Here is a 72,089-nt window from a genome sequence, read left to right as displayed (position 1 = left end):
AATTACCTCTATTGTGTTTTAATATATTAAAAATAATAATAATGTAAGGCATTCACATTTTTCATTGCATAATAGATAAAATTAGAAATGGCTGAAAAATCGACTCTCCCCGTCCCGACTAAGCCTAAAATAATATATATTTTTAAGTTTTTAGCTATTATTCATCCAGAGCAACTCTGATCAAGAATACACCAACTTTGTAAGTATTTTGTAGTATTCTTACGTTTATCTGGACATACATAAGACAACTGTATATAATAGATGTATATTTATATATCTTTAATATAAATCTAATTTTAAAACGTAATAGTTTTTTATGTAAATTACCTCCCTTGAAAATTCAAGCACATAATATTTTAAGTAAGATTTTGGTAAGTTATTTTTTTTGTTTAATCACTTCAGTGAATTACTGTTAACATGGACAAAAAGTATTGTGTGTGTGTATGTATGTATGTATATATATATATATATATATATATATATATATATATAGGAAAAAGAAAACAAAGCTGGACAGATTGAATAGACATTACCTTTGAAGTTGAAGATATTAACTGTGATGGACTGTATACAAATAATCCAGATTCAACCTCATCTTTACTATCACCTCCGTGGTCTCCGGTGTTTGACATACCATGATCACCAAATACAAATAATATGGTGTCCTCTTTTAATAATTTCATGACAGAGCTGGAAATAAATAAAAGTTTGTATGATTTTCACTTTTAAAACCTGACAAACTGACATAAAGCTACCAAATATCTACTTAAAGCACTTTGTGCACGTGTGTGTATGTGTGTTTTGTGTATGTGTTTGTCCCCTATGGACTCCGAAATGGTTGGGCCAATTTTTTTTTTTTTTTTTTAAATTTCACACAAATGTACTTTATGTGTCTGGGAATGTTTTAAATAGGTTTTGTATCAGATTGCCTCCGATACAAATCGAAAATTGATAATTGGAAAAAAATCCAATTAAAGAAGGAATAGTCTGATTTTGACCAAAGTTAACACCCATAGACAGCATAATAATGTCACAAGTGTATTTTAGAAGTTTTATTACCACACAAGCAGAAGGACTTGCCATATAAAATCAACAGTAGGTTTTTTGATAAGACAGAAGTGCATTTGAAATGTTTTTGTTTAGAGCACAATGTAAGCATGATACTTAACTTTTGCATTTTAAACTTTAATTCCTGTTATATATAAAAATAATTTCATAAAATCAACAGCAGGTTCTCTACAGTGCAATGTACATTATAATGTATTGTGGACTAAGTCACTGTGGGGAGGTATGTGGAGTTTTCCTTCGGTGCACTGCGGTAGTGCCTGACTAGAATAGGCAATCTATTGATTTGATTGGAAAACGGGCGATTTCATCAATTTAGATGACAATAAAAGTATTGGAAGTGTAGAACATTTGTTGATCTTCATTCAATCCTGGGCAACATCGGGTCTCCTTGCTAGTAATCTAGTATTTCGAGAGTAGAAAGTGAACGTTGGGTTTAAAAACGGTACAGTTGAATGTAGATTTTTTTTCTTTGAAGAACAGTATAATTATCTGATGTTTAATGTAAATTAATGAACGAAGAAAAGTATGATAACAAAATGCGTTAAATTTTATGGATTGGTGATTACATATTGCTAGTAAATATGTATGACTGGTTGTGTGTAGCTTCATTTTTTTTTTTTTTTTAACTAGCTGCATTTATTGGAAGTTGTCTGGAAGTCTTTTGCTTTCAATTATGTTTTCTTTTTTCAGAATTTAAAATTTAACAGTTGAAAAGACCAGACAAGTGCAAAAATTTATTTTAATAAATATATCTAGTTATTACAATTAAATTCAAATTTTTTTTTTCTTTTCAAATTTTCGAATAGTAAATTAAAAAAAAAAAAATTTGAATTTAATTTTAATAACTAGATATGTTTATTAAAATAAATTTTTGCAATTGCCTGGACTTTTCAACTGTTAAATTTTAAATTCTAAAATATCAAGCACTTCTTAGACAGTAGATTTCCTATTATTATTTGACCAAGTACAAATAGCTCTTCACACTGTTAGCATTCAGCCTTAATTTCCAACCTCTGAGAATGTGCTAGCTGTTAGCCCCTAACATGACATGAAAGAAGAAGAAAAAAAAAAACTGTCTATATTCCTGATGAAGAATATTTTATTATTCAAAAATTTGAAAAAGAAAATTTAAATTTGATTTTAATAAATAGATATTTTTATTAAAATAAATTTTTGCACTTGTCTGGTTTTTTCAATCGCTTAATTTTAAATTCTAAATATCAAGTGTTTCTTAGACAATGGATTTCCTATTATTATTTTTTTTGTTTTCTTTAACTATGCTGTATTTTTTTTTTTTTTTTTTTTACCAACTAATATATTGAAAATTGTGCTATAGTAGTCATATTAAACACAATATTACGAAAATAAACAAATATTTTGCTTGTTTGAAATTTATAATTTAAAAATATTTCAGAGTCAATCTTTATACTCAGTATTCATGTTTTGAAGAATACAATGTGAAAGTAGAACTTTTTGGAAAATTGTTGTTGTTATGTTATGGAAAAAATTAAGTTACAATTCAAGTGGGATTTTTTACAGTTTGTCTCAGCATGTTTTGGAAAATTGTTTATGCAATTCAACAGTCAAACTCTACAAAAGTTGTCATTGTGTTATGGAGAAGTTTATATAACTATTTGATAGTCAGACAGTTTAAAAATCGGAATCTGCATTTTATGAAAATAATTACGATTTGAGTTGGACAATTTTATATTTGAAAGTCAGCAAGAGTGTGAAGGGCTAGCTGTGTCTGGCCATGTAGTGTGAGCCAGTTGTGTCTAGTTGTGTATTGAGAGCTAGTTTAGTCTGGCCATGTAGTGAGCACTAGTTTCATTTTATTTAGAGTGTTTGTCAAGAAACACTAAAAAAATTCACAAGCAACACTGGGTAGGTACTTATCCAGTTTATGACTTAATCTCTGGCAATTTATGTTGGCATATTCCGTCAGGTTCCAATTTATGTTGGCATATTCCGTCAGGTTCCAATCGGTTTAAAAAATTATTCTTGATTTATTGAATTTCACACTTTCATTGAAACTTGTTGGCTTATGATAACTGATTGTATAATTGCTTCAGCATTCTTGCTGAAGCAATTATACAATCAGTTATCATAAGCCAACAAGTTTCAATGAAAGTGTGAAATTCAATAAATCAAGAATAATTTTTTAAACCGAAAATGATTTTGTCAACATGAAATCCCACACTTTCTCCATGTTACGAATGGCTTTCTATTCTAAATAGAAAATCATTCTTAACATGGAAAAGGAGAAATGTTGTGTTTTGTCGTGTCTTGCAGTCTTTGCTTCGGCATTTTCTGGCTCCTATGTAACCAGCTGGAAGATGTCAACATAAAATTGCCAGAGATTGGGCCGTAAACTGAATAAATACCAAAATTTAAATTAAAAAAAAAAAATAAAAAAATTTTTTTCTTACTCAATCATGTCGTTCATTTGTGTCAACTTTGCAGCCATAGCCGTGTGATTTGGTCCGAATCTGTGGCCACAGTGATCAACTCCGAGGAAATGAGCGATGAGGACGTCCCAGTCAGGTTTTAACAATTCTGAGCTCAAATGTTTTTGGATTCCATAGTCAACAGTATGCAAGTCTTTTACATTAAACGATGGAAAAGGGAACGATCTATGGAATTGTTTTGGAAAAAGGCTGGTCCATGTATCATCTCCTAGAAACGTGATCTTCTTATCCTGTCGGATCAGTTGATCTATGATATTGTCCTCTGTTATTTCGGGCGTTTTGAAATTTGAACCAGCTTCTATAAAAGTGGGTAGGCTACCTGTTGTTAAGCCTTTTAATCGTTGCATAGTAGTCGTTGGGGGGTCGGCTATGAATTTGTACAGCAAGGAATGTTTATCTTCTTTTAGTAATTTTTCGTGGACAATTTTAAGCTTGTTTCGGTACGGTAAAGGGTCGGGATTCGGTGAGGTTGAGTTAGGGGCCAGGAAATCGTAACGAAGCCCGTCAATTACGATGAGGACAGCCCGCTCGAACCGACTGTCCATCCAACAATCAGCTTCGTTGGTGCTACTCATGTCGGCAAAATTGACTTCACATTCGTTCTGCTGCAAGATAACAACCTTTTGAAGAAGGAAGCCGCGTGTAAATATAAACACAGCCACACCATAGAAGCCGGTTATAAACAGCAGTAGACAAAAAAGGCTGCACATGTGTGACAACATTTTTGAGCATTAAATTACAATTATTAACTAATAAACACAGGTATTTGTCTGTTGTCCTTATTTAATTGCCGCCTCATGAGTCATAAGGTCATTTTTTAAAATTTTCTTTGAATGTGGGGACTATCTAGTTCTATCTTGGGTGGATCAGAAATAAAAATTGCCCCAGTTGAAAACTGTTTCTTCTCCTTTGAGAACAGAATATATGCTACACTACAGTGCTACACTTTGATCATAGTTGTCCCTATTTACTAGTCTCCCCACGACGGCAGATTTTGAGGAAAGGTCCAACTCCCCGGTAAGGTCTCTCCGGACTGGGACAAAAATTGTCTCAGTAAAGAAGGATTTCTCGAGGGAGCTGCCACTTACACAACGTTTTCAAACTTCGTAATAATCAGGTTTGCACACGGATTTTCGTTAGAACGCTGCAGTCAAGTAACGTTGAACTTGGTCAGTACCAGATGGGTGACTATTTGAAAATGACAGGCGCTTTATGTGAGCCTACACCATCCAAAGACTAACGTCGTCAAACTCGGTTTATTGTCTATATGCTCAGTGTGAGAAATACGAGGTTAATGTGGTTCACAACGTACTTACACTAAAATAAGAAATAGCTTCATGATGGTTTAGAATCATATTGTAAAAATGAATGAGTGTATATAAAAATCAATGTTCTCTGATCATATAATACACGTAGATGTTAAAAGGAAAGGATGACATTTAAATTGCAAGGCACTTATTAAGTATAGTTTTCGATGGGACAAGTTAAAAGCTTTTTTTTGTTTTTTTAATCACTATAGCAGAGAAAACATTTAAAGTTTTTAAAGAAAGTTTTAGACTGTTTTATAATTAGTTATATTTTCTTAAATTAATAAAAAAAACAAAACAAAACGAAAAAACGTTGTTTTTTTTTTCTTGCTCACTAATATTGTAGTTTAAAATCAAAATTAATTTTAAGAGCTACACACGCGTGGTTTAAAAGGAATATTCAATTCAAACGATATAAAAGAAAACCTAGTTTTTATATCGCGGAGAACACAATCTTAACTGTAAAACTTTTTTTTTTTTTTTTTTTTTAAACAAGATGCTTTTTTGTCCTTCGGCGTCAACCAAAATCCGTTAAAAATACATGTCAACAAATGTTGCCGTAAACTTAAAATAGAAAAACGCCGCGTCAAATTTAAAACCGCATCAGACAAAGCAATGGAACATTGTATAAGTGTTGTTGTCGCTACAAATTTCAATGCATTATTTCTTAATTTTTGCCTTAACTTACATTTGTCACTCGACTTTTCGGGGCTACGTTGCCTAAAACAAAGGAGGGGGGGGGGCAAGACTTATACTGAAAGCAATTAACACATGGCAGTAGCTGACAGACAAAGAAAAATCGTGGGCTTCTTTGGCGCGATCTACAATGACACCGGTCAAGCAGTGTTGCCAAAAGACTTCAAACTAAATCTAAGGTAGATAACTCTATTGTCCTCATTTGGAAGTTTGAATAAGTCGCTTCTTTAAAATGACCTTTTTTAAGAGTATTTTTCTCTCTAGATGTTCAAAAAAATGTAGCTTAAGAGATCTCCTAAAAAACGCTGCTCAGTAATATTACCCCCCCCAAAAACTCTTATCTATCTATCTATCTATCTATCTATCTATCTATCTATCTACTAAAACTCTGTGGATCTTTCGGTAAATGTTAAAGATCGAGCAGCCGGAGCAAAATACGGAAAATTCATATAGGTATCAAAAATGGTTTTATATTGTAAAATATTATTAAATGTGGAATTATTTAATGCATCTAAAACCAAACTTCTATCTTTCCATCATCAATGCTTTGATTCCCATTTGGCATCAATTGAAATGAATGGCTCTTGTCTTGGAGTGCTTCATGTTTTGACAAGCTTCTATGTCTGACCTTTACTCCTGATCTGAGATGGAACATGTACATCAAATCCATTGGCAAGACTGCTGGCAAAATGCTGGGATCGTTCTATCACTCCAGTAGATATCTCACTGCCGATGCAATTCTCTACCTGTATAATAGTCAAGCATATTTAAGGATGGAGTACTGTTGCCACATCTGGGCAGGAGCTCCTAAAAGCAGCTTATCCTGCTGTAGCGTCTACCCGGGAATTTATTTTGGCAGGACATTGAACATTCACCGTTTCCGGAGAGCTCCAAGAAAAAGACAAAAAAAGTTGTGGCGCCAAATTCAAGGAGTCTCTCGCTCTCTTTTTGCTCGCGCACCCAAAAAGGTAAGACGCGTTACTGCCACGCTCTGTCGCTCGTGCGCGACACATCCTGTGCCGATCCCATTGGTGAAACAACACACAAAAAGAAAGAAAAACATTCTTATCTATTCCTTCCGCTCCTTACTCGACGAATTTTCTAAAAAAAAATTAATTCCCAACGTAACGTCAAAAACATTAGACCAGTCAAGAAGGATTTCTTTTCTTTATCTTCGGACTAAAAATAACACGAGTGAGATACACCAGGCAAATAAATTCACATCTGTTATAAAGAACTAAGTCTGATGATTTGTTTTTAATTGATTTTTCCAGATGTTTACTTTCGTATTAATGTTTTGAAAAATTAATCGTATGTGAGCTGTTCGTTGTTTTTGCCCAGCGAACACCTCGCTTCACCGCCTTGACAGAGTTCAAAATAAACTTCGCAACCTAGTAGAGGGATGCCCTTATTGAAATGGGGGATAAACGAAATGGAGTTTCATTCTATATTAATAAACAAACTTTATTTGTCATTTTCATTAGTAGCTTTGATAGATGAGAGAAACGTATTAGTAAGAGAGTTCATTGAAAGAGAGAGAAAAGTGTCCAATGTGTTTAAAGATAGAATTAATACATTGCCAGCTGGTTGAAGGAGACAATAGTTCAGTATTCGTATGTACACGTGTTTACAGCTAGTAGTCGCCGGAACAAAAGAGAAAGAAAGGGCAAAGTCTTCAGTGTGTTGATGTGGGTGAGTATGAGTTGTATTGATGTATTTTCTTTAGCGTGATTGACCTGAAAATAAAAGAACTCTTCTTTTTCTTCCCTACCCCGAATTACCTCCCCTGTTTCTCTCTCCTTCTGGGAGACAGTAGTAGCAGTGATCGGCCATCTTTCTTTCCCCTTGTTTTTTTTGCCGGCGCTCTTTTTAGCTGAATAAAGCTTTATACAAGCTATATAAATCTTCAGTCTCATTTCGTCATACATCTACACAACAGGGATAAAGAATTTCGTTTCAGGATACCGCACGTCGAAACAAATAGTAGTTAGAAGAGAGTCACAGCTAGCTCGTTGCACTCACATCCTGCCTGGGACAGCAGCCCCAGGCAAAGTCTGCTCCCAGGCATGGTTAGGATCAAAGAGGATTAAAAGTTTGTGATTTCGCCTTTTATATACTCTGTCACGTGATAGAGAGCTGGCTTGTGATTGGACAAGCTAAGAGGAAATGGATTTTGAATCTCGAAGTGTGAGAAGTCGTCTCTACCTGTTTGTAGCAGCTGCTACACTCTTTTCTCTTCCCTGCAACCTCTTTCCCACAGAAGACACGTTGCGAACCTGTCTCTGCTTTATTGTAATTTTTATGGTAAGTGCTTTTTTTTTTTTTTACACGGTGGTCACCACTTATCAAGGCCCGGAAGCCACTCAGGGATAAGGGTTATTGCAAGTACAGTACGTTAGTGTGGAGATTTGATGAAGTGTTTACTTAAGGGGGAGGTTCATTAGGAATTTATTAACGTTGGACTTGAAGACATCCAAGTTGTAGTCAGGTGGGAAGCAGGCAGACGGAACAGAGTTCCACAGGCGTGCAGTTCTAAGAAAGAAACTTTGTCCATGGAATCCACGTTTTGATTTAGGCACAGATAAAGAGTGGGGGAAATTTTGTCTGAGCTCCAATCTATGATCCCTCCAGGTCTGACTTTCAGGAAAAACACTTGTCTTCCTGAAACCACTATCAATAATTTCCCCCACTCTTTATATGTGCCTAAACCTAAATGTAGATTCCATGAACAAAGCTTCTTTCTTAAAACTGCATGCCTGTGAAACTCTGTTCCATTTTCCTGCTTTCCAACTGACTACAATATGGTTGTCTTCAAGTTCAACGTAAACAAATTCTTGTTGAACCATCCCCTTAAGCAATCCAATTTACCAAATTTCCACTATTAACATTTTCCCTGTGACTACTGTACATTCATTAAGCCTTATCCTCAAGTGGCCCCCAGGCCTTGATGCGGTGATTCTTTTGTAAAAAAATAAAAATATTTCAAATCAAAATCCATTTAACTTTATGCATCTAACTTGAGAAAAACACTCTTGAAATGTGTCAACATTGTGATGATTAAGTGAAATCACAAGCTGTCAGGTCAAATTTAGTTGACATGCCTATGCTTGAAAGACACGAGAATTAAACAGAACAGGCCATTTCTTATCACAAACCACAACCAAACTAAGGTTTGCAATTACATCTGCAAGCTAAATCACTGTTTTCTATCACAAACAAATTTTCTCCTGCAAATCAAATAATAAAAATTAAAAGTCATAACAAGAATTTTAACATAACCACAAACCAGTCAGCCAGCAGTTAGGGGCAATGTAGGGGATACAGAACTGATTTGTTTTAGTAAAGAGACGACCACATGTTACAGAAATGACTTGCATTAAATAGGAGTAGTGGTCAAATTTATGTTGCCATTTGGATGATTCAATCAAAAAAGAACCAAAAAGGAAGAAAAGAGGAAGTGGACTTCTGATCCATGATTTTTTTTTTTTTATATGGGTAACCACGTGGGTAATGGGTGACTGCTTATTGTCAAGTGTGCTGGGATTCAAATGCAAACATATTTTTCTGAGGAGAAGAGTACCCAAGAGGTGCAGATTACTGGCCACACATCTGCGTAGGGTGAAGATTATTTCAACCAAATTTTGTTACATCTTTGCTCAGAAATCTGAATAAACATGGGTAAGAGAGTCTACCAGTGAAAATGTGCCACCCAGCTCTATCCCATCAACAAAAAAATCTGGGGGGGGGGATCTCAATGTGATACTGTGCTGTGTATGGGCTAATGAGCCTTATATTCCCTGAGTAGTGATTGGAAGTGTTAGTGGCAGGTTAGTAGGAAGCATGCATATCAATGGCGGGAGCAAATGAAATGAGAACAGGAACCCAGAGTCTAAATTATATTTTATATGTGCTTTCTTTTATTTTTCCTTTGTTTTTCTTTTGTTTTTATAAAAGTCAACCAAGTAAAAAAGAAGAAGAAAGAAAAAAAGAAGGAAAGAGAGAAATGAATAATTAGAATTACGATAATGATAATCAGGAGAACTGAGAGTCACTCAAAGTTCTTGATTACAGGATACAATGTTGAGACGCAAGGTTCTCATGGCTGCAAAAAGAAATATGAGTCACTACGTGGGCTGATGCATGCCAATTTTAAAGTGATTCAAAGTTCAAATTATAATTTCAGAAGGAAAGAACAATCCATCAATGTCTTCAAACAACCGATCAAAATATTGCGATTAAACCAAGAAGAAAAACAATTTCTTCAGCAACCTTTTTCCTGATTGTATATCCAGATAGATAAAGTCCTCAGATGTTTGATTCTGAAATACATAACAACATAGTGACTTCCTTGAATATGTTGGATAGCCGATGCTAAAGTAATATGGCTTTAGGCCTTCCATAGATACATCAGATTCACGATGCTTGAATAATATGGCCCTCTGCCTTCCTTGGGTATTTTTTGGGCCTGTGGTGCAGTGGATAGAGGCAATGAGTCTCTATGGTTCCAGGTGAGCATTGTCTGAAGATAACGGTTGCAATCCTACCCAAAGCAGGCCAGAGGATTAGTTGGGCAAAATGTGATGAGACAGCAACAACTATGGAAGGCAGTAATTATTGAGAATACAGTTACGAGACTCAGCATTCCTATGCCCTCGTGGTTAACCACCTGAAGAAGGCCAGAGGATAAGTTGGCCGAAACATGGTGAAACAACAACTATGAAGATGAGGATAACAGTCCCCAAATAAATAAATACATATCAGTCTTACTTGAATAAAGGATGAAAACAAAGAACATGCAATAAAAATTCAATATAAAACTGTCTTCTATAAAATGTCTCTTTAAAGGTCTTTCTTTTCCATCTTTTTCCCCGATATTTACTTCTTTTAAATATAAGTCACTAATTTTCTTTCTTTAACCTTTAAGGTTAAACACTGTTTTTTCCTTCTCCTGCAAAGCTAATTTTTTTCTTTAAAATAGTTTTGTGTCTGACTTTCTCCTCTTGACAAAATGTCTTTTTTTTCTTGAAAAAAGTCTTCTCCTCTTCAGTAGGGAAGTTCCCTATTATTTGCTGGTCACTTCTAAAAGCTGCTGATTAAATCTTCTAGTTAACCCGATCAGGTTAACCCCAAATACATTAGGGTTTTCTCGCCCTAATCAGGCAAGAAGGGTTGACCCCCTTTCCACTATCCCTACACTGCTTAGTGAATGATTGGTTAAGAAATAAAATTTCCGAAATACTAAAGACTTCCTGTTTTGACTTTTGTGGTTTTGTACTGCTTTTAATTAATTTATTTGTTAAATTGTAAGGTGAAAATACAGAATATTATTTTTGTAATGGAAATTGCTCGAAACAAGGCGTGAAGCCATTTGATGTTAGAAGCTAACAAGAACAAAAGATAATTATTGCAAAAACAGATGATACGTATTGACTTTTGTGTTAAAAAGACCAAAATTATAGGTAGGAGGAAAACAGTCAGCTGGAAGAGAGTTCCACAAACTTGTAGCTTTTGGAAAGGTTATGCGTTCATATCACGTCAGCATCACCATTTGTTAGGAAGTTTTATGCATGAGTGCACAAGACCCCTCAAGAAAGATTAATAAACACAAAAGCACAGCATAATTAAACAACATCTCTTTTTATGACAAAATAACGAAAAGGTTTATTTTGAAATAAGGACTGTGTCTGAGATGAAAGAAAAGAAAAGGAACAGAAAGTTCTCAGGTGTTCTGCTGTCAGGAAGAAGAAACTTGAAGTGTCCCCAGGTTGTCCAATGGAGGTCTTCAGTGGAGTAGTCATAGCCTGGGGGGATTCAGTGGACAGAGAGTGAGAGAAGAGAGGACTCTGTTCTTTTGTGGTCTGAGCTCCTCTACTGGCTGCTGGATCATTCCTAATGAGGGTAAATAGTCCCTTAAGGGACATATAGGATTAATGCTCCCTGGTAGCTGTCTGGTCAGTGTGTGGCCGCACCAGTCAGCAAGGGGGCATTAATCCATGAAAAAATAGTCTGTTATGGTAACTGCTACAAGCAACTGGAATAGGAAACTGTGTTACAGTGAGATATCAAAACAGTTAATTGATGGAGACCACTAGACCAACAAGTCAAACGAGCTGGAACAAAGGAAGCAGTGAATAAAACGAACAATTCTGAAGAAGACATACCATAATAGTATTTATAAAATAGACTGAGACAAGCTTCATCACGTCTGTGAGAGAGAGAGGAAGAGGTTGCAGAGAAGAAGATAGAGTGGGGCCAAACAAATTACAGATACATTTCTGCACGTTATCAGGAACACTCAGATGGAACAGAGATTCATCAGCTCAAATATGACAACAGTACTCCATACATGGTCTGACAGTAGATTTGTAGAGATACAGAATAGCCTTAGGTATGAGAACGTGTTTAGAGCGATAGAGAATCAGTTTTACGAGAAGCAGAAAAAGCAATGGATCTGATATATGAACTCCAAGAAAAATTTGATAGAAAAGAAAGACCAAGGTGTTTCAAAGTCAATTTCTCATGGAGAGTACAGTCAACCACGAGAATCTCAGGAAAAAAAGGGCTAGACATGATTGAACAAAACAAAGTCTTAACAGGATTAAACAAAACAGGCCATTTCTTACCCTAATCCATAAACTGAACCCAGGGCAACTTCTAGACTAGCTTTTTTTTTTTTTTTTTACATGGGGGGTCACCACTTATCAAGGCCCGGAGGCCACTCAGCGATAAGGGTTATTGCATGTACAGTAATCAATGAGATAGTATTGTAGTAATCATTAGTATTGGAGATTTGATAGAGTGTCTTACTTAAGGGGGCGGTTTGTCAGGAATTTGTTTATGTTGGACTTGAAAACATCCAAGTTGTAGTCAGATGGGAAACAGGCAAACGGAAGAGAGTTCCACAGTCGTGCACTTCTGAGAAAGAAGCTCTGCTCATGGAATCTATGTTTGGATTTAGGAACAGATAAAAAGTGGGGAAAATTATTGACAGTAGTTTCAGCCAGACGGGTGTTTCTCGTGAAAGATTGGCGAGGGGGGACGAGAGATTGGAGCTGAGACGAGCACTTGCTATGGAAATAATAATAAAACAAAGACAGGCTCGCAACGTTTCTTCTGTGGGAGAGAGGCTGCAGGGAAGAGAAAAGGGCATCCCCTACTAAACCACAAAGTCTATTTTGTACTCTGTCAAGGCAGGATAGGCTGTTTTTAGCAGCTCCTGCCCAGATGTGGCAGCAGTACTTCATCCTTGGACGTACTTGGCTTTTATACAGATGTGGCAGCATTACTCCATCCTTTTATACAGATGTGGCAGCAGTACTCCATCCTTGGACGTACTTGGCTTTTATACAGATAGAGAATTGCATTAGTAGTGAGATATCTTCTGGAGCGGTAGAAGGATCCCACCATTTTCCCAGCATCCTTGGCAACAGACCTGATGTACTTGTTCCATTTCAGATCAGGAGTAAAGGTCAAACCCAGAAGCTTGTCAAAACATGGAGCCTCCCCAAGACGGGAGCCATCCATTTCAATTGATGCTAGATGGGGATCAGAGCGTATACTTCAAGTTAACCCCCTGTCACTCCTAATGTTAAAAATGGCTTTCTAAATAATCTTCTGCAGTCTACTGACAGTACTGAAATAATAATGCTATAATTCTTAACATGAAGAGGGAGGGCTTTGTTAACTATTTTGTACTTTCATCTAATAATTTAATTTGAGAAAAATTGGGGAAACTGAAACTCCGGCCTGAAGTTATGTTACAGATGATACCAGGGACTAAATGATTACACCAAGATCCCTTCCATCATCGGTTTTATTCAGAGTGCAGCAGCTACAGTCATTGTACCTTATGGTGTATAAATGTTTGTGATTATTAATACTTATATGCATTGTTGTACATTTCTCAGAATGGAACTGCATAAATATGATGTTCAATCAGAACTGGACGAATTAATCTTTTTTTTTTTTTTAGGAGAGAGTGTTTAATGTATTCACAATCAATTCTAGTTTTCAAACATCATTTTATGCAAAAAATTACATGAAATCATAAACTTGCTTCACATGAATTCACATTTATGAAGCCGAAAAGTGATATAACTCTGATCTCCATTTCAGGTTACTTTAACTTTTAGGTAGCAGCGCCAGTTCTAAAAGTGAACATTAAGTGAACTTTCAGACAGGATTCGACTTCAGTATAAATTAATGGTAAGAAGAAGCCATTACATCATTATAACACTGTGCGAGAATCACAGCATGTGTATTGTTTGTTAGTTAGTAAAACCTATATCAACAGTATACCAGTCTCTTCTCCCTTTCCAAATATCTTTTCACTTACTACAATTTTATTAACTAACAAAGAAAAAAAGAGAAAAAAGAAATGGAAAGATTGATGTTGAACCTACTGCTTCAAACTCAGAAAAACTACGTAAGTACTGGAAACTGACTTTCAGAAACTACTTAACTATTATCAACAACGGCAAAATTGAAAACAATCTCCAAAACTTCTTTGCCTTAATTAACACCATTTCAGCCGCAGTCTATGAGATAAGGAGTGATGCCAGAGACTACAATAGCGTGATAGAAGCCCTTGACACTGCTTATATTAAGCTGGTAAACTTTATGTACAATAGACACCAACTACTTACAAACAAAAACTAACTGGCACAAACTATTGATGTTTTCATGCAACAGTATTCGCAAAGACATGTAATTTTCAAGCTGTAACCACCAAAGAAAACAAAAAACAGTACATATGAGACGCTTTTATCAGTGGCATCTCCTCTTTCTCAATTCGACAACACTTGCTTGAGAATCCCTTCCTAACACTCCAAGAAGCCTATGCAATGGCTAGATTGCTGGAACAAACGGAAAACATTCAGAAAGCTATGATAACAACCATAACATAACTGCTGTTGTAATTCCTTTGGGAGACACCCACTTAGCCTCTATAAAGGAAAATGCCCAACCTAAAAGAGTTTTCTTCTGTGGGAACTCATGGCATCCACAACTGCTATGCGTGGCACAGAATGTCGAGTGTAGGAAATGTAAAAAAAATGGATATTGGGTTAAGGTATGTAAATCCTCCTCATCTTCTGCTGCTGCTGCTGCTGCATTATATGATCCTGACTCAAGCTCACCTACTCTAGCATGACTTGAAACAGAAGCAAAAAAATTACATTCATTAAATATAAAATAAATGGGCATGTTAGAAATGTGATGGTAGATTCTGGTATTGTGGGAATATTTGTCAGCAGAAAAAAAATCTAAAGCTCGTTACATAAAAAAAACTATAGCTCTGGCAGACCCTAAACAATACGCTAAAATTATTGACAAAACTATTGTAGATATTGTGCTAAAAATAATACCCATCCTGACATGAGAGTAGAAGTGATGAAGGATCTCTTTATCGCCATAATTATCAGGAAAGACACCCTAAAAAAGTACAAAAGAGTGACTCTGAAATTGGACGATCCTGGGGATGAACTTGTTATTGGAGCTATTAACAAGAATATTTCTTTTCCATCTATAAACATTTCTTCCTCTCCTCTCTTTTCTCACCTTTCCCCACATAAACTCCTATTGCCATCAAATCACACTATTGTTGACAACAAGTTCATAACAGGGGAAACTGCTAGGATGTTGAGAGAAAGCATAATAGAGCCCTCTTTGTCTCCTTGGCAAGCTCAAGTACTGGTGACCTCTAACAAAAACCACAAAAAAAGAATGGTCATTGACTACATTGATAATATAAACAGATTTATGGAACTGGATGTCTATCCTATGCCTAACACTAGTAAAATGATTGCCAACATAGCGCAGTCTTTACAACATTCGACCTGAAATCCATATATCACCAAATGCCAATAAGTCAGACTGATCAGAAATACACTGTCTTTGAAGTAAGTGGCAAATTTACTCGTCTCCCTTTTGGCGTTGCTAATGGAGTAAACGCATTCCAAAGATGTATCAATGACTTCATAGATAAGGAAAACTTAATGGATATTTTCATGTACGTAGACAACGTCACAATATGTAGGAAAAATCAAAAAGAGCATGACCCCAACCTTCAAAGATTCTATGATGTAACATCACACTGAATGAAAGCAAGAGCATCATTTCAGCTACCACTATCACTCTACTTAGATACACTATACAAAGCAACCAAATTATTTCTGACTACCAAAGTCTGAGACCACTTCTCAAAATGCCACCATCTCTAAATCTCGTGTCTCACAAATGAGTAGTTGGAAGGTTTTCATACTATAGTAAGTTTATTCAAAATTACTCTGACAAAATACTATTGCTCAACCACAACAAGAACTTTCTACTGCCCCAATCTGTTTTAAACTCTTTAGACATTGAAAAATGACTTAAAAAATATTACTCTAATAACGGTTGATCCTGATAAAGAATTTGGAGTAGAGACGGATGCAAGTAATTATTACATAGCTTCTACATTAAATCGACAAGGTTGACCCATTGCATTCTTTTCACGGACACTGAACCCAAACAGAATCAAACATCATACTGCCAAAAAGGTAGAGGCTGCGATTGTCAAAGCTCTTCAAAAATAGAACCACTTCCTACTTGGCAAAAATTTCAAAGTCATTACGGATCAAAAGGGCATATTTTATGTTCAACAACAGTACTAAATCTAAAATTAAAGACGACAAAACATGTTGTTGGTGTGTTGAACTGTCACAGTTCAAATTCAGTATTGTCTACTGTCAGGGAACAGAAAATGCAGCTGCTGACATATTCTCTTGCATTTCAGCTCTGACTCACACTTTGAAAGACCTTCGTGATTTGCATATTCGATTATGCCATCCTGGTGTTACACAGCTCTGCTACTTTATCAGAACAAGGAATCTCCCACTCTCTTTATACCAAATAAAAAGCATAACCAACTCCTGCTGCTTCTGTCAGTATCTAAAGCCCAGATTTGTCAGTAGTAAAAAGGGAACACTCATAAAAAGTATGAAGGCCTGCAAGCAACATTATCTTTAGATACATAAGTGATGTGCCCTCTATAGTATCAGACCTGACGGAATGGTTAATTGTAGGTATAGACCGTTTCATACCCTCGAAAAAGTTCCAGCAAAAACCTAACAGCCAGCCATGGTTTTCTCCAGAATGTGCTGCTTCTATTGCACACAGAAATCACTTTTTCCACTGCTTCCAACGTAATAGATGTATGGAAACTAAAGCCGCTTTCAGGACTGCCAGCAACCATTGTAAGAAAGTAATAAAGAACGCAAGAGAGTAATATGCTCAGTCCGTCAAGTCCAAAGTAGCTGAGCAGCAGCTTGGTTCCCACCAGTTTTGGCAAATAGCAAACAGAATCCTGAACAGAAGCGTGTGCTCTATCCCAACTATCATCAATGGACCCGAGTTAATCTCATCAGCATCAGACAAAGCCAAACTCTTTACCAACAACTTAGCAACTAATTCTACCCTTTGCGACCAAGGCCGCCAACCCCCAATATTTCCTCCTGTATCAGAAAACACACTATGTAATATACAAATATCTGCACGTGATGTTGCCAAGCTAATCAAAAACCTTGACTCCAGTAAAGCAACCGGTCCTGACGGTATTCCAATTATAGTACTCAAAAAACTTCAACCTGAACTAGCGCCCATACTTACAAAACTGTTTAAACGTTGTCTTAAGGAGAATTGCTTCCCATCACCCTGGAAAATCTCATCAGTATGCCCTGTATTTAAGAATTCAGGTGATCGCTCATCCCCCTCTCAAAACAGGTCAATAAGTCTCCTGTGCATCATGAGTAAGTTGCTGGAATCTGTGTTAAATACAGAAATAATCAACCATCTCAGCAAAAATAACCTTCTTAGTGACACACAATATAGTTTCCGTTCTGCTAGATTTACAGCAAATGTGCTTACAGTTATATCTCATAGGATTAGCGAATCTCTCGACAGAGGCAACCTTTCTAGGGCAATTGCTCTTGACATATCTAAGGCCTTTGGTAGGGTATGGCATGAAGATTTACTTCACAAGATGGTATAGCTGGAAATGTCTTCTCAATTATTAAATCATTTCTTTCTGACAGATTCATAAGAGTAGTAGTTGATGGACAAAAATCGGAAGCTCACAGTAGTAATGCTGGAGTTCCTCAGGGGTCTATCCTAGCCCCAATTTTTTCCTGATCTACATTAATGATCTTCCAAATCACATCCTTACATCATTTGTAGACATTTATGCTGATGACACTACCATCTATGGTAGCACATCTAAGTTTCTAAATGACTAAGTTCTCTCTGATTCTCTCTCCTCTGATCTTGAGCACGTGGTACAATGGGGAAAGGAGTGGTTGGCTACTTTTAATGCATCTAAAACCAAGCTTCTCTCTTTACATCATCAACGTTCTGATCCCCATCTGGCATCAGTTGAAATGAATGGCTCTCGTCTTCAGGAGGCCTCAAGTTTTGACAAGCTTCTGGGCTTGACCTTTACTCCTGATCTTAAATGGAACAGGTACATCAAATCTGTTGCCAAGGCCGCTGGAAAAATGGTGAGATCCTTCTATCGATCCAGTAGATATCTCACTGCTGATGCAATTCTCTATCTATATAAGAGCCAGGTACGTCCAAGGATGGAATACTGTTGCCACATCTGGGCAGGAGCTGCTAGAAAGGACTTGTCCTGCCTTGATAGGTTTCAAAATAGACTTTGTAGCCTTGTAGAAGGTATCCTTTTCTCTTCCCTGCAACCTCTTTCTCACAGAAGAGATGTTGCGAGTTTGTCTCTGCTGTATCGTTATTTTCATGGCAAGTGCTCGACTGAACTTCAATCTATGGTCCCCCCTCACCAAACTTTCACAAGAAACACTCGTCTAGCTGAAAACACTATCAATAATTCCCCCCACTCTTTATCTGTGCCTAAACCTAAACGTAGATTCCATGAAAAAAGCTTCTTTCTTAGAACTGCACACCTGTGCAATTGTCTTTTGTTTTCCTGCTTTCCGGCTGACTACAATATGGTTGTCTTCAAGTCTAACGTAAACAAGTTCTTGATGAGCCGTCCCACTTGTTAACAAATTTACCGAATTTCCATTACTAACGATTACTATATTGTCCAATTTCTACTGTATACTCTTTAACCCTTATCCTCGAGTGGCCTCTTGGCCTTGATAATGTGGTGATGTCTATGTAAAAAAAAAAAAGTGTTAATGGAAGACGTTTAAATAATTTTATATTATTATCTCTCGTCTGTGTAGTTCGTTAATAAAAATCTATTTGTTTTATAATGTAAATATGAAAACCCGATAGCAACAACAAAAAAAGTTACTTCCATTAACCATTATAGCGCCAATGCTTATCTATAGAAATTGACACAGAAAATAGTAAACACACGAAATGATGACGTTGCTGCTATTGTGCAAAACGCTGACGTTTACATAAAGCTGTGGAAGTTCCTACTGTACCACATTTAAATTTGGCACAGATTTCTGGATATTAAGACACTTTTTTCCAATATATTACTTAATAAATATCAGTGGCGCTGTGGCGCTCGCCATTCTTAACATGGGGGGGAGGAGAATGTTTTCTAACACGTATGCGCAGTAGTATTTTCAATGGGGGGGGGAATGGCCTCTGGTAAAAAAAAAAATAATGGATTATATTGGATAATAAGTCTTAATATCTGCCTCAAAGTTAGATGTGATTTTCATTTTCAGCATACTCGAAAACTTTACAGTCGTCAATTTAATGGCGGATGCTGAAAAGAAAGTAAAAAAAAAAAAAAAAGAAAAAGAAATACCAAATTAATATTTGCAATCAATTTAATTTTATTTTAACGAAAACATGATTTTTAAGCATGAATAATTATTTTAAGAAATAACTTTAATAATTATTTAATAAATAATACGAAAATGAAACTAAAAAGACTTGTATATAATGGTCTGGAGATATAGTTTGTTAGAATAAAATAAAATAATTTTAACATTTGTACTTTGACTTTCAAGATGGCGACTCAAACTAATAATTATTGCTCTCAACTTTTTTGTACTTCGTAAAAATGGTGGAGAAATATTTTTAAGAAACAATCATATATGTTCGTTGTTTTGGTTTAAAAATTTCGTTTACAGATAAAATTTGATTGCGAGATAACAAACAACAACATATGAACTTTGATAAAAAAAATTTTTTTTTTAAAATCCTCTCCTTTTTCTTCCGTATCATTTGACTCTTTTTTGGAGACCAGATTACATTTTACAAAGGTATTCTACATTTTTTAAATTATTTTATTTTTAATTTTCATACAATCATGTTACATGATGCTTTTTTGCAGGTCTGCTGGCTGGTGACGTGAGATATCGGCTTTACTTTCAGCAACTGAAAGTCAGCCACACAAAATGAAAACAAACTTGTCAAAAACAAAAAACAAAAAACACGTACACAGAAAAATATTTTTTTTTTTTTTGTCCCCACATTTTTTACAGCGGATTATTCAAATGGAGTTTAATTTAAGAATCAAGGTTTATTGTTTATTTCCGGTTATCCTGGGAGAAGATTTCGTTGTATGGAAGAACAAAGCGTACATAATTTACTATTATTATAAAGCATAATGGAAGAAGAACCGTCCCGGTGCGAGTTAAAACCGGTGTAAGGTAAAATTCTTACATAGGCCTAAAAATGTTTCGCCATTAGACAACGACGAGACCGGGTTGCATTGTTTTAGTTAAAATAAATAATAATATCACGGTAAATGTTATTTTGGGTTTGTATTACTGTACACATAGATTCGAAAAAGTTGTCAAAAAACAAATGCATAACAAATAAATATTATCAAAGGCAAGATAAGTTACTTTTCTACCAAACTGGATACATTTTTTTGTGTTTTTATTCAATGTAACATGTTCATTCAGCTCCAAAAAACATGCAGTGTTTACCGATGTATTCGAAAATTCAAAATGGCGCCCGACACTCTCCTTAACATGGTAAGTTTGGGAAAAGGTGTTATAAATAATAAACTAAACAAAATACCATTTAAAAAAAAAACACCGAATATGTCAACTTATGGCACGGTAACATATATTGAGCGAATTTCTAACAGTATTTTGTCTAGCGCCTCTGAGGGAGTTTTTGGGCAGCCCCATCAGCATTCCTGGCAAGGGCGCCTCAGGCGATTAGGAATAAACTAACCCATTCTCAAAGAGAGAAAGCAAGGCCTGGGAGGATGGAAATCCTAGAACTGTACATAACTTTACTCCTATTGCAAAATCAACAGGAACTGGATCATTATAGGAATGTTCTAATCTCTGTTGAGGTATATATTTAAAATAATATTGGCTATCTTTTTTGATTATCCTTTGTATCTAGATTGGTGACTGTTTGGCGTTGTATGTACAACCTGGTCCTATGGTGGCTTGCAAAGAAAGAACTGATACCAACCAACAAATACAACAAAATACTGGACTTTTCATTGTTATCAGTCTCGAGCAAACAATGACAAATAAATTACTGATTGAATTTGGTGTGTGTGTGTGGGGGGGCTGATGGGTATTCAGTTCTCTGCTACTGCAAGAATTCTGACACCAGGGTTGGAAAGTGGGATTGAGAAGTCAGCGCCCTGGAAGAGGGGGCACTATGACCTGCAAAAAGTGCCTGGGCAGGCCCATCAGCATTTTCTGGTGAGAGCGCGTCAGGCGATTAGCAATAAACTAACCCCTTCTCAAAGAGAAAAGGCAAAGCCGAGGAGGGTGGACCTCCTAGAACTGCACGAAACTTAGCTCCTACTGCAAAATCAATAGAAACTGGATGATTACAAGAATGGTCTAATCTCTGTTGATTTTGGGGTCTGAGACTAAACTAAAATTGCATCATTTGATAAATTTTAGTTTTTCTTGTCATTATTTTTCTGCTCAGTCATTTTTTGTAATTTTTGTAATTTTTTTCTAATTTCAACATAACGTGTAATTACTTAAAATGCATTTTTTTATATATGTATATCTAATTATGATGCAGAAACATTGATGAGTCTTTGCCTTCTGACTGTAAGAAATATCTTTGGCTGGTTGCCTCACAAGCAACCAGATGTACTTATTTTTACATCTGGTCTTCAAAAATAGTAATCCATTTTGTTGTCAGTAGCAGTAATAGTAGTAGCAGTAATAGTAGTAGCAGTAATAGTAGTAGCAGTAATAGTGTAACGTTGTACACAGAGCCAACACACATTGTATGCATTAGTTGCAAAGTGGACAAAGAATAGAAAAGAACTTCAACTCTCTCTTTTTTATGGTCTTTTTTTTTCTTTATTGGAAACGTCATCTTGCATGCATTTGCATTTGCAATTCGCAATATGTTACAATAGTGCCATGGCTTTCCCTGTGTGTAAGTGATTTCTTTCTTTATAACACTAGCAGTTCAGCCCGGCTTTGCTCGGGCCCTATGTTCTGTTCATAACTTTATGTGCATATGTATATATATATAGTGCCGGCAAAAAGAAAGTCCGCACTTGTAATGGCTCAAATTAAATTAAAATGTTTGACTCATGTCCAAGTAACTTACATCTAAAATTCCAAGTGTTTAGAACCAGAATTGGCAGAGGAGTTTAGTAGAGTCTGCAAAGGTCAACTCTGTAAACTTTGACCTTTTGCCAGCTAAATTTTCGCTCAAAAACTGATTAAAAAGCTTGCTGCATGTCTGAATACCTTTTATGTAAAATTTCAAATGTTTAGATCCAAAATTGGCTTAATAGTTTGCTAGAAACCACAAAGGTAAAATCTTATCAACTTTGACCCCTTGAAAGCCAAATTTTCAGTAAAAAAATGATTAAAGAGCTTGCCCTATGTTTGAATACACTTTATGTAAAATTTCGAATGTTTAGACCAAAAATTGGCCGAGTAATTTGGTAGAGACCGCAGAGGTCAATTTTTAAAAAACTTTGACACCAATTATGACCCCTTAACATTTATTGTTTTGGGTTCAAATCAAATAAGAGCCAAATGAATCATCAGATTATATTTTATGTTTCATGTGATGTTACTCCCTTTGAAAACGTTAACCATAATTTCTACTAGAAAGTTATTTTTCTTACTAATGAGTTACTGTTTGTACAGGCCAAAAACCACTTGAGGATAAATGTTAATGAAATGGATGGATTGTCGATTTACTGATGCATATTATGAGAGGATTGGAACTACTAAATGGAATGAATAAAATTTGATAGCTAATGAAGACGGTTTTGACAAGTGTTTATTAACATTAGATTTGAAGAAGACCATATTGTAGTCCCCAGGGAAATAATCTTGTGGCAACGTGTTCTATAGATGAGAAATTTTTTGAAAAAAAACTATTCATAGAAATTTTGTCTGATGTTAGACACACGGTAGGAAAAAAGCAATATTCTTTGCAGTGGTGGTATAGAGACGAGTTCTTGTTAAATATAATAAATATTTAATTTATGATCAAGTATTTGTTGGTATCAAATTTGAAGATGGCCACATTATAGTTTGGAGGGAAGCAGTCCCACAGTAGTTTGTTTCTGTTCATGGACATTCTGCCTCATGCTGAATGTTACGGAGTGCCTGCTGACCATTGCCACATATGTAAACAAAAGCATGCCATCAGCTGAAACATGACACTCCCGGAAATATGCCACGACCACACGTGCTAAAAATAGCAACAACCTTTTTTTTTTAACAACAAAGAAAAAACACATAACTCAAATTTTTCGCGATGAAACAAAATAACTACCTTTTTATTTTTAGACAGAGATTTAACTAAATACTGGCAATAAACACCACATATATTTTTGCCAGTAAGAAATCCAACCTGAAATGAATGATAGTCATTTGTTGTTTAGCGACACCATCACTAGCTGTGGAGCCTGTAACACAAACAGCTCTCCATAAAGTCAGCAGCTTTTACAGCAAATCCTTGAGTTCAGCCAGAAGTTAGGAGCACTTCCATCTCAACTTGATGCTCGTCAAGTTGAGATGAATCCAGTCGCCATGGAAACCAGCTTACTCCTGCAGCTTTCTGCTCATTGCTGCAACTTCAAGCACATCCAGCTTACTTCTGCAGCGACTCCAGCTCATTCCAGCAGCACTGCCAGTTCCAGTGCCCACTGTTGTCCTGCTCCCAGTTCCAGTGCCCACTGATGTCCTGCTCCCAGTTCCAGTGCCCACTGTTGTCCTGCTCCCAGTTCCAGTGCCCACTGTTGTCCTGCTCCCAGTTCCAGTGCCCACTGTTGTCCTGCTCCCAGTTCCAGTGCCCACTGTTGTCCTGCTCCCAGTTCCAGTGCCCACTGTTGTCCTGCTCCCAGTTCCAGTGCCCACTGTTGTCCTGCTCCCAGTTCCAGTGCCCACTGATGTCCTGCTCCCAGTTCCAGTGCCCACTGTCGTCCTGCTCCCAGTTCCAGTGCCCACTGTCTTCCTGCTCCCAGTTCCAGTGCCCACTGTTGTCCTGCTCCCAGTTCCAGTGCCCACTGTTGTCCTGCTCCCAGTTCCAGTGCCCACTGACGTCTGGTTACCAGTCTCAGCATCAGATCCTGTCTATATGACTTGGACCAATCTGAGGCATGTCATCCCACTTTATAGACATAATACTTTCAACACCGCAAGATGCCTATTCTTGCTCTGGCTGATTCTGATATACATTGCCATACATTTTACCTTTTTCTTGGTAAACAATAAACATGATACACATTGTCTTTAACCAAACATTTGTGTTTGTCATTCTTCTTTATGTCACTTTCTTCGCCTTGGGTTTACTTTATTAGTTGTACAGTCGATTGGCACTGTCACACCTTTCAACCCTCTGCAACATGGAGAAAGAAAGGAAGTTCTTTTCAATTGTGGCATAAAGGCAGGTTTTTGCTGTGAATGTGTAGCAAGGAAAAATCAGTAATTGGAGCTCAGTTGAGCACGTTACATGGAAATAATGATAGGGTAGCGAAATGTCCTTTCTATAAGAAAGGAAGCTGTAAATAATAGAAGAAATCATCCGTTAGTACATTGTGAAGTTGATTTTGTAACTCTGTTTGTAGAGATGGTAAGTGTAATCTTTGTTAAAAGTTCGTTTTTTTCTTATCGCTTTAGAAAGTAGGTCAAGAGCTTGATTGAAGAGAAACATTTGCTTTTGATTTCTGACGATCAAACAAAGGTAATACTTTTTAAATGTTGTGATATTTACTTCTTTTGATACTTTTGTTTATTCTAATTTTTTCATTTCTTAAAAACAAACTTATCTTTGATCCATTTTTGTAAATTACCCCAAATAACTTGGTTGACACATTACAAAAAAAAAAAAAAGAAAATTCTTAAGGAAAAGAAACAAACAAAAAAATTGTTTGATTGACGGTGGTGTCTGTTGGGAGTATTGTGAGAGGAAATGATCATTTTGTTGCATCAGGCATGTCTGAATGTATCTAACTTGAACAAGAAAATGGATATTATTAGTTCAAAGGAAAACACCAATGTTTTCTCTACAATAATATATTTATTTAACTGAAACAAGAATACAGTGAGTTATTTAGCAGGCAATATATAATGTAATATAATTCCAGTTGGTCTCCAGTTTATTGCAGTACATTGTAGCTATGATGATTACAAGGTCAGAAAGAGAAAATAGATCTCTCATAAAGGATTGCTTAATTTTAATTAAACTATTGTTTTTAAATAACAAAACTATTATCATAGTCCGACTAACATGGTACAAGGATAAAATATGAAAATTGGCTGGTCAGAATCAAATTTTGATGTGTCAGCTTAAATGCTATTAAGGTGTAACTTTTAAAATCATACAACTTTATATGTCAGTATATCTTATTATGGAATTTTTTTGATGAGGATTAATAATCTATATATTAATAAGATAGCGTGTGTGTTATTTATTTTGTGTGTCATGCTTACATCTGAGTGACTGTCATTTGCCATGGACTTCCATTTCTTATAATAAATAATTTTACCAAGAATTCTTCATAAGTTTTGGTTTCAGTCTTGATTATAGCTGAAGGAACTCAAGTTTTATATATATATATATATATATATATATATTTACTTTTGAAATCGTCACTTTATAAAATATAAAAATTGATAGAATATGAACTCTATAATAATATATACGTTTTAGGACAGGTTTAGGGACAGATAAAACACAGATTCTATTATAGATTGTATAGATATCAATAAATAATCTCAAGATACGATTTGGAAGATCGTTTATGAAAATCAGGAAGGTCAATGGGGAGGGGTGTCACTGATCCATGCTTGATTCAAATCTTTAAACACATTGGATCATACATTTTCTCTTCAAAATATATTAAAATTGTGAACTTGTTTTCTTTCAGATCAATGGCTCTCAAGGGAATCAACGTGTTAGAATTTGCTGGACTGGCTCCTGCACCTTTCTGTGGTCTTATCTTGGCTGATTTTGGGGCCAGAGTGGTACGAATTGATCGGGTAAGTAGCAGCAAATTTTCTACTCTTAAAGACATATCTTATTTTAATGGTGATTTAACTGCAATGACATCAAATTTCTCAAAGATAAAAAAATTAATTTCAGCATTATTACTGTTGAATCCCTATTTACTTGCCTCCCCACGAGGGCAAAGTTAGACACAAGGCTGTTTTTTAATGTGGGAAAATTTCAGCTCCTTAAAAAAGGGCATTCTAGATTGGAACAAAAATAAAAATTGTAACGTTTTTCCAGGAACCAACACATTGTCGCCTCAGTCGCAAAGTAGACAAAGAATAGAAAAGAACTTCAACTCCTTTTTTATTTGTAACAACAACATTTATTTCCTCATTTTTACGTCCGTAACAACACCCATGTCTGGAACGTGATCTTGAACATTATTCCTGTCTTTAACATGATCTCTTTTTCAAGTTTTTCTTTTTCTTTACCGGTGATGTTATTTTACATTCATTTGCATATGTGCGTCCATGCTATATTATAAAATTGCCCCAGTCTAAAAGGACTTTACTGATTGACTGAGAACAGAATAGATTATGTGTAACATTAAAACAGATACTACACTTTGTTCCCAGTTTATGTTATAAAATAAAAAAATTAAAGTATTGTGGCATTTTTGTGCATTATAAACTTGCACATATAAACTCAATATGCAATTCTGTTTAGCCAATTATTTCTGTGGAATATTGGGCCCAGGTTTTAAAAAAATATTTTATTTTGAATCAGTTTTATTGACTGCATAATTAATCTTGATTAATATTTTATTTTTGTTTATTACTATAAAAGGAGGTAGGAGTTTTTCCCCATAAACAGAAATCTTCCTGCTGTCACTCATTAACATCTGGAAAATATTTAATGTAAATCATTTTGGACAGAAGTAGGGGAAAAAGGACCCTGACTAGCTTTACTTAGAAAAGAACAGAGTGGTTTTGTATGTGTAAGAAAAAAAATGTGGTTGACAAAGAGGAGGCAACTCTAATAAAGTTCGACAGGGGGATTATCTCCATTTTATTATTGAAATTTTAAAGAGTGGTTGTATTTTTTTCTCACACATACAAAACCACATAGCCAAAAAACAAAAAAAAACAATTCCAAGAATACGAAACCATCTACGGAGCTAGTAACTTTTCTCCTTTCTTTTCCAAGGTAACGACCAACATGCCTGACAAAGGTTGAAGGCTACACTGACCTAAACGTTGCACAAATAACACTCAAGATGAAAACAATAGTCTGATCAAAACAAGTAATGTGCTAAAGATATTATTTTAAAATATCTTTAGTTCCAAGGTTGTAGGTTACACCGACCGAAACATTTCCCAAATAACACTCAAGATGAGAACAATAGTCCAATGAAAACAAGTAATATAAACAATCAGCCCTCATCTCAAAAATTCAGAACTGTAACATCTTTGGTAGTTTTAAGGTTGAAAGACACACATATGCACACATACACATTATATATATATATATATATATATATATATATATATATATATATATATATATATATATATATATATAATGTGTGTGTGTAAGGAAAATTTTCCCTAAGTAATCTGGAGCAAAAAAAACAATGGATCAAATATTGGAAACATTTTTTGTTCTTTTGTTTAAGAGAGATGGTGTTTGATCAACACTGGTGGGGAGCCATGATTTAACATACTGTTTTGTTTTTAAATCTCTGAAACAGTGTTTCATGGTAAACAACTGATAATCCCTGAAAACTTTAGACTATTGTGAGTTTGAGAAAGCAAGTTGATTCAACATTTGCAGGAAATTAAATGATTTACTGACAAAATAATTTTTTAATGAAGGACTAAAAATTAATTTACAAATTATTTTTTTATATACTTTTCAAAGTTAACAAAGGATTTTTTCATAGGATTTAATCTGATAAACTTATTGTTTTTATGTAGTAGTGCTCAATATCAAATAAAGGTATATTTTAGTATAAATCTTATATAAATAGTTTGGCTAAATATGTTTCGACTACAGCTTTATTCACCTCTTCAGACCATTCCAACAGTGAAGACATGGGAAAATAAGTAAGGAGTGAAAAAATATTTAAATATTTCAAGCCATCCCCAAATAGATTAGGCCATTAACAGAGAAGATTTTGAAACAGTTATTTATTTATTTCATGTATCCACTTATAATATTAGGAGATATATTATGCATCAATTTTAATTATTTACTTAAATAGTGCTCAATACATGAGTAGAGCTATGTAGTAAGTTATGAAATGTGTTACTTAACTGCCATGAATTGAAATTTAAAACAAAATAAAATAATATAGGTATATATGAATTTAGGAAAAAACATTGTATAGAATAGAACGGTTATAAATGCTCATATTTGTTTTTTCTTATTGAACTGCCAAATAAATGCATATATACCTATATTCATTTGGTCTTAAATTTCATTTTATGTTATGCTTCACCCTCAAATGTTGAGCTTCATATATCTTGATAAATCCCTATGTAAAGAATCTCTATCTCTACAGTTATATAAATGCAACTTTTTTTTTGCATGATGTGATCTGTAGGTTCAAACCCTGCACGTAAATTTCTTAATGTTTTTTTTTTTTTGTTAACTGGAAAGAATAATTTTATAAAAGAAACAGTAGGTTCTCTAGATTGCAATGTAGAATAGCATATATTTTGGACTAAGTTACTGCATGGAGGCATGTGAAGCTTCCTCTCTGGTGATTTCATGGATTTTGACGACAATAAATATATAGGAGTGTGAAATATTCGTATCCCGGGCAACGTCGGGTTCCCTGCTAGTCTATCTATATTCTTTAAGCCTATGATATATTTATATAATCCAGGCAGATTGCTTTGCTGTAGCACAGCTTTTCAGTGAGTGAAATCTAAATGCTTATATTAAGCATTTTCAACATCAGAGAGGGATTTTTTTTTTTTTTTTTTTTAATTTTTTATTCACTTTTCACCCCAAACAAGGTACAGTGCCACTTTGAAGCAGGGGGCTACTATCAGGGACTTAATTAGCAGGGTCATTATGAAGGGAGATGAGTAGAAAGATGTTTGTTAACATTACACTTGAACTTCTGCATATCAGTACAGTTGGGAAAGCAGAATCCCGCAAGGGAGTTCCAAAGACCCGAAGTTCTGGGGAAAAAAACTATTGGAGTAAAAGGCTTTCTTGCACCTAGGGATCTCTACTGTAAAGGGATGAGACTTAGTAGCTTGTCGGGTTTGGCGGGGGTAGTTACGTCGGGGAGGTACAAGTGTTATGACTAACGGTCACTAGTAACCTTACTTACCAGATTATTCAACCCAGAATAGGAAGATATATAGTCCACACACACACACACACCAAGAATTACATTTATATATATACATATATACCCCCCCCACACACACATTATTTATGTATGTGTGTGCATACTTACTATTTAAAATTATATCATAATCATTATTGTCAAATGTACAAATAGTAATATAATAATATTTAATGCATATTTTCATAGCAAATGAAGAGATTTTTTTTTCTTCATCTTTTATGCTATTCTTTGACATTTTAGTTCCAAAGTTGAAGATTGGGAAGATTTGAGATTTAATTGTTTTTATTTTTCAGTCCTCACTTTCGATGTTAATTATTTTTGTACTGCTGACTGAAATTTAAATTATTCTTTTTCTGTGATTGAATTCTTAAAAATAATATTTTTTTCTTTAAATATTTAAACGATTGTTGATTAAACATTAAGCAACTGATTTTTAATTCTCCATTTTCTTAAAAGGAAAAGTAATATTTCTGCAACCAAAAAAACAACCCATCAAAATGTCATGCATTGTATGTTAGACTTGACCCATTAAAAAAGTAATTGATGCTATATATCATGCATCACCCATTAAAAAGCACAGATAATTATACAAGGTTATATTTTTGCTTTTCAGATGAATGCTGGTTTTGTTAATGATGTACTTTGTCGTGGGAAGCAGTCTATCAAAATGGATTTGAAGCACCCACAAAGTGCAGGAATTGTAAAAAGAATGTGCACAAAGTTTGATGTACTGATTGACCCTTTTAGACCAGGTAATCTATATAAATAAAACATTAGATGTATGTATGTGTGAGTGTCTGTGGGAAAATATTTAACCAATAAAGTCTTAAACTACTGGTCGCATAGCACTAAAATTAACAGGAAATAGTAATCATACACCAAAGATGGTTTATAACAAATAAAATCTTTGTTTGGATGGATGAATAATGTGTACAGAAACATGTCAGCAAGTTAAAATGCAAAATGTTCATTTCAACTTGATAGCACATTTCTATTACTTTTGTGCATGCGTAAATTCATTCATAGCTTGAAGTGGTTTAATTTCAAATCTTTCTTATCTATTTGTCGACAGCTCAAATGGTAATGAATGTGGCTGGAGTGCTAAATGTTTTGGGTTCGATCCTAGCTGACGGCATCCAAGTTATTATTTTTAAAAAAACTTTTAAAATCTTTACTATATACAAGGTGGAGCAGAAATAACAAGTGTTATTGAAATTGCTATTACTCTGCCCTATATTATTAGAAATATATCATATTCCAAACTTGATTTTATAAAATGGCAAACGTTTTGGAATAAATTGACAAAAAAATTATCTCATTTTCAATAAAATCTTATATTTCATTATTTTTTTAAAGACACCTATTAGCTGTTATTTCTGCCCACCTTGTATATAATATTTGATAGAGAATTGGCTCTGTAATAACAAACACAAAATCTGCATGATTTAAAATATATTTAAGTGTATTTTACGACCGGGCAAGACCAAGCACCCTCCCTTTGAATGCTCTAGTCATCAATAATTCCCATTTCTGAATGTTTTAAACCATATTCTGTAGATTCTTTCATTCAGGCGTTCTTGTCCATAAACTGAGTGAATATTTTCAGTTATTTTGTCTGCAAAGTCACGGTTTTTAAACTCCTAAAGCTCAATACTATTTGAATACTATCTACAGTGAAATTTTAATCATCTTATTCTGTAAAATAAAATCTAATAAATGTAAACGTGTCGAATAATGTGATTCTGGCAGAATACGATTAATATGTCGCTTGCCGAAGTGTGTAAGATGCTGAAATAAAGCATATATATATAACATTCACAGGCAACATGAATTGGAACAATTGCATTGAAGACATTGACAAACGTGCTGCAAAGAAGGTGGGCTCCCTCTACTGTGCTAGAAAATTGTCCACTCCTGAGAATATCCTGTACCTTTACTGAGCCACCCATGCATGGAATATTGTTGCCACATCTGAGCTGGAGCATCTACTACTAGTATCTCCCTATTAGACAGGGTTCAAAAAAGAGTCTTCAATCTAATAAGTTCCATACTATCAACCAAACTCCAACCCCTGTCCCATCGCCCAATGTTTCATCCCTGTGACTGTTTTACAAGTATTTTAATGAAATGCGTTCTGATGAACTCATAGCACTTGTGTCCCCTCGATGTACATACCCTGACTAACCTATCAAGTAGTAAAATCCTACCCTTTTACTATTAAGGTCCTTAGACTGCAGAAAGCATTCTACTCTAATAATTTCTTCCGTTGGACTGCTAGACTTTGGAATTTCCCCCTTGTTTCCTGCTTTCCTAACATGCAGAAGTTTAAATGTACTGTAAACAGACATCTTGCTACTCAACTCTCTACATACTATTGCCAGCACCCTCTAAATGCATCCTTGGATTGCCACAAATAACAGGGACATGCTCAGGGTTGACGAAAACAAAGTTTCTGGCCACGGTTATGGTCTTTGGTGTGATTTCAAGTGAGGGACGCATCATACCACCTCACATCTTCAAAGTTGGCTTGATAGTCAATACCAAAGTGTACCTAGATGTGTTGAAGAGTGTGATGATCCCCTGGTACAATCAGGTGGTCACTGGTAGACCCTGGGTGTGGCAGCAGGACTCTGTGCTAGCCCACAAGTCCAAAGAGACCCATAACACCAAAGCCAACCTGATCGCTGAGTATTCATCAAGCTCCCGCCGGCATTTGTGGAAAAGGTATACTCCCAGTCCCGGACCCGTATTGAGGTGGTGATTGAGGCTGAAATGGGTTACATTGAATAGGTGTCAGCTCTATTACATAATGAAGTTACCTGGTATGATTTTTTTCAATAAAAGTTTTAAAATAAAGCTGTAGTATTGTTTTCTTTAGGGCACCAACTTTATCGTTCCACCCTGTAAATCGGTCATGGTCTAACTTAAAAATTGATTTAATTTTGGGATATCTAGGTCTAAGGTAAAGTTGAAAGTCATATAACCTTAGTTGTATTCATTGTAGAGACTCCATACTTGGCCCATATTACCACCAATGAAGTCCTACATCTTATATGAACTTTTACTTGATCTTAAAAAACTTGATCAAGGTTGTGATTATGATAGAATTTCAACTTTTGATATTTCCAAATTTGATGTATGGATCTAATGCTTTTTGATGACGGTAACCACTATGAAAAAATTTTAGCCTTAATCAGATGAATAACTTTTGAGTTATCAACGTTTCCATTAGTGATGGGACGATTCCAATATTTTTCCCAATTCTGATACAATTACCAATTCCGTCTTAAATTCCCAATTCCGATTCTTTATAAATCTCTAAATATTTAAGAATAAAGCTGTTATTTATTCCTGATTACCATAAAAACGCATGTTAAATGTGCAAATATTTTCTTAAACATAAACATACACTTGTGGGTGATGACTTATAGATTTTAGTTTTAGTGTTAATTTAAAATCAGTAAATATTCATCAGTTTATCATTACTGGTAGCAGTGAAAGATTTTGCTTTAAACAAAATCAAATAAAAAAGACAAAAGAATCGTTTTTTGCATCGGAAATTTCTCTGATATCAATTCTGATACCCCAAAAAGTTCCAATTTTTCTGATTCTTGATTTGATTCTGATTAATTCTTTCAACACTAGTTTCCATGACATAACTTTAAAAATACTTTGTACAGTATGGAAAAGTAAAGCCCATATAAGATATAGGCTTGTTCATATGTTATCAGACGAGGAGTATGCAGTTTCATGACTCACTTCTGTTTTTGTTTTGTTTCTAGGTGTGATGGAAAAATTTGGTTTGGGTCCGCAGAATTTGATGTTAGAAAATCCTCATCTAATTTACACACGATTGTCGGGATTTGGACAAAATGGATTGATGTCAAAAACTGCTGGCCACGACATTAACTTTTTAGCAACCTCAGGTAAATTTTGTTACAAGTTTTTTTTCTTTTATATTTTGTAGCATTATTGCAAACAGTTTTATTTATGTGACTAAGCAAACAAGTCAGTGAACCATCCTCAATCCCAACTTCTTAAAAAATTTGATGACATCCATTGCATGTAAAGAAATTTTATAAGAATGATACAGTGCATGTGTAATATAAGTGTTAAATACAGACTTAGTTCTGATGAGCTCATAGACAGATTAAATCTGAATAATGAAACGATGGTTTCGTTATTGGATTCTTCAGACTATTGTTCTTATCTTGAGTGTCATTTTCACAACGTTTCAGTTGATGTAATATCTGACCTTCTTCAGGTGTATCTTGTTGAGCTCCGGAATTTGGATGGAATTTCGAACAGAAACCTTTATTTACTTCATGGGGTTAGCATGCTTTTGTTCTGTTAACCATGATTGGATAGAGGGCCTAAGTAATTGGCAATTGTATATTTTGGTTGGCCACACTGAGAATTGAATCTTCAACCTCCAGGAGAATATCACTTTTACAATTGATTTTTCCAAGTACTTTAACCACTACACCATAGATCCTTGCAGATGTAGTGGAGAAAGAAGGTTCTTTTTTTATGAGCGTGAGCTTCTCCCAAACTAATTGAGTGGGTAAAGCCTTGCCAACTTTCTTGCAGTGCTAAGAAATAATTTTATATATTATGTATGTAGATTTATTTTTATAGTAATAATCACTGTTAATTAATGCATATTAGGGAATATGTTTTATTGTTGTCGTTACAACCAAGTTTGATTCAAGTTTTAATTTTTTTTCCTCAGCATAGAGAAATGCTTCAGCTAGTATATATTAATATAAAAGTATTTGATAACTATGACCTTAATCACTGGCTGCATACAGCTATTGAATGTTTATTAAGCGAGTTGGACTTCTACATTGAGCTCATTAAGATTGTATCTAAGGATTATCTGATCTGCATAAAGTCCTTGTCATTGATTGCAGCTATCTGTTAACCTGCAGGATTACAGTGTTTTATCACTGTTACCAAGAGCAGCAAGGTTCAGTGGTTATATGCAAAGTCGGAGAAGGTTTGGCCAAGAACATACAAAGGAAACAATATTGGTACTTTCAAGTCATTGATTTGAGATTCCATATCTGTCATTGCTTGTTATATGGAAAGGCAGAGATGACCAGAAGATGCCTTCTGGAGATAGCTGGGTTGTGGTCCTAATACTGCTTGATGCCAAACCTGTCAGGAACCAGAGTTTCAGATGGTATAGTTCTGACACTATTACCTTGCCATCATCTCTATAATGTTGAGAAAGAGTCGAATATTAGAGGAACACAGCTGCTGAAATAAACAATCAGTAACAAACAAAAGATTGTCTATGTGCGCCAAAGACTCTCCTTTGCCACGCCTTTTTTTTTTTTTTATAGAAATCATTCCAGACAAAGCATGAAACCACAATATATGTAAAGAGCTAAAATATTAAAAAAAAAGTACTGCTTCATGTTCAAAAACTGGCCAAATTAGATGGATAGATCTCAACCCTTAATCCTCCCCCTTTGTCAGGAACATTGCTCCTATAATGTGAAGACTAAAGAACAAAATAAGGGAAGCTTGGATTTTTAAAAGGCACAGCTGCTGAGATAAAAATCAGTAATAAACAAGTGACTGCCTATTCGTGTCAGAGGCTCTCTCTTACTATTCACCAGGGATGCCAATTTTTCATTGTTTCTTTTAGTCTGCATTGTAAGACAAATAATGCATCACCAAGTGAGAGGTGGTAATGATGAAGTAGTTAATGATGTAGACTGACAACCTGACTTTGCATCATTAATCACTTTACCACAACAACCAATTAGGATGTGGATATGGTAAGTAGTTAACCTAGGTTACCCCCCCCCCCAAAAAAAAAAACTAGGAGCGGAGAACTTTTTTTATCCAATAGTAAAGAGGCAAGTAAATACGGATTTATTTGAAACCTGGGAGATGACAGTGATCTAGTGGTTAATGACACGAACTGACAACCTGGGTGTTCCAAGTTCAGGCCCAGTTTATTCCACAAAAATCACTTTCACTTAGGATGTTGGCAACCATTCGTGGTCCCTCCCTTAAGTAACTGATGTCTTTCTAAAAAGAATTCTGACTAGAAAAATATCGGTGAAACCAATGCTAACAATAGAATCTTTGGATTCTTATGATGATGATGATGATTTAAAACCTAGGTCTAAAATTAAAAAAATATGTTGGGAATTGTTTCAATAAAAATAGTTTGGTGAAATAATTAACACCCTTGCTTTAAATTCATTTAATTCTCTAGCACCGTCGTCACATGTTCTCGCCTGTGAGTATATAGTTCTAGCTAGAATTTGGGAAACTAATTCCAACAACAAAATCAAACTTTCTGTCAAAAAAAAAAAAACAAACAAAAAAAATCTACGGTGTTGATTCATATATATTCATTTAATTGATCACTATCAAGTGAAAAATGATATTGCTGACTGTGGAACCAATTCTGAAGATACTTTTTGGTGCTTATATAGTATGGGCCACAAATGAAAGTCACATTCCAAATAAAATCTCTTTGATACATTAACGTATTATTGCAAAAATAAGTATCCTCGCCAAAAATTAGGAAAAATTTTTGGGTAAAATTTTAATTAAAGATAAAAATCAGTTTTTTGTATATTGTTGATCCACCATTCATTATTACATAGTTAAATGACAGACTGACTTATCTCCCCTTGCTTTATCTCCCGCCCTCCCCTGCTGTTATCAATGGTGGATTAACAAAATACGATGAAACGGATTTTTGTTTTTAATTAAAATTCTATTGATAATTTTCCCTAATTTTTATTGTGGATACTTATTTTTGCCTGGTACATAAGTATATCAAAGAGTTTTCCTGTTATTTGGAACTGTGATTTTCATTTGTGCTCGTATCTCTATAAACTCTGAATTCTGTACTTCTAAGTAATGATGCTATGTATCTAGACTACTATTCTCATCTTGATTGTTATATTAATGTTCCAGCTTATATAACCTCTTTATGTGCATTTTTTCAAACTTGTGAACAAGTGAAAATTGCATTTCAAGTAAAACTCTTTGATATGCAAAAATAGGTAACCTCACCAAAAATTAGAAAGAAATTATCAAGTAGAATTTTAATTAAAGACAAATGGAGCATGCATGGTCCCCCGTGAGTGCACAGTGAACAAGGCATAAAAATTCCCCCCCCCCACTACATTTAGCCCCAAAAGTCCCCAGGGATATCAAATCCTGGTGAAAATGAACAAACGGTGCAGTTTTAGGCCTTAACTTATGTAAATTTGAGTTCTGCACCATGCAAAAAAAGAAATGACCAAGTTCATCATTTGCACCCCCCCCCATTTAGCCCCCCAAATCCCCAAGGCCTTAACATATTTAAATTCGAGTTCGGCACCATGCAAAACTGCTAAATAGACATACACAGGAAATTTTGGACAAATATGGTAAAATAGTCGCAAAAATGGAGTGTTTTTATTAGCCCTAAAAGAGCCCCTGGGGCACACCCAAGAGTTATCACGAAGTACAGACAAACAAAATTATATAGAAATCAGTTAGTTACAACTTTTCAGAAAGTTTTATAAAAATCCAAGGCATCAATTCTTTTTAATACGCACAAAAGTGTCAATTTTAGCCATTTTAACCCAAAGGGCACCACTAGGAGGGCAACCAGAGGTTTCCCAGAAAATCCATTCTGTTACTTTTTTACTCATAGCATGTTTAATGTTTGTGCAAAATTTCAAAAAATTCCAAGGTGTAGTTATTGCAAAAAGTGCGGACAGATGAACGGACGAACGGACAAGAGTGAATTTATAGGTCCATCCTCCTTTTGTCGGGGGACCAATAAAAATCAATTTTTGTATTTTGCCGATACACCATTTATTAATTATATGACTAAATGACAAATCGATTTATCTTCTCCTACTTTATCAATAGCAGATCGGCAAAATATGATAAAACTGATGTTTAGTTTTAATTTAAATTCTACTTGATAATTTTCCCTAATTTTTGGTGTAGGTACTTATTTTTACCTAATATGTAAGTATATTAAAGAGTTTTCCTGTTAATTTATTTGAAACTGTGATTTCTACCTGTGTAATTATGATTTTTACTTGTACCCCTATTTGCATAAGCATAAAATTTTCTTAATTTTTCAGTTGAATTAATTCACAAAACTTAACTGCAAACCTGTTTATGTATGTGTCTCTTACTCATTTAATGATGTCCAGTGGGTGACATCATCAAATTTGGCCATTCTGGGTCCTGGTTAATCACTTGGTACTTGACGATTACTCTGGTGAAGGTCCTGGATGTTGAAAGGTCCTGGTCGAACCAATCACCACTCTCCTCACATTGTATAAGATCAAGAAGGCAAATCGTCTGGCACTGGTCACTAAAATCTATATCACAAGCCAAAAGAAGAAAAGAATAACACGTTGATGTTTGCTCGTTTTGAATAAAGCAAAATAATTATTTGTTGAAAGATTGCAAAACTCTGATCATTCACAGTTCTTTGGCTTAAGATCCTAATATTTATGCTTGGACAGCACTATTGACAAAGTCTGGCTGGTTTTCGGGTTTAGTGATCTCCACCTTAAGTCAAGGGTCAATCTTTTAATGGCATAGATTTGGTGGGCAAGCAGAATGGAGTCATTGAAGCTCACTATGCTTTGCTTTATATTGAGAACCAGAGAAGCATGAATCTGCCGCTCACCAACCTTCAAATAGAATTCATAATTCTCAATAATACATTATCATTTCAAGTTACCAGTAATAATTACAATTCAGGATTCTGCAGGAATTGGACTTGCAAAACCATGATTAGACAATGGATCTTTGTCTAATCATGGTTTTGCAAGTCCCCTCTTTTCTTCTTCATTGGTTCCAATCTCTCACTGTTACTCTGACAGGGAGAAGTTACTCCTCCCCTTGAGGAAGGGGCTTCATAATTATAAATGCATTTTCTAAATTTGTGTTAATCACAATTGCTCTTTGCATAATTATTATCAAAATTTTAACCATGGGGAAGTAATTTTTGGCAGTTAATCAATCATCCCCCTTCCCATCTCATCTCCCATCCATTCAAAGTGGTGTGTGGCCCCTTTGTTTATTTGCCTCCGATTTTGTTAGTTTGGGTATGCAAAATTATCAGTTGCCACATTTTCAAAATTTGTTTATTCTTTGTACAAATAAATGATTAACCTTCGGTGATGGGTTGGGCAGCTGGATATTTGTTCATATTGCATTAAAATTTCTGCATGTAGGTACTATCATAGGAGGAGGAAGGGAATTCATGTAATATAGAAAAGGTAAAATGTGTGCGTGTGTATTTGTATGTTTGCCAAAAACTTCTGACAGACACATCGGAACCTGATCAAACTGGTATCATTTTCAAGCTCGATCCTTCAGACGACAAATATGGAAAAATTGGCCAAAAACATTAATTCCTTCAGCCTCTACTGACCAGTTTTTTACAAGGGGAGGGTCGGTTTTTGCATCACTATTTTTGTAATTCATCATACCCTTTTCGATTGACTTAATTTCGACATTCCCGACTTCAAGTTGCAGCATGGAGACATCGGCTAAGATGTCACTTTTTTTTCCTCCTTCGCATTATGGTTCAGGGCCTGCCTACTTGCAACCCTCTGCTTTTTTTTTTTTTTTTTTTACTTGACACACCCGGGCAACTCCAGGTACTCCAACTAATCCCAAATCAAAAAATTAGGTTAGGAAAATGTTTTGATAAGAATCCGTGGACGAATGTAGTTCTCTAATTAATGGATTGTTGTTGTCCTGTGTGTAATGGATTAGTTCTTTGTCTTGCAGGAATTCTTTCAAAACTTGGATATGGGAGTGGTCGTCCTTTTCCACCCATTAATCTATTTGGTGATTTTGCCAGTGGTGGTCTATTGTCTGCATTTGGTATAATGATGGCCTTATATGAGAGAATGTCATCTGGTCGAGGTCAAATTATTGATGGAAATATGACCGCTGGATCTGCATATGTTGGTAAGAAACATTTAATTATGTTTAAAATTGGTGTAGGAACAGAATAGCTAACAACCCTCCCCCTCTTCCATGTTCTATTTACTTTCCTCCCCATGAGGCCAAAGGTCAGTTTTTAATGTGGAAAAAATTCAGCTATTCAAAAAGGAGGACTCTGAATTGGAATAAAAATAAAAAATTGTTTCAGTCTAGAAGGAATTCTCATTTACTGAATAATTGTAGCATCAGAACAGATACTACACTTTCTTCCTTGTCAAAAGGCCAATTCTCTTTCTTTCATATTAAAATGTCAGTTTCTGAATAATAACATTCTTATTTAGAAATCCATTTTTAACACGAGGAGAGTAGGATGGGTGGATCTTTGTTAATTATTCTGTACGTTTACTTTTAAATGGTGATAACGGTCGGGAGAGCCATATAAATATGCAAATACAGAAAAAATAGTGGTGGGTGACCCTGAAACTGTTTAGATACAAGAATAATGCGATTATGACATGTAGGCACTGTTGGGAGTCTGAGGTGACAGAAGAAAAGACAGATTTTTTTTGGTTTTTGGATGCCACCTCGTTTGTTGCATGTGATTTTATTGTTGGTTAGAGAAAAATGAAGAAAAGAAGGGCTGTTGCTGCTTATGGGGGAAAAAAGAACACAAAATAGTTGATTCAAGTGTGCGTTTTCTTTTCAGCATAAAATCATTCATGTGGCTGAAGTAGGAATTGCTTGCTTAAATATATCTTTCAGTGATGCAACTTATAAATATATCTTTAAAACTGAGTCCAATTTCGTATAATTAGCAAAGTCACATGGTATTGTCCCAGGAAAAAAAAGAATTTCTGTTCTACAGTAATTTCTTATTTTTTATTTCTTTCTTCATTTCTTTAAGGATTAAAAAAATTATTTCACCTTTCATTATTATTAAACAACATAAGAAAACGGTATCTTGCTCCTGCTGTTTCCTTAAGTATTTAAAAAAAAAATTTAAACCTTTTATTCTGGTGGTAGTGTCACAATAAAAACACACCAGTTTTCAGTCAGCTACTTAACCAATTTGGGGGTTGACTTTTTTTATTAGCCTTCCTTGTAACCTCTTCCTTCTCTATTTGACTCTTGGAGGGCTTACTTTTTGACTAGCCTGTTCGGAGTCCAGAGGATTGAACACTAGTGGTTAGGTATCTTTCAAAGCTGGTTAGTTTCAAAGTGATTCTACCTTCTTTTTTATTATTATGAATGGATCCTTAGATGAAGTGATTGTGCGTGACTTCCATAATTAAAAAAGCTGCTTGTGCATTATAAGTAAATGTTTCTTAATTTTTAGATGAGGATTGGTTATTCGTATTATTTGGATTCATCGGACTACTGTTCTCATCTTGAATGTTGTTTTCACAACATTTCGGTCGATGTAACCTCCGACCTTCTTTAGGTGTATCTTATTGAACTAGTGGAATGTTTCTGTTGAACTTGGGAGTTTGGACAAAATTTTAAATGGAACCCTTTATTTACTTAATGGGGGTAGCATGCTCTTGTTCCATCAGCCATGACTAGATAGAGGTAATTCACAATTGTATTTTTTCGATCGGTCACACTGAGAATTGAACTGTCAACTTTCAGGAGAATATCACTTTTACAATTGATTTTTCCAGGTACTCTAATCACTGCATCCTTGCAGATTCTTCTGAAGGTTGAAGTTTTAATTCTCAGTGTGAGCGACCGAAAAATACAATTTCAAATTACTTTCTTGATTGAACAAGAGCATGCTACCTACATAAAGTAAATAAAGAGTTCCGTTCGAAATTCCCTGAGTTCAATAGAAACATTCCCAAGTTTGACAAAATACATCTGGAGAAGGTTAAAGGTTACATTGATTGCAGCGTTGTGAAAATGACACTCAAGATGAGAACAGTAGTCCAAAGAATCCAAATAATATGAATAGATTTCAAAAATATCAAAATAATGCATTTTAAGTAAAAACACTATTGCATGAATGTGTGTCATGTCGAAATTAGCAAAAATTCCAAAAAATGATCAACTAGAAAAATAATTACAAGTAAAAATAAAATTTATCGAATAATGCAGTTTTATCATAGTCATTAATTTTAAAGAGTTCTAAAAATCCAGGTGAGGTAACTGTAGCCTATCAATTTATAATTCTAATTTTTAAACAGCCAATATTTGTATATACTTTGTTATGGCTTTTATTTATTTCATTTTTGTTATTTAAATAAATTGCTATTATTTGGATATATGTGATTTTTTTTTCCTAAAAAGTTTCTGAAAGTGCCAAAAACAGTTTCTTCTATTTCGTATGACAAACTGATTTATCTCATTTGCTTCAGTTAAATTCCACCATTTCAAATTAGAAAATGGCAGATTGAGCATAGCTGTGGTCTTTTTTTGTAAAAAGAATAGTTCTAGCAAATTTTCTACTCTAGCATTTGTTGTAATTTTTGGAATGTTTACTAATTTCAATATGGCATGTAAGTACAGACTAGTATTTTTACTTTAAATGTATTTTATTTTGAGATTTTAGATAACCACTTATAATGCATAAGCGCTTAAAAACATGCCAACAAATGAAAATTGATTATTTGTGCAAGAAATAAATATTCATGTAAAGAATTGGATATAAATCGGATTAAAATATTTTTTTATTGCATAAGGCAAGTGACCTCTTCAGTTCTAGGATAACATCCGAGATCAGTTTAGCTTATGCGATTGTTGCAGTAATTACTCTTATGATTAATCTGTATGATGTACCTATGCGTGATAAAACAGACATCATATTCCAAAACTCATTTAAATAGAACAAGCAGTTTTATTTTTAAATAAGAAAATTAAATTTTATGAGTATCTGAGAAGCGACTATTTAATCCGCCATTTGGGAAAAAAATTTGAAGAGACAAAGGGAAACAACTCAACAATAATTCATACTTGCTAGATTTATGTGTCAATGCTTACAGATTTCCATTAATTGTGGGGATTTTCTTTAAAAAACTAAAACTACTTGATCAATATATGTGATGTTTGGAATATGATATTTTTGTTTCGTCATGAGTACGTATATCATAAAATTTTTCTTTATTTTTCTTTTTAGTGTAGGGAGAATTCTGAACAAGAACCAGCTTATTTTTCCTGTGACAGTTTTTCCTGAAAATTGTTAAGACTTCAAGCAACTAACTGTAACTTTTTTAAAGTAATACTATGCAAGTATTTTAACTTTTGACCTCTTCGGTTCTACAAGGAGATCTGAAGTCAATTTAGCTTATGACAATGCCAAAGCAATCATATTCAAGCCTTGGTTGTACAACTAGTCTTGGAAAAGATTAACTCCGAAAAGACACCACTCTTCCTTTGTTTATCTCAACATTGTTTCCAGTTGTCTGTGACTTCTTCTTGCCACTGGACTCTTACAATGCCGATCCAGGAGAAATGCAGTTGGAGATTGTACCACCTTGCTTCACTATAGACTCTTCGTGCAGGCAATTCTTATAAGAAGTATCTATTGTCTCTCAAAACTATAAAGAGACTTAAATTTACAATTAAAAAATTTAATAAGAGCTTATTGTTACTAATGCAAGGGGGATAACTCAGTATAACATCAAGAGTTTTCAAAAAGGTTGTTTAACCATTGTTACTATCTTACCGGCGCATCAAGAAGAGAGAGTGAAGCTGATCCTGCGCAAGTCTCCCTCACTTTAATCCAAGTCAAGCGCAAGTCATGACATCGACTTTTTGTTAACTTCAAGTCCTATGGTGACAGGGAAATGGCGAAGCAGTAGGTGTGGATACACTGGAAGCTGTAGCTGTGAACCTATACGTAGGCGATTCAGGACATGTGTTCGTTCCTCACTGGACTGAGGCAGTGGAGGGTCTGGCAGCTTCCTGAGTGACCGAGCAGCCCCCTTTAGGATCGCTCTGCTCGCCTCCGTAGAATGAGGATGGGGCTAGAAAAGGTGCCCTAAAAGTAGCCTGCTTCACCAAACCCTGGCCAGCATACCGCAGCTGGCGGGGATCCCTCTTAAGCGGTTGAAATAAAAGAAAAAAGAAAACAAAGGTGCTTACTTTAGCATCGTGGAATGTCCGAACCCTGCTCGACAATGCAAAAGCAAATCGACCCGAAAGACGAACAGCGCTTGTAGCTCGTGAGCTTGCTCACTACAATATTGACATTGCAGCCCTAAGTGAGACTCGTTTTGCAGACAAAGGCCAACTGACTGAAACTGGTGGAAGCTACACCTTCTTCTGGTGTTGGCACAGTGCTGAGGAGAGGCGTGAAGCTGGTGTTGGTTTTGCTATCAAAACAACTCACGTACCAAAACTAGCCAGCATTCCTGAAGGTATCAACGACACCTAATGAAAATGCAGTTACCTCTTGGGTGCAACACCAACGTTACGTTTGTCAGCACCTATGCCCCAACGATGACTAACCCTGATGAGGTCAGAGATAAGTTTTATGAAGAGCTGGACTCTCTCATTTCCTTAGCCCCTCAGTCGGAGAAGCTTGTAATTCTTGGTGACTTCAATGCATGTGTCAGTACAGATCATCAAGCTTGGCACAACATCATTGGAAAGCATGGAGTAGGCAAATGCAATAACAACGGACTCCTCCTTAGAACCTGTGCATCATATGATCTCAACATCACAAACACTATGTTCTACCTCTCAAATTGCATTAAAACCACATGGATGCATCCACGCTCTTGACACTGGCATCAAATCGACTATGTCATTACCAGAATCAAGGACAGGCAGGATGTGAGACTGACCAAAGCCATGTGTGGGGCTGATTGTTGGACCGGCCACCACCTCATCATCTCCAAATTCAACTTCTTCATCCAACCAAAGAGAAGGCCTCAGGGTAAAAAAACAGCCAAGAGACTCAATACAGCCAAATTGAAATGTCCTAAAACAGCAGAGGAATTCCAGAGCAGCATACATAGTAAACTTGCTAACTTCAATCTCAATTACAGCAATGTTGAAGAGAGCTGGACATCCTTCAAAGATTGACCTCCTCTTGACGTTCTAGGTCCTGCCACCAAACACCACCAGGACTGGTTTGACGAGAATGATCCTGAGATCCAGAACTTGTTGCAGGAAAAACACTGCCTGCTAAGAGCGCATCAAAATGATCCAGCTTGTGTGGCGAAGAAAACTGCCTTCTCTAACATGCGCAACAAAGTCCAATCCAAGCTGCGTTCAATGCAGGATCCTGGCTCAGTGCCAAAGCAGATGAAATCCAAGGTTACACAGACAAACACGATACAAAGAATTTTTACGATGCACTAAGGGCAGTTTACAGACCACAGTCTTCGGGATCCTCTCCTCTGCTCAGTGCCGACGGCTCAACTCTACTCACGGGAAAGAAGGTGATCCTCAACAGATGGGCTGACCATTTCAACAAAGTGCTCAATCGCCCTGGAGCCATCAATGATATAGCAATTGAATGTCTCCCCCAAGTCCTCATCAATCAACTGCTCGACACCCCCCCATCCATCGAAGAGGTCAGCAAAGCCATTCAGTAGTCAACCAGTGGAAAAGGTTCAGGTCAAGATGCCATCCCAGCTGAGGTTTACAAGTCCGGTGGTGCAGCCTTGTGAGAGCAGCTGACCTGCTTGTATCAGATCATGTGGAGGAAGGGACAACTACCACAAGAGTTTAAAGACGCCACAATCGTTCACATCTATAAGCGAGAAGGAAATCGCCAATCCTGCGATAACCACTGAAGTATCTCTCTCCTATCCATAGCAGGAAAGATCTGGGCTCGCATCCTCCTCAACCGCTTACTTGGTCACCTAGAACAGGGACTCCTGCTGGAGAGTCAATGTGGTTTCCACGCCGGTCGGGAGACCACTGACATGATCTTTGCTGCTCATCAGCTTCAAGAGAAATGCATCGACCAGCACCGAGACCTTTACATAACCTTTATCAAGTTGACCAAGGCATTTGACACAGTCAGTTGGGATGGTCTGTGGAAAATAATGAAGAAATTTGGTTGCCCAAGTACTTTCATCACAGTAGTTCGTCAATTCCATGAAGGCATGATGGAGCGTGTCCTTGACGATGGTGAATCATCGGAGGCTTTTCCGGTAACAAATGGAGTTAAACAGGGCTGTGTCCTTGCCCCTACACTGTTCAGCTTGATGTTTTCTGCAATGCTATTTGACGCTTTCAGCGACCAGTCACCAGGCATCAACATTAAATTCAGAACAGATGGAAAGCTGTTTAACCCAAGGAGACTACAGGCTGTGACAAAGGTGAAGGAAGTAGTGCTGAGTGACTTTCTTTTTTCTTTTTGCTGATGACTGTGCCCTGAATGCCAACAATGAGCGAGAAATGCAAGACCAGATGAACAAATTCTCCGCAGTGTGTGACAACTTTGGCCTCACAATTAGCACCAAGAAGGCCAAAGTTATGTTCCAACCAGCTCTCAGAAATCTGTATCATGAGCCAAGTATCTGTCAAGGGACAGAACCTTCAAGCGATTGAGACCTTCACCTATCTGGGCAGCACTCTATCTCGAACAGCCACAATCAATCTCGAAATCAACAACAGAATCGCCAAGGCAAGCAGCGCATTCGGGAGACTCAGAAGCAAAGTCTGGGAAAGGAGAGGAATCAGCATTGACACCAAGCTGAAGGTTTACAGAGCAGTTGTCCTCACCACATTGCTCTATGGCTCAGAAACCTGAACTACCTACAGAAGGCACGAAAAAACGTTGAACCACTTCCACCTGAGATGTCTCTGAAATCTCTTCCATATCAGATGGCAAGACAAATACCCTGATACAGAAGTCCTGAAAAGTGTTAATCTTCCCAGCATAACTACTACCATTCGAAAGACCCAACTGAGATGGGCAGGTCACGTCTCCCGCATGCCAGATGAAAGAATCTCAAAACAACTCCTGTATGGCGAGCTGTGCCAAGGCATGCGTTCAGTCGGATCACCAAGAAAACGCTTTAAGGACAACCTCAAAGTCTCCCACATCAGTACCGAGTCCTGGGAATCGCTTGCATCAGACAGACCTCACCAAAGGAGCTGAAGAGAGAAGAACCCTCAAAGCAGTACAGAAGTGTGCAACCCGCAAAGCCAGAGCAACAAGCTCTGTCCCCACAACACCTGCTCACCACTCTCCAACTTGTGGGAGAGACTTTCATGCCCGGATCAGCCTTACAAGTCATCTCCGGAAGCACAAAAACACTACTTTTACTCACTGATGTCATGGTCATCTTCAACTTCGAAGGACGAACGAACGAACTATCTCAAAAAACTGCAGAAAAAGATGTTGCTTTAAAATTTACTTAAAAAAAATGAAGTAACAATAAAGGGACAAATTGTGTTTCATTTTATGTGGAAATATCAAATACTTAAAAGAAAAAAAAACGAAAAAGAAATTAATTTTCATATTTAGTACCCCCCCCCCAAAAAAAAAATAAATAAATAAAATTACGCTTCAGAATTATGGAGATGACTCATAATCTTCATTATTTTTGATTATTTAAACTACTGTTTGCACCTAGGATTTTATTGTCACAATGTTTCGACTGATGTAACTTTCGACCTTTCCCAGTTGTGTCTCATCAAACTTGGATATCTGTATGGAATTTCAAACTGTATTTTTTATTTAATCGATGGGGTAGATCGTTCTCATTCTGTCAACCATGACTAAACGTCTTAAGTAATTTCTGGTTATATTCTTAGTATCTAAATATTGCCTTTAAATTGAACCTTCAACCCACAGAAGACTGTTACTTAGAACTTAGTACTTTATGAAACAACCAAGATTAGAACAGTAGTTCAAATAATCCAGAAATGACCAGAATTATGTCATATAAAAAAATAAAATAAAAATTATTATTAAAAATTTTTTTTTCGATAATGTCCATGTTTTCTTTATTGCTTCATGTGTTTTTTAATGGTCTTGCAATGGCTTCAGTGTAATGATGAACTGAATCTGAACCAGCAAAGTAGAGAAAAGAATTCCTTCATTTGTGCACTATCAGAAACTTAGTATTCATGGGATATAGCTATCATTATGATATGCATGGGAATGTTTAAGCTCAGAAGCTATAGGGGTGATGTCAGCTACTTCCTAACTTCTGGTGTAGCACTACCAGAAGCGGTGACAAGGCAAATCGGTTCCTTCACTTTTATTGTTCTTCAGTATTTCTATTGTGAAGCGATTTATTGAAATAAAATATAAAAAAAGAAAATTATTGAAAAGTATAAATTAATAATTAAAACATTATAAAAAGATAAAAATAACACAATTAGTCTTTATTTGCACTTTTAATAACAAAATTAAAAAAATAAGTTTTTATTTTATTTGAAATTTTATAAGAAATATATGTTTACGAAATTATAAAATAAAAGTTTTTTTTTAATTTTGAAAATAAGATTTTATTTGAATTTAGGTAATAAAAATATATGTTTATGAAAGTATAAAAATAAAATTATTGAAATCAAAGTAACAAATGAAATTCTTGAAATTAAAATAACAAATGAAATTCTTGAAATCAAAATAACAAATGAAATTCTTGAAATCAAAATAACAAATGAAATTATTGAAATCAAAATAACAAATGAAATTATTGAAATCAAAATAACAACATTTCAAACATCATAAAAAAAACATATGCAATGCTTAATATTGGCAAAATAGGTTAAAAAGATTTTAAAAAGTGTTTTCAGTAATTCTCTAAAAAAACAAAAATAAAAAAATAAAACTAATTTCAATAATTTTAATCTTAATTAAAATAAGACCAAAAAACTTTTCAATTATCAAATAAAAAAGAATGATCAGAAAAACGCAATAAAAACAATTACCTGCACAGGGGAGATATAGGCGTGAGAAAAAAATGAAGGAACTGATTTGCCTTGTCACCTCTTCTGGTAGCACTACACCAGAAGTTAGGAAGTATGTTAGCTGACTATAACCACTATTGGAACAACATGATCATGTAGTATATCTGGAGATTTTTAATATATCAATTACATGAAAACGCTGTTAAAAAACAGATGACTTTATGGAAAATTATGTAATTCTAAAAAAATTGGAGTAACTGAGTATCTCTCTGTCCAAAGCTTATATCCTAATAAAGAATTTAATATATGTTTTTGTTATTATGTTGGTTTTCATTATTTTTTTTCAATATAATTCATCTATAGAAATAAAAGAGATGTTTGTGTGTGAAAATATTTAACTGATAAACTCTTAAACTACTGGTCACATAACACTGAAATTAACAGCTAATAGTAATTATACACCAAGAATGGTTTATAATGAGTAAAATCTTTGTTTGGATGGACACGTACAGAAATATGTTGGCAAGTTAAAATACAAAACGTTCATTTCAACTTGCAGGCATATTTTTATTACTTTTGCACAAACTTATTCATAACTTGGAATGTTTTGATTTTAAATCTTTCTTATCTGTTTGTCGATAGCTCAAATGGTAGGGAACATGATAGGAGTGTTACTTGTTTTGGTTTCAATTCTAACTCATAACACTCAAGTAATTTTGTTGTTAAACCTTTGAAATCAGTACCATATATATATATACAGGGGTTGGACAAAACAGTGAAAACACCTTATGAATCAATTTTGAAACACCTCTAAAAATTGAAAAAAATTATCAAAATGTTGGTTTTACTTTTTATTTTTTATTTATGGTAATTGTTGTCCTTAATTAATTGGTTTAAGTTTTTTTTTTTTAATTTCAGTCAGTGCATATTAGTTAGAAAAATCAAAATGACAGATTTCTAGCAGATTTCCAAAGAGTGCAGATTGTTGGTGCCCTGACCACAGGTACTACTGTTATGGAAGGAGCTGAAATGGTGGCTGTATTAAGAGAAACTCTCTCAAAGATGATTACAGCCCATGAAAAAGAAAGGAAAGCATCCTACTTCTGAACAAAATCGTGTAAGAAAGTCGATGATGTCAGAAAGCGATCATAGAACCCTTGTAAGAATTGTAAAGAAATGGCACAAAACTATGGCACCCAAAATTATAGTAGAGCTTAACAATCATCTGGATAATCTTGTTTCACAAAAACTGTTTGCCGAAAGCTTCATAAGACTGGATTTCATGGGAGGACTGCTATTAGAAAACCACTGCTCCAAGGTGTTTCCATTATTTTGTCCAACCTCTATATATATTAGGCTGGTGCAAAAATAATGTTTTTTATCAGATATATATACGTCAAAAAATTACATTATTTTTGCACCAACCTAATATATATATATATATATATATATATATATATATATATATATATATATATATATCTTCCTTTTAATAATATTTGAACTCATTCCCTTTTCCTTACACCCATTTGTGAATTATTCCATGGATTTCTGCCTTTTGGATTACTTTGGACCATCTTCCAATGACACGATTCCCTTGGATTTTACTTGTGGAAATGGAAATTTAACCAACATTTTTGGATTTTGGATTTTTGGATTTTACCATTATTGGATATTTTACCCTTCACCAGACTATCCATTCACGTGAAATAACCTTTTTCTTCACCATCTTCCTTGTGCTTCACTATTTGTTACCAAGTAAGATCTATGACTTACTTGTAGTTTCATCAAATACTTTTGCAAGCAAAATCCGATCCCGCATTTTGCTAAATCCTACCCTCTGATGAGAAGGAAAGTATTTCTTCGAAACTCTGCGGATTAAGGACTATCCACTTATTTAGTGTTTCCTTTTTAAAATTAAATATGTTTTAACTCTTTCTCAAACTGTTTTTTTAACATATTTACTACTTGTTCTTTATATATATATATAAAATATTCAATAGAGAATTGACTCTGTAATAATAAATACGAAATCTGGGCAAGGCAGGCGATTCCGGCCAACGCTAGTGTGTTAATAAAATCTTGGGTGCTTATTCGCTCTTACATCCAGGATTTGAATTTATCAACCACTTACAAAAAAACATGCAGAGTGCAATAAAGTATGGACATTATAAAAAAGATAACTATCTAAATAATAATTTTTTATTTAAAATGAAAATGTGACACAATTCTGAAGATAGAATTTTATTCTGAAAGATTAGAGTAAAAAAAAATCTATTCTTGTCCAGAATTCCCCTTTTATTAAAAAAATAAAACAAAGAAAATGCATGTATCTGTGATGAAACAAAAATATCATACTCCGAAATTCACATAAATTGATAAATTAGTTTTATTTTTAAATAAAAAAAATAAAATTTGATGAGTATGTAGACGCTTGTTGAACTACTATTCAGTCTCGCTCACACACAGCGCGCACACACAATGCCCAAAACCCTCAAGTTTGAAACATGTATGATTATCGCCCCTTATTTCCAGAGTTACATGTTTAAACCGATAGCTGGCGATATCGACTTCCTTTTTCTGTCTATTTCGCTCTCTTTCATTTGGACATCATACAGTATAGACATGTGCAGGTTTTTCTCTCCCTGACTTTCTTATAAATATGTCTTGTACCAGTTGCCCATAATAAATTCACACGGTTTGTAAATTATATATTTTGGTGAGCATTGTTTCTTTATTTGTTGTTTGGTCATTGATTTAGCCTTTCATGACATGATAGACAGCATTTAATGATATCCATTACAAGTAACAGAAAAGCGGTTATCTTGTCTGCTATTTTGAAAATAAGTTAAATATAAAAAACGCGAAGGGAGATAACTCAATCCAAACTTGCAAGATTTATGTTGTAAAGCCTACAAATTTCCATTAATTGCTTAAAAAGGATTTTCTTTATAAAAATAAAACTATTTTATTATTTTACGTGATTTTTGGAATTTTTGGTCACAGGTATGTATATCATACAGACTTTTCTTTATTTTTGTTTTTTCATTTGGGTGAATTCTGTTCAAGAATCCAAAAAATCTTCGATTGAAAAAAGTTTCTGATTTTTAATTGATTTAATATTTCTAATTCATCAATGCTTTTATGGAACGTCACATCTTCTTTATTGTTTTTATTTTATAAATATTTACTACAGGCAGTTGGTTATGGAAATCGCAGAATATTCCTTTCTTATGGGGCAAACCTCGTGGACAAAATTTGCTTGATGGCGGCATGGCTTTCTATGATACTTATGAAACAGCTGATCATAAATACATGGCTGTTGGCGCCCTGGAACCACAATTCTATTCAAATCTTTTAAAAAGTAAGTCTTTGTTTTTTCTTTTTCTTGTTAAAATAATTTTTCAATTTAAAACCGTTTCATATTATCTAGAATCTTCAGACTACTGTCTCCATTTTGAGTGTCATTTTCACCTCTGTCCTTCTTCAGGTGTATCTTGTTGAACCCAGGAACGTTTCTGTTGAACTTTGGAATTTGGAAAGAATTTTGAATGGAGCCCTTTATTTATTTCACAGGGATAGCATGCTCTTGTTCTGTCAGCCATGACTGGATTAAGATCCTAAGTAATTGTCAATTGTATTTTTTGGTCGCCCACACTGCGTAAGGACCCATGGTGCATTAGTTAGAGTACTTGGTAAAATCAATTGTAAAAGAGATATTCTCTTGAAGGTTGAAGGTTCAATTCTCACTGTGGATGACTGAAAAATACAATTGCGAATTACTTAGAACCTAAATGTTTATCTACCAAGTTGATCTTAAATATTGTATAATCAATCCATTATATTATCATTTTCAGTCCCCCACCCCTAATTTCTGGCTCCCATCTTATCTCGCAATTACTTATAACGTCACCAACTAACTTCGGAAGAACCCCCCCCCCCCCCATCTGCTTTTCTTTTATATCGTAAGTTTCTTAAAACGTGACTAGTTAAAGTTCAGAATAAAATCACGCTTTCTCTTAACGGTTAATTTAAAAAAAAAAAAAAAAATCTTCTGAACGCTATTAAAAGTTAAATTCTTCACTAGTTTGCAGTTTGGAGACGGAAGTGTTGTTGTGATAAGTGATTTTCTCTACTAATTCGCACTTTTTATTTTTAGATTCAAATATTAATAACTACATTTTATTTCAGTATTTAATTTATGTATTTCTGTTGTATTAAATGCTAGCTTTTTTTCTCGTCCATAAATGTTTATTTATCTACCGAGTTGATTGCAAAAATAGATTACCTAATTGTACTCATTTTTAGTTCGTGAGAGGGGAATCTATCACCATACTTTCCCTTAAACAAGTACAATACTTAATTGTTTTTTTTTTTTTTTTTTTTTAAAATGGAGAGTAGAAAACGCATTGTGGATGCGTTATCGGCAGCTCCTGTTACTCTCGCTTCTTCTTATTTGTCCCTCAGTCCTCATTTTTTAATGAGTGATTTTTCTGACAAAGGGAGAAGAAAAAGCTGTTTTCTAGGTTGGCAGTATTTTGCGCGAACAGTTAGCAGAGTTGGTGGAAATTTTCTGTTTCTATGTCTATCCTTGTAGCCATGTCACTAGTAAGGGTGCTGGAGGTAAACGTTTTGTCTGGGCTGACGTTATCCGCCTGATAGTCAGGGACCCGAACCTTGGATTAACCACTAAGGAGGCTGTCCTATCAGCAGGTGCAAAGTACTGGGGCTGCTGTATTGCCATTTGGTGAATGGAATCTGGACCATGCAGTAGCTTCTGGTGGGGCCTCTTGATGCCATACTAGTGGGTAATTGTTACGGCTTTACCTTATCATGTGCTACAAAAAAAAAAAAAAAATTCTTCGTTTCTTTTTCTCTCTTAGTTTCCCCTCTCTGTTCTGCTCTAAGTAAATCTGATGACCTAGTTCACAAATTCCAAAATTTCATCATGACAAGTTTCAAGAAAAAATACACGATTAAACCCGGTTCTCCAACTTCCAACGTAGACCCCTACTACCATGTCTCCTTCTCCAACATCAGGGGTCTTCGTTCTAACCTTCCAGAGGTTGAAACCCAATTACAGGAGACTAAACCAGACCTTTTATTTTTAAGTGAAACTGGCATTGGACAGGCTATTTCCCTAGATGAGTTTGCAATTACAGGATACTCTAACTTAACTTCTAAATCTGACCCCCAAGATCGCCATGGGCATGGAATATGTGCCTATATTAAAGATAGCTTTCCATGTGGGAGGGACATCTCCAGGGAAGATTTTAACTTACCCTATATGTGCTTCCGGGTTGCTTTAGCTCACACTACTGCATTTATATTTACTCTCTATCGCCCCCACAACAGCGGAGTTACTATCTTTCAAAGCATATCTGAGAAAATTGACCAAGTCCTTTCTGCTTATCCTTCAGCTAACATTCACGTATGTGGAGACTTCAATGTTCACAACGTCGAATGGTTGACCCACTCAAACAAGACCGATGATGAGGGGAGGTTCTGTCATGATTTCTCCATTGCCTATGACCTCATTCAGATTGTTCAGGAACCTACCCGTGTGCCCGATAATGACGGCCAGTATGCGAGCCTACTAGACCTTTTTCTCACAACTTGCCCTGAACTATGTTCAGTTTCTGTTCTGTCGCCTCTTGGATCTTCCGACCACTCTGTTGTATCAATTAAGATAAAAATGAAATGTAATAAGTCCCCAGACGTACCTCTTCATCGTGCAGTATATCGATACACTAAGGCTGACTGGGATAGCTTCCGTACATTTATATCTGATCTACCTCTGCATTCCATGTTTAAAAAGGATGTGTCCTCTATAGTATTAGACCTGACTGAATGGTTAATTGTAGGTATTGACCATTTCATACCCTCTAAAAAGTTTCAGCAAAAACCTAACAGCCAGCCATGGTTCTCTCCAGAATGTGCTGCTGCCATTGCGCACAGAAATCACTTTTTCCACTGCTTCAAACGTAATAGATGTATGGAAACTAAAGCCGTTTTCAGGACTGCCAGCAACCATTGTAAGAAAGTAATAAGGAACGCAAGAGAGTTGTATGCTCAATCTGTTAAGTCCAAAGTAGCTGAGCAGCGGCTTGGTTCCCACCAGTTTTGGCAAATAGCAAACAGAATCCTGAACAGAAGCGTGTGCTCCATCTCAACTATTATCAATGGACCTGAGGTAATCTCGTCAGCATCAGACAAAGCCAAACTCTTTGTCAAGAACTTTGCAGCTAATTCTACCCTTTGCGACCAAGACCGCCAACCCCCAATATTTCCTCCTGTATCAGAAAACACGCTATGTGATATACGTATATCTGTACGTGATGTTGCGAAGCTAATCAAAAACCTTGATTCGAGTAAAGCAACTGACCCTGATGGTATTCCAATTATAGTACTCAAAAAACTTCAACCTGAACTAGCGCCCATACTTACAAAACTGTTTAAACGTTGTCTTAAGGAGAATAGTTTCCCATCTCTCTGGAAAATCTCATCAGTATGCCCTGTATTTAAGAATTCAGGTGATCGCTCATCCCCCTCTCAGTACAGGCCAATAAGTCTCCTGTGCGTCATGAGTAAGTTGCTAGAATCTGTGTTAAATACAGAAGTAATCAACCATCTCAACAAAAATAACTTTCTTAGTGATACTCAATATGGTTTCCGTTCTCCTAGATCTACAGCAGATGTCCTTACAGTTATATCGCATAGGATTAGCAAATCTCTCGACGGTGGCAATCTTTCTAGGGCAATTGCTCTTGACATATCTAAAGCCTTTGATAGGGTATGGAATAAAGGTTTACTTCATAAGATCTCTAGCTATGATATTGCTGGAAAAGTCTTCTCAATTATTAAATCATTTCTTTCTGATAGGTTCATAAGAGTAGTAGTTGAGGGGCAAAAATCAGAAGCTCACAGTATTAATGCCGGTGTCCCTCAGGGATCCATCCTGGGCCCAACTCTTTTCCTGATCTACATTAATGATCTTCCAAATCATATCCTTACATCATTTGTAGACATTTATGCTGACGACACTACCATTTATGGTACCACATCTAAGACAGTAAACGACCAAGTTCTCTCCAATTCTCTCTCCTCTGATCTTGAGCACGTAGTACAATGGGGAAAGGAGTGGCTGGTTACTTTTAATGCATCTAAAACCAAGCTTCTCTCTTTACATCATCAACATTCTAATCCATATTTGTCATCAATTGAAATGAATGGCTCTCGTCTTCAGGAGGCCTCAAGTTTTGACAAGCTTCTGGGCTTGACCATTACTCCTGATCTTAAATGGAACACGTATATCAAATCTGTTGCCAAGGCCGCTGGAAAAATGGTGGGATCTTTCTATCGATCCGGTAGATATCTCACTGCTGATGCTATTCTCTATCTATATAAGAACCAGTTACGTCCAAGGATGGCATACTGTTGCCACATCTGGGCAGGAGCTACTAGAAAGGACTTGTCCTGCCTTGATAGAGTTCAAAATAGACTTCGTAGCCTCGTAGGAGATGTCCTTTTCGCCTCCTTACAACCTCTATCTCACAGAAGAGATGTTGCGAGTTTGTCTGATGTATCGTTATTTTCATGGAAAGTGTTCAACTGAGCTTCAATCTATGGTCCCCCCTCGCCAAACTTTCACAAGAAACACTCGTCTAGCTGTAAACACTATCAATAATTTCCCCCACTCTTTATCTGTGCCTAAACCTAAACGTAGATTCCATGAACAAAGCTTCTTTCTTAGAACTGCACGCCTGTGGAATTGTCTTCCGTTTTCCTGCTTTCCGGCTGACTACAATATGGTTGTCTTCAAGTCTAAAGTAAATAAGTTCTTGATGAGCCGTTCCATATAAGTTATCAAATTTACCAAATTTTCATTACTAATGATTACTATATTGTCCAATTTCTACTGTACACTCTTTAACCCTTATCCTTGAGTGGCCTCTGGGCCTTGATAATGTGGTGATGCCTATGTAAAAAAACAAAAAACAAAAAAACCTCTATCCAGTCATGACTGATGGAACAAGAGCATGCTATCCCTGTGAAATAAATAAAGGGTTCCGTTTGAAATTCCTTCCAAGTTCCTGAGTTCAGCAGAAACATTCCTGAGTTCTGACAAGATACACTTGTAGAAGTTTGGAGGTTACATTGACTGAAATGTTGTGAAAATCACACTCAAGATGAGAACAGTAGTCCTAAAATTCCAAATAATACGAATAACCAATTCTCATCTCAAAAATTCAGAAATGTAATAAAACCATTTCATGCTCATTACAATTATCCTTCATATTCTCTGGGTTTTTCAGACAACTGTTCCCATCTTGCAAAACTTGTCTCATATCAGAATACCAGATATCTTACCTACTTCAGAAATTTAGAAGATCATGTTTCTGAATTTTTGAGATGAGGATTGATAATTTCTATTATTTAGATTATTCTGACTATTTTTCTTATCCTGAATGTTATCCTAACAATGTTTCGATATTCTTCAGATGTATCTTGTCAAACCCAAAAGTCTTTCTGTCATACTTGGGGAATCTGCACAGAATTTTGAATGGAACCTTTTATTTAATCCACAAGGAAAGTATGCTCATGTTCTGTCAGCCATGATCAGATAGAGGTCCTAAGTAATTTGCAATTGTATTCTAAGGATTGAGCTTGTAACCTCCAGAAGAGTGTTACTTACAACTGAATTTTACTAAATACTTTATCCGTTATGCCACAGACCTGTTCAGTTCTAAGTGACACTCTTCTAGAAGTTGAAGATTCAATCATCAGTGTGGGTGATGCTAAAAATACAATTGTACATTCTACCTGGTCATGACCGACAGAACAAGACTATTCTACTCGCCGTGAATTAAATAAAGAGTTCCATTAAAAAATCTGTATAGATTTACAAGTCGATAGAAAAATTATTCAGTATGACAAAATACATATGAAGAAGGTAAAAGGTTAGCCTAAATGTTGTGAAAATAACACTCAAGATGAGAACAGTAGTCCAAATGATACAAATTATCAAGCATTATCACAAAAATTATAGAAACACAATATTCTAACTTTCGAAAAGTAGGTAATACCTCTGATATTTTGAAATGAGTCACATTCTACAATGTATTTATTATGTTGGAAAAAAAATTGTGACTAATGGACAGATAATATCTACATTTATATATAAGATTAGGAAAGAATTGGATTTATATATTAAACTATTTATATCTACGTGTTGTTTTTCACTTTTCCTACTTTCTTTTTTGTGACTACCCTATTTAATTTTTACCAAATCATTTTTTAAATAGCATTTTGAAAGTTAAATTTAATTATTACCATATTGTTTTGTAATTGACTTATTAATTGAACCAAATTATTATAAACAATAGCAACTTATGTTAAAGTAAAGTTTTTAAATGTTTATTCATAAAATTAGTATTAAAAATGAATAACTAGTTTCTCAAACATTCAATTAAATGAGGATTTGCTAAGAATTTTAAAGCCAGAAATGACTTTCTATTCAATAGTTTAGTGACTTTATTTGAAAAGGATTTTGAAGCTAAATGCTTCAAAATCCCTTTCAAATAAAGTCATTCAATCTTTTTTTTATTCTTAAAATAATAATGGAAGAATGAAATAGTCGACTTATTAATAACTGAAATGCATTACGGAGTATTTAATTTAATAATTAATTTATTTCTTTAAGTATAATTTAAAATATTTTATTTTAGTATTTGCTGCTATTGCATTTTTGATTTTATTAAATAATCGATTAATAATAAATAAAACAAGTGAAGCATGCATCGTCCCCCGTGAGTGCACAGTGAACGAGGCATAAAAAAAATGACTAAGTTCAGCATTTTCCCCTCCCCCCACCTCATTTAGCCCCAAAAGTCCCCAAGGGACATCAAATCCTGGTGAAAATGAACAAACGGTGAAGTTTTAGGCCTTAACATATGTAAATTTGAGTTCTACACCATGCAAAAAAAAAAAAAAAAAAAAAAATGACTAAGTCCATCATTTGGGCCCCCCCATTTAGCCACCCATATAGCCCCAAAAGTCCCCAACGCCTTAACATATGTAAATTTGAGTTAAGCACCATGCTAAACTGCTAAATAGACATACACAGAAAATTTTGGACAAATACGGTAAAATAGTCCAAAAACTGGAGTGTTTTTATTAGCCCTAAAAAGCACCTGGGGCACACCCAAGAGTTATCACGAAGTACAGACAAAGAAAATTATATAGAAATCAGTTAGTTACAACTTTTCAGAAAGTTTTATAAAAATCTAAGGCATCAATTCTTTTTAATAAGCACAAAAGTGTCAATTTTAGCCATTTTAACCCGAAAGGCACCACTAGCAGGGCAACTAGATTTTTCCCGGAAAATCCGTTCTGTTATTTTTTTACTCATATCATGTTTAATGTTTGTGCAAAATTTCCAAAAATTCCAAGGCATAGTTATTGAGAAAAGTGCGGACAGACAAACGGACGAACCGATAAGGGTGAATTTACAGGTCCACCCTCCTTTTGTCGGGGGACCCAAAATACTAATGCGTAAGTTACATACAGGTTGCTAATTATCTTAAAATAATTCTTTCATTAATAATTAATTTCCTACTTCATCGCTTTTCGTAAGTTTTGGATATGTCCATTACTGTGATTTGATAATTCAGTAGATATCATTGGTTTCGCTTGAAAGACAATATTTTAATTTTCGAATTTCGCTACAATAACGAAGAACCAAAAGTTTTGTTTAAAAATAAGAATTACTTCCCTTGGACTCAGTATTTTAACAGTATTGATTTTTTTTTTTTTGGTGAATAATTTGACACGAGTTCATATTCAATAGCTTACGAGTAAGTGATAGAATAAATATGTATGAAAGTATGCATATACTAGTTATTCAAACTGAATTGCCTATTTCAGGAGGGATTTACAATATTGAAATACCCTTGTATCTTTCTGATAAGTGTTGGCCAATGTAATCAAAAACTTACTACTATGGTTAGAGTAACCCTTTTTTTTTTTAAATTTTACATATATCGATCCTAAGCAAGCCAAATTGCCACTTAGACCTAAGGACCTACTGTAAATTAGGAGCCCTATAAGAGCATGCTAGGTGAAGAGTTGTGCAACGATATCTTTGTTCACATTACATTTAAAAGTTGGGGTTTGCCTTACAATACACATTGGTATGCAAAAGTGGTGAAAAATGCAAAAATATAACAAATAAATATTATCAAAAGCTATGGAAGTTACTCTTCTACCTATCTGGAAAAGATTTTAGTGGTTTTACTCATTTTAAAACGTTTGTTCGGTTCGAAAAACAAATGGTGTCTAGCATTAGATAAGAACAAGAAAAATGGTTGTGAATTGGCACTTTGAAGTTTCGATAATGACTTAAAAATAAAACAAAATATTTATTTATTTGCAGACTATTATCTTCATCTTGTAGTTTTTGTTTCACAACGTTTCGACCAACTATTCCCCTGGCCTTCGTCAGGTGGTAAACCATGACAGGATAGACTGAAATGCTATAAAACAACTGGAAGATGAGGATAATAATCCGCAAATAAATAAATAAATAAATTGCTCATCTCAAAAGGATTCCAATAATAAAACAAAATACTGTTTAAAAATCACCCAATAATTGTTACCATGACATTTATCTGGTGGGTGTCAGACAGCAAAACCTACATCAGATATTGGCTGATAGTCTGATCATATTGAATTTATATGTGGCGGCTGTGTTAGCAAAGATATAACATGTTTTTTTCTAGATCAGAATAATCTTTCCTATCTTATTATATATGAAGATCAGAATAATTGCAATTCACTCACTTTTTACAAAAATAGTTTTAATCTTTATTACAACTAGAGGTAAAAAAAGTTTTGTAGAGAGTTAAGATTTGATTAAAGATTTTAAAACTAAAAAAAACTGAACCATGGACATAGAACTTTATAAAACCAGTTAACTTGAAAAAAAAAAAAAAAAAAAAAAAAAATCTAAATATTAATTGTACGTCCAGTGTCGCAAAAACACATCATCACAGCATTAATTAATGAGTAACGAATTACCTCCCTTTATAGTTGCTCTTTATCAGTTAAAAATCATTAAAACCATTCCGTCTCCAGAAATTAAAAATAAATAAATAAAAATCATGGCTGTCTGTTTACGGTTTCAAATTAACTATTTTATTTTATAATTAAAACAAGCCATGTTGAGAGGTAACTGTAATTTTTTTTTTTTATTATAGATTCTTTAAAAAAAAAAAAAATGTGCAAGTGAATTGACATCTGTTCCTTTATAATTTATAATGTGGAAACTTTCTCCACTGAAAGGTAGAGGTTAACAAGGATTTTGCAACAATGGTTTGTTGCGACCTGTGACTAGGTAAAAATTGTAGAACCTTGTCGGTCTGGTAATAAGGGTAACGATTCAATTTTCTTCAACTCCAATCCCAAACTGAAATCCCAAGCAAAATTCAGTTCACTCCATCCTTCTTATAATCCAGTTAGCCAATCAAATAAGTTAAACGTAACAACTACCAATATAAAAAGAGTCATCACCCACACAAAAGGTTTCTGCTGCCACTCTTCCTGAGAGTCGCAGGTAAGTGCTTCAAGTTTTCTCAATAATAAAAAAATATCATTCAGGAAAAAAATATTAAACAAAACAATGTGTTGTGTGTTGAATTTTCATTGAAAAAAGAAAATCTTAATTTTTTTTAATCAATTCTTTTTAGCTTTGTAAAAGGTTAAAAAGGAATTTATAAAAAAATTGTTTTAAATTCGTTGTTATTTGTTTGATTTTATTGTTTATTAATTTTATTTATAATGTGTTTTAAAGATGTTCAACTACCATGGAATTTCCATGGGTTCGACTAGTTTAAAATTAATTTGCTTCTGCTGTTTGTTCACTTTTTTTTATATAGTATTACTACGCTTTTCTTGTTGTTGCTTGCTGTCAGTCTAGAAAGATGGAAGTGAGAAGAGTTATAGGAAGTTCTGACGTGGGGAAAATGATTACCTTTTACTGTTAATAGAAAGAAAGAAAGAGGGAGGAAAAGTAGATATCGTAAAAAATAAAGGGGGGGGGAAGAGATCAAACATCAGAAAGGGTGAAAGCGATAGACAAAAACAGTAAGAAATGGGTTCCATACTATGGCTAATTAGGACAATAAAAATAGAATTTTTTTTTTTCGAATATGACTCAGTCCGAGAATTGAAGAATATTTTAGCATGTAATTTGTATTATTGAAATATACAGGAAAAAAGTCTTAATGAAACAAGTGTTTATTAAGTCAGCTTTAGTTTTAATAAAGTTCACCTTCAGTATTTCCTCCAAAATGCTGTGGATAACAAGGGAATTAACTCTGAATATAAAGGATGAAGTTATCTTCCTTAGATCATGTAATGCTAGTGTGATAATACGTGTGGGTTTAATAAAATATATAATATTAAGATGAATATTTGTAAAAATTAAGGCCTTTTTTAGTTTATGCTGACAATTGATGATCATGATGCTTATGTTGATCACCATCATCGTCATCATCATTGGTTTTGTAACGGCTGATGTTTATACCTCAGCGTTCAAAATGAAATGACTAAACTTGTTTGTGGACACATCGTAAACACAAATAATTCTATGTTGGACCAATTTAAGAAATTTCTGAATTTATTTGAAATGGTCTTTCTGGGAGCCACTTCGATTCTTAAAAAAAGTCAGATTTTTCTTCAATAAACCAGTTTTAACACAAGTTTGTATCCATATTATGCTTCCTAAAAAAACCTTTAAAATGCCCCAAAAGAAATCAAAATTTACAGAATATTTATTAATTGATTATTTATTGTTAAAATTTCACAAATATTGGAAGTTATTTGTTATTATTCAGACTACTGTTCTTATCTTGAGTTTCAAAATCCACAGACCGGCATCCTTAGTGCCCCTCTGTTAGACTTTGAGCCCGCTGGCATGTCAACTTACAAAGTGCGACACACACAAACTGCTTCAATCTCTTCTTTTTTTTTTTTTTACCACAGTGATCACCACTTATCAAGGCCCGGAAGCCACTCAGGGATAAGGGTTATTGTCGTCTGCTCACTATTAACCAACTCATCAAGTTTTTTTTTTACAACGGAGTCACCACTTATCAAGGCCCGGAGACCACTCGAGGATAAGGGTACAGTAGTCAATGGGAAAATGTTGTAGTAATTGTTGGTAGTGGAAATTCTAGCAGCTCCTGCGCAGATGTGGCAACAATACTCCACTCTTGGACTTATTTGGCTTTTATACAGGTAGAGAATTGCATCAGCAGTGAGATATCTACTGGAGTGGTAGAAAAATCCCACTATTTTTCCAGCAGCCTTGTCAACAGATTTGATGTACGTGCTCCATCTCAGATCAGGAGTAAAGGTCAAACCTAGAAGCTTGTCAAAAAATGGAGCCTTCCCAAGATGAGAGCCATACATTTCAATTGATGCCAGACGGGGATCAGAGTATTGATGATGTAAAGATAGAAGGTTGGTTTTAGATGCATTAAAATTAACCAGCCACTTCTTTCTCCATTGCATCACATGATCAAGATCAGAGGAGAGAGAATCAGAGAGAACTTGGTCGTTTACGGCCTTTGAATTGTTGCCATAGATGGTAGTGTCATCAGCATAAATGTCTACAAATGATCTTAGGATGTGATTTGGGAGATCATTGATGTAGAGCAGGAAGATAGTTAGGCCCAGAATGGACCCCTGAGGGACTCCAGCATTAATACTATGAGCTGATTTCTGCCCATCAACCACTACTCTTATGAACCTATCAGAGAGAAATGATTTAATAATTGAAAAGACATTTCCAGCTATACCGTAGCTGGAAATTTTGTGAAGTAGACCTTTATGCCATGCCCTATCAAAGGCCTTTGATATGTCAAGAGCAATTGCCCTAGAAAGGAAGCCCCCATTGGGAGATTCACTAATCCTATGAGATATAACTGTTAGTACATCTGCTGTAGATCTAGTAGAATGGAAACCATATTGCATGTCACTGAGGAGGTTATTTTTGCTGAGGTGATTGACTACTTCTCTAACACAGATTCCAGCAACTTACTCATGATACACAGGATACTTATTGGTCTGTATTGAGAGGGAGATGACCGATCACCTGAATATTTGAATACAGGACATATTGATGAGGTTGTTGTTGGGAAGCAATTCTCCTTAAGACAACGTTTAAACAGCTTTGTAAGTATGGGAGCTAATTCTGGTTGAATCTTTTTGAGCACTATAATAGGAATGATGTCAGGGCCAGTTGCTTTACTGGAATTGAGGTTTTTGATTAGCTTGGCAATATCATGCACAGATATTTGTATGTCGCATAGTGTGTTTTCAGACACAGGAAGAAATACAGGAGATTGGTGATCTTGATCACATAGGGTAGAATTAGCTACAAAGTTTTTGGCATAGTGTTTGACTTTGCCAAATGCTGACGAGATTACCTCAGGTCCATTGATGATGCTTGGGATAGAGCACACACCTCTATTCAGGACCCTGCTTGTTATTTGCCAAAATTGGTGGGAATCAGCTCCTTTGGATTTGATGGACTGAGTATACAACTCTCTCACGTTCTTCATTACTCTTTTACAGTGGTTGCTGGCAGTCCTGGGGGCGACTTTAGTCTCAGTACATCTATTATGTTGGAAGCAAACAAGTGCCGGTGGAAGCATGCCTTTTTTTTACAAATGCCGGTGGAAGTTCGGCAAATACTTGCCAGAGGGCAGTGATCAGTCTGGCTTTGGTGTGGTAGAAAGTCAGGTTGGTGATGGTCTCGACGTATGACCAAACAAAGTAGTCCAACGGGTTCAAGTTGGAGGAGGAGGGGGATGCCAGTGAGAGAAGGGTACAAAGTCATAGCAGTCATTTTGAAGCCAAAGCCTGGGTCTCTTTGGACTTGTGGGCTAGCACTCGAGTCCTGCTGCAACACCCAGGGTCTGCCAGCTGATTGCACCAGAGGATCACCACAGTCTTTATCACATCCAGGTACACTTTGGTGTTGACTTTGAAGCCAACTTCGAAGATGTGAGGTGGCATGATGCGGCCTTCACTTGAAACCACACCAAAACCATAACTGAGGCCGGAAACTTTGTTTTCATCACCCTCGGCCCACCCTCAAGCATTGAACTGTCCGGATTTGCATTTTGATGGTGTTGGCAATGGTCCTGTTGTCATAACGTGGATCTGTAGAGAGCATGAGTTGTATAGCGGCGCATATCCGATCTCACTCATTGAACATTATGTCACTTTCAGACATGATAGAAGGCTCCTATCATTCATGGGATTTGTATACAACTGGCCAACTAGTAGATGGTCTGCAACAACAAAAAAAAATTTCTTATTTTTGAACAAATTTCGTCCATTTTTAAAATTCGGTTCCCCTACTTCAGTCTAGCTAAAATTGCAGATTTATATTAATTTTGAACCAAATTTTATTGGATGTCCATGAAAAAAATTTGGAGAGGGGTGGATGGATGATATAGGGTAGAATGTCCCATCCAACACATACAAGTATGTAAAATAGACCTTTAACGTATTAGGAATTTTGGAATTTCCTTATTTGGTGAATGCTCGGTTTTTGAAAGGTTCCTTTAGGGGGTTTAATTTGGACAGTGTATTTTGGGATGGGCCGGTTTCAAAGAAATATTTTCAGTGAAAAAGATTTTTAGGTTTATCCTTAGATGTGAGAAAACGAGTGACATGTTATACGGTAAACTAAACATAATAATGAGTTCAGAAGGCATATATTCGCAAAATATATAATTTATATATGTTTAAAATGGAAGTTAACAGCAATAGGAAGAACATTAAATGTTCATGAATATTTTTAGAGTTCTTTTAAAAATAAGTAGGAATTCATTATGTTTGGATATTGAAGGAGCTAGGGTCATTAATTTAAGAGCCGTACATTACAAGGATCAGAGAATTCCTAATCCAAACTTCTCCACTCAAATAAATAAATTACATTTTATTAAAAGTTGTAAATAAGAGTCAATGTTCTTTGTTTATCATATTAGAAAAGAGGTTCAGTGAGAAAGGTTGCATTCACTTTATTGGAGACTTCAATGTTCATAATGTGGAATGGTTAGCCCACTCAAACAAAACAGATGATGAGGGGAGGTTCTGTCACGATTTCTCCATGGCTTATGACCTAACTCAGATTGTTCATGAAGCCACTTATGTGCCTAACACTGACGGTCAGTATGCAAGTCTCCTAGACCTTTTTCTCACAACTTGCTCCAAACTATGTTCATCTCCACTGGGATCTTCCGACCACTCGGTGGTCTCAGTTAAGATAAAAACAAAATGTAATAAATCATCCAACATACCTCTTCATCGTATAATATATCGATATTCTATGGCTGACTAGGATTGGTTTCATACATTTATATCAGATCTACCTCTGGTTTCCATGTTTAAAAAAAACGTGTCTTTTATAGTATCAGACCTCCTGGCTCCAGACCTCTATCGAGGTTGTGATTGCGTATGAAGGCAGCTATCTTGAATAGATGTCAGCTCTGCTACATAATCAATTTACCTGAATTGATTTTTCAATAAATGTTTTAAAATAAAGCTGTAGCGTTGTTTTCTTTAGGGTGACAATTTTATCGTTCTACCCTTTACATTCAAGTATAAATATGGTAAGAATATCACAAATGCCAAGAGATGATTTTTGGATTTTATAAAAGTGTCATCCTATGTCATTAAAAAAAAAAAAAAATCTAAAAGATATTTCTTGTAAAGCATCACAGTTATGAATTTACAGGCTCTATATTGTTGGTCCATTCTTTCTTTTGAAAAATGCTGCAACAACAGACAAATGGGTAAAAATTGGGTGTTTCCCTTCAGTTTTTGACTTTCTAACCATGATTTTTGGATTTCTCAGCCTAAATGGATGGTTTTTGATTTAAAATGATTTTCTAAAATTGTTTAAAATAGACAATTGCAATGCCAAATTTCTTATTTTGGGTTCTCCTATTTCCATCTAGCTAAAATTGTAGATTTATATTAATTTTGAGTCAAATTTTATTGGTTGTCCATGACAAAAAAAAAAAAAAGATAAATAAAATGTAGAGAGTGGCAGTGTCAAGGTTGGATGATATAGGATGGAATGTTTCATAAGGATTCTTCATATAAGGTTTAGTATCATTATATCTGGATTTTAATGTTTATAATGAAGCATAAAAGTGGTGCAAAAGTAGTCTGTTTGGGGAATTAATCTTACTCGTTCTGAGAAGGGAATTTTTTTTTTATAGTTATCTTATAATTTGCCACAGAGACTCAAAATTAGCCATAACTTGGGTATTAGAATCTGATTTTCTGACCCAAAAACGCACCAAACATTAATGTTATTGTTTTTTTTTCCTTTCCTTTTGCAAAAATCAATCATGTTCTACAGAGTTAAATACAAAAACAAACACAACAATATTTCTCCACAAAACAAACAAACCAAACACTATGAATAAATATTTGAAACTATAAAGGACTTAAAGCATAGCAACTTTTTCTAAAATTACTTGATTCAGCAATAAATAATCTGTAAAAGGTTGATATGCCATAAAAAAAAAAAAACCCCAAACAATCGATCTTAGGATCTGAATAAATTTGAACTATGGTTCACTTTCATTGCTGGGCAAATCTAGTCATGTCTTATAGTAGAAATATTTAAGCTAAAAAATTTCTGTCTTAGAAAAACTCCAGAGTTTTTGTCTTATTAATATTTTATTTGACATAACCTTTCTTTACAGCAGAACTGGTGTGCTTCAAAAATCGTAAAAATTCTTACTAATTATTTGTTTATTTACAGCCTTGGATCTTGATGAAAAAGACTTTCCACAAGCTGGTGACCAAGACACGCTTCGAGATAAATTAACGGAAATATTTAAATCCAAAGACCAAAAATACTGGACTGAGAAATTCCAAAATGTTGATGCCTGCGTTAATGCTGTGCTTAGTCTGGAAGAAGCTGCCGCTTTACCCCACAACCAAAGTAACCAAACATTTATGAGAGGAGAGTCAGGATATGAGCCAACACCCAGCCCAACTTTGTCCAGAACGCCGGCCATCAATAGTGTGAGACCGGACCCAGAAGTTGGTGAACACACGCTAGAAATCTTGAAAGAACTTGATTATACGAATGAGGAAATTCAGGACTTACTCACATCTCGAGCTGTTGGACAGATGGAAAGCAAACTTTAAGGAGGATTTTTTTATATTTGATATGTAACTGAAACATAAAGGGGCATAAAAGTGGTGCAAAGATATTCTGTTCGAGGAATTAATCTTACTCGTTCTGGAATGGGTATTTTTTGTTTATAGTTGTCATAAATTATAAGACAACTATAAAAAAAAATACCCATTCCAGAAACCTACAAAAACTCAAAATTATTTATAACTTGGATCTAATTTTCTGATCCAAAATGCACCAAACATTGATATTGTTTTTTTCCCTTTCCTTTTGTAAAACTCAATCATGTTCTGTAAAATCAAAACTACACACTAATTCTTATATCCCCATGGAATTGTTAATAAAATCCACAACTATATTTGGTATGAATAAACTTCAGTTTATGTCTGACTTGTCCATCAAGTTTCAAACATTTGATGCCCAACAGCATTCAATGATATACAAATGTTATGTTTTCAACAAGTGATCAATAGACTAAATAAAATAAATGTCTTTAAATATATGCATGTTCATATGTGCTGGTCTTTTTGTTCTCTTCATTGTCAATTATTGTTACATGATAAGGGCTGCCCCCTTTTCATGTAAGTATAAAAATAGAGAGATTTAGTTAAAATGAAAATGAAATAGAATAGACAAAATTCGAACCTCGTAAATTAGGTTTAGAAATAGATTACGAGAGAGAATTAGAAAATGGAATGTAAAACAAACCATTGTTTAGCTTAGAGATAAAATAGTTTCAAGAAAAGAATGTGCATTGTCAATTCTGTTATGAAAAATTCAATTGAGGAATGCAACTATACAAGATAATTTAATAAACATGTTTTTAACATATTGGAAAAAATAGGTTACTGGAAATATAGGTTAAAATTCCTTTTGTAAACAAAGGAAAAAGTTTTGGACACGCATGTCCAGAACACGTGAAAGAAAATACATGTTTTAACATGTGTATGACGTCATGGAAAATGGGAAGTTCTAGATATAGTTAGAAACTTAGGATAAACTGGAGGAGAAACTGGAGAGAGTCAGAGAGAGTCTGAGGACAACAGAGGACAGTCCAGACATGGACATTCGAACCTCTAGAAGCGAGATGGTCACTTTTGAAACTAGAATGTGAAGCTTTGAATTCTTGACTCAGAAGACCACGACCGGTCTGGAGAAGAAATAAACCCATCATGTGTTTTTATAAACGTCGTCTTTGTGTTGTAATTCTACCAAAAAGGTAAAGTGAAAATTGTCATTATATGTCTTGTATATCATGTGGTTTAAAATGTCTTTACATACACATCTTACATACACAATATGAACACTAAGACTGTCTGAAGACTGTCTCAACACTCAAAGAGCGTTTTCTACACTTCTAAGCATAAACATTTAATATATATGAATATCTTTATAACACGAACAATCTCTCTTACAACATCTCTCTTTCTAAGACACAACGACAAACTCTAATAAGACTCAATAAGACTCTCTAAGACTCACTCTTAATTACAACAAGAACAATAATAATAATGAAATATTTTTTGTCTTTGCCACATTTCATGTGTGACCATTGATCGTCTCATCTGTTAACTAAAACGAGCAAAACTGTTCATGCAGCAAAGACACAATTACGATATTTGTTGAATTTCTTTAAGATTTTATTGATGAGAATTAACTTACGAAAAGAGAGACGGACTAAAGTTATCTTCTGATTGTTTACTTCTTAAACCTACACCATTATTGAATTATGATCGCATATCAATCAAGGGAGATAACTCAGCATAACGGTGCTATTTTGAATTGTTGTCTGTCTCTTCCATTTGTTTACATTTTCAGTTTTTTGTTTTAAGTTCAGTTCTGTAGGCTCGAGAATAAAGTCTCTTCGTCCCTTCAAACGGTTTCGTGTGATATACTTTTATTTACTGGCGTGGTGGCAGCGATGGGATCGCAAGTAAATAAAAGTATATCATACGAAACCATTTGAAGGGACAAAAAGACTTTATTCTCGAGTATACAGAATGAAACTCAGAACAAAAACTGAAAGCGTAAACACGAATGGAAGAGACAGACGACAATTCAAAATAACACTATTATGCAGAGTTATCTCCCTTGATCCATATGCGATCATAATTCAATACTGGCGCTAACTTTCTATCTATCGAAATGAGTGACGTACAGGTAAACAGACATGAAAGTAACACTCGCTCGGATCATCATTTCTCTACATTATTAGCGCATCCTATTTGCATGCTTCCAACAGAGAGACTAAGCTGAAAATCTTTGTTTCTCTCACTTGAAAACGTGATGTTTGTCATATCCTCATATCATTTGACTATGTTTTGGCTACAGAGTTTGATATCTTGCCCCTGTCTTGTCCCCAATCTTTCGTTCCACACTGAGAATGGTTTTGTTTTACAGATCTGGGTTATCCTGGCATGCACTAAGAGGAACCTTCATCAAAATTCACACTAGCAACTTAATTGATACTTACTGCCGTAGGGTCCATACTAAACATTTTGATGATGGTCTTATCAGTAGAGGTGTGGTCCTGAATGGACTTCACATTCACCGAATCTTAACCCTCCCCATTTTAATCTGTGAGGTTATCTCAAAGATAATGTTTATCAACACAATTCACAGATTCTTTATGAATTGAAGAGAGCCGTCACAGCCAAAATCAGGGCAATGCCTGAAGAAGGATTTTTTAAAAGTTGTTGAATGTTTTACACATCATATTCAGGTACACTCAATAATGAATGTTAATAAAGCACTGTTGGACATTCATGATTGAAACTTGGTGGACAAATCAGGCATAGATTGAAGTTTATTTTTACAAAATATGTTTGGATTGCATCAATAATTTCAGGATGCCACCCGAAAAATTCCACCCATGGAATTGTTAAATATACAGTCAAAACATATTTCAATTTATGATCAAATTTCAGCCATGAATAAAAAAAAAAAATAAAGATTTATATTTTCAAAATTTTCTGAACAATCTCTCTCATTTATTTTTTAAAGTTTGTAGTGTGGTTCCTGGCCTTGGGAGAGCCTATTTTTGGATGCTGAGTGCGTCTTTGAGTATAGCCAAGAACCACACTGACATTTCATATAATTTGGGTATAAAGTTATTGTTTTAGCATGAATATAAAATCGAAATAAATGAAACATTGTGAGAATAGAAGGGTCACCAAGTAGTAAGACAACATAAAACGGAGTTTTGAAAATGGAAAATGTTGAAAAACAAACTTTTATCTATATAAATGAAATGGTTCATGTATGTTTGTGTGTGTAAATATTTAACCGATAGACTCTTAAATTACTGGTCACATAACACTGAAATTAACAGGAAATAGTAATCATATACCAGAGATGGCTTATAATAGGTACAGGCAAAATGAATGCCGATGCTCAAAATGTATAAACATTTTGACCCCTCCCTTTACTTAAAAACTCACCAAAAATCAGGAAATTTACCAATTTTAATGAAATTTTCAGTATTTATCAAATAATGATCGCAGAATATAATGAACTAATTATTTTTTATTTAAATCTTAGTGGAAATGTATTATTTTGTTTAAACAAAAAATACCTTTACTAAAGTTATGGTTTTCAGTAGTAAATAAAAAACGCAAGAATTTATTTTTGCTTTTTTATATAAATAAAGCATCGTAATTTGTAACAATAAAAATAAAATAAAATAATTTTTACAGGAACATTACGAAAAAAGCCCCTAAAGACCATATTAATGAATTCGATATAACGTGAAGAAAAATTAATTTCTCGAACTACCGATATTACCATTGAATTAAGTATTGCTTATTTAACATTTTCACACAAAAAAATTATAACTGCAAAAAATATTTCTACTTTTTTAAAAAATTACAGGTTTCGCATAATTTTTATATGCAAGATTTTAATAATTTCCTTGCTCGCAAGAATATGAAACTTTCGGCGTAACATATTTGTTATATAATATTGAACAATAATTAAAAAAAAATTAATTTAAAAACAGGAACATAGAAAAATAATTAAATTAAAAAAATGGAAAAATTTATACACACGTTCAGAATAGGAATGTATGGATGTACGTCTGGGGGGAAAAAATATCACACCCTTTCCTCCCTTTTAATTACATGACATCATTTTCACATTCTTTCGACTGGCTGAAATTTTGGGCCTTCGTATATTCCGTGTTTAGAAAAACTTTAGTTTATTGCGTTTTGCGAACGGCAGAATCAGTCGGTTTTGGGCTAATTAATTTATGTTTCGTACAAACAAGGTGTTTTTTTTTTTTATTTAATTCAATATCTTAGGATTTTACTAATTATCTTTGAAATAGGCCCAGAAAACTAATATTTATCTTTTAAAGGATTTTACAATGAATTTATTTAACTTCAAAATTTAGCTGAATTGAGTAGTTCGCCGTGAAAAAATTTTTCATAACTTTTTTTTTTCATGTGTACAAATATTTTTTTTCCTTTTGGAAATTAAGTTTAGTCCTTAATCTTTCAAATACAATCAAAAAGCAGAAACCTACAAAAAAATATGATAAATCGGCTTTCAAAACTAGGTCCCCCTATTTTTGCCCGCCCATTTTTGCCCATACCCAGCTTATAACAAGTAAATTCTTTGTTTAAATGGATGATTAATGTGTACAGAAATCGGCTAGTTGCAATGCCAAATATTCGTTTCAACTTGCCAACATATAAATTTGCACATGCATGAAACTAATCATAGCTAAAAGTGGCTTAATTTTAAAACTTTTTATCTGTCTATTGGGTTAGCTCAAATGGTAGGGAATGCAGTTGGAGCGCTAAATG

The 72,089-nt window shown here is 34.8% G+C and overlaps 2 protein-coding genes across 3 annotated transcripts in view; one reads left to right on the top strand and one right to left on the bottom strand.

The window, feature by feature from the left end:
- LOC145268235 (GPI ethanolamine phosphate transferase 3, catalytic subunit-like) overlaps positions 1-5,704 on the bottom strand; it is a 32,132-nt gene extending 26,428 nt beyond the window's left edge. Inside the window, exons 1-2 of the mRNA XM_080123561.1 lie at positions 3,498-5,704; positions 534-690 (exon numbers count right to left, since the gene is read on the bottom strand). Of these exons, the coding sequence (XP_079979687.1) occupies positions 534-690; positions 3,498-4,258 (918 nt within the window). The 5' untranslated portion in view covers positions 4,259-5,704. The remainder of the gene's footprint in view (positions 1-533; positions 691-3,497) is intronic.
- Positions 5,705-19,176: 13,472 nt separating this feature from the next.
- Positions 19,177-67,798, top strand: LOC145268226 (alpha-methylacyl-CoA racemase-like). Of its 2 annotated transcripts, none has more exons than XM_080123538.1 (7): positions 19,177-19,779; positions 25,854-25,965; positions 29,899-30,037; positions 33,068-33,211; positions 39,072-39,254; positions 51,247-51,414; positions 66,904-67,798. In XM_080123538.1, the coding sequence occupies exons 2-7, from the start codon at positions 25,858-25,860 to the stop codon at positions 67,293-67,295; spliced, it is 1,134 nt and encodes a 377-aa protein (XP_079979664.1). In that variant the 5' UTR covers positions 19,177-19,779; positions 25,854-25,857; the 3' UTR covers positions 67,296-67,798. The 2 variants fall into 2 exon arrangements, with proteins under 2 accessions (XP_079979664.1, XP_079979673.1); XM_080123547.1 differs by lacking the exon at positions 19,177-19,779 and adding an exon at positions 21,778-21,892.
- The last annotated feature ends 4,291 nt before the right edge of the window (positions 67,799-72,089 follow it).

This window comes from Euprymna scolopes, chromosome 4 (genome assembly GCF_053919585.1).
Source record: "Euprymna scolopes isolate OS-2025 chromosome 4, ASM5391958v1, whole genome shotgun sequence".
Classification (NCBI taxonomy): domain Eukaryota; kingdom Metazoa; phylum Mollusca; class Cephalopoda; order Sepiida; family Sepiolidae; genus Euprymna; species Euprymna scolopes.
The sequence above is the reverse complement of the archived record's forward strand: the minus strand, read 5'-3'. Positions and strand labels throughout refer to the sequence as shown.

Coding starts and splice junctions, on each gene's coding strand:
- LOC145268226 (XM_080123538.1), top strand. CDS start 25,858: ATGGCTCTCAAGGGAATCAACGTGTTAGAATTTGCTGGACTGGCTCCT. Junction 25,966..29,898: donor GAGTGGTACGAATTGATCGG/GTAAGTAGCAGC, acceptor TTTGCTTTTCAG/ATGAATGCTGGTTTTGTTAA. Junction 33,212..39,071: donor TAACTTTTTAGCAACCTCAG/GTAAATTTTGTT, acceptor TTTGTCTTGCAG/GAATTCTTTCAAAACTTGGA.